At 37.6% G+C, this 72,089-nt stretch overlaps 1 protein-coding gene across 6 annotated transcripts; it reads right to left on the reverse strand.

Moving 5' to 3' along the window:
- Positions 1 to 6,575: 6,575 nt before the first annotated feature.
- On the reverse strand, positions 6,576 to 44,513 carry LOC101735342 (neuropeptide CCHamide-1). 6 transcript variants are annotated; one of them, XM_038011800.2, is made up of 7 exons: positions 44,435 to 44,513; positions 29,296 to 29,412; positions 12,434 to 12,469; positions 9,805 to 9,896; positions 9,318 to 9,418; positions 8,322 to 8,430; positions 6,576 to 6,816 (listed from the first exon to the last, which is right to left on the reverse strand). In XM_038011800.2, exons 2-7 carry the CDS (start codon positions 29,396 to 29,398, stop codon positions 6,793 to 6,795), a joined length of 465 nt encoding a protein of 154 aa, XP_037867728.1. In that variant the 5' UTR covers positions 29,399 to 29,412; positions 44,435 to 44,513; the 3' UTR covers positions 6,576 to 6,792. The 6 variants fall into 6 exon arrangements, 4 of the variants coding, with proteins under 4 accessions (XP_037867728.1, XP_062524947.1, XP_062524946.1 ...); XM_062668963.1 differs by lacking the exon at positions 44,435 to 44,513 and adding an exon at positions 36,721 to 36,802; XM_062668962.1 differs by lacking the exon at positions 44,435 to 44,513 and adding an exon at positions 31,011 to 31,148.
- Between the last annotated feature and the right edge of the window lie 27,576 nt (positions 44,514 to 72,089).

A 72,089-nucleotide genomic window follows, 5' to 3' on the forward strand; every position in this document is an offset into this window, starting at 1 on the left:
AATTCAGATATATGAGACGCTATTGAAACATTGGAATGCAATTATCACAAACAGTAGCGCATTAAAAGATTGCATTAGAAGTAAGCATCACTAACGGGGGAAAAGTGAGGGTTTTTTTTTAAATATTCACCGCAATTCTGATCTCATAGTTAGATTCAGTGAAGCATTGCTCTTATCAAGGTAAATATTGGCAAACCCTCTCAGGTCTGGTCTGACGGGTGCTCACTTCGAGGGCACGGGACTTATTTTAGAAGACTTATTTTAGTGCTGCCACACTTATTTTAGAAGAATCAGCATTGTACTTCCAATTGAAAACGGATTAAAGCTTTAATCACCTTTTTATTTATTGCTTAAATGGGTGTTAAGTGGTTACCGGAGCCTATAGAAATCTACAACGTAAATGCCGCCACCCAACTTGAGATATGAATTGTAAGGTCTCAGTACAGTTAGAACGGCTTCCCCACCCTTCAAACCAAAACGCATTACTGCTTCACGGCAGAAATAGGCAGGGCGGTTGTACCTACTCGTGCGGACTCACAAAAAGTCCTACCACCACGTATTTTATTAGGAAAAATTAGTACTTGCCTGCGAGATTCGAACACCGTTGCATCGCTATAAACGAATGTAGCGGACTTCTTATCCTTTAGGTCACGACGAATTCACATTAATTTAACTTATAATAGATTTCGTGTTGTTTTTTCTTATAAGCCTTTAGCATTTTTACATTAAAACACACACAAGAAAATTTACCGTCCGATATGCCTGTGTCTAAATTTATTTAAAATTTTACCCGGAATAAATTTTAATAAGGAACGAAAAAAGAAAAGTTAATTAACATTTTAAATGGATCAAGAATATTTCAGGGATTTAAACGTAAGCCGGTAACTTTGGCTCTTACCTTTATCATTATCCCTTACTACGTAGTTTAGTTAAAACCAGATTATGAACCTTCCTCCGAAGGAATAGGATTTAATAGGATAAACCTATTGGAATACTTTTTGGATAGGATTGGGAACTGCTTGAGAGAATTATCGTAACTTAAATATTTCGAAATCAGAAAGCTAAAGTTCAAATTCGCGAAACTCTATAGTTTTTTTTTCCTTGAGAGGCTATTTCAGCTTCACCCTAACGTGTGTAGGTGAGCTCACGGGACTCAAACCGGAGTGTTGCTAACATTGACCCTAGCAAGAGTAGTGCTTCGCAGAATCTACCACCGGATCGGAAACGCGACCCACTGAGAAGATCCGGCGAGAAACTCAGTGGGCTGTGTCTATGGGTTAATTCGCTCGTCGAGCCCTTCGTCGCAAGCGACGGGTTCGACGAGGACGGTGACCGGTGCTTGTGGTGCCTAAAAGCACCGTTAATGGATCGGGAGGATCCGTAATGACGTGCTTTGGGCGACGTCGACTGTTTAGTCTCTATAGTATTGTCTAAGCAAAGGATGAACAAAATTCATCATTGGTCACTTTGTATTGCAGTAGGTAGAGTTCCCGACTGTTGCGTCTACGGTCGTAGGTTCGATTCCCACAACAAACATTCGTGTAATGAACAGGTTTGTTTGTTCTTACACTGTTTGTTTGCTATGTATACACAGGGTGTCCCAGAACTGTAACGTCAAGCCGAAATCGGGTGACAGAATTGATTGTAAGCATCATGATAAAAATCAGAAATTTTTTTTTATCACGTGCAGTTTGGAAATTATGGCCATTTAAGAAAAACTCAGAAATTTGGTCAAACTGTAACAATTTTTCGGTTATTGTGATTAATTTTTATTATTTTTGTTCATTTAAACTTTGGAACTGTAACATTTTAAGATTATTTTAACACGGATCTCGCGTGCCCACGATTTCATAACATTGAATTGAAAACAAAAAACTTCATCACACTTATTGGATCTGCTTCTTTTAGGAGGCAGAACAATTCACGTCTTATTTTTCAGGAATATTCACAATAAGCTCCGTATAAATTACACAATTATTACAATCTATCTGCTAAGGCAGAAATGTCTGTTATATGTTACAATTTAGAAGTAAGAGTAAGTAAATGTTTTTCATCTGCAACCTCGGGTCTGGTGCAATTCACGGGCTAAACTTGAATGTGGTTATTGTAATGAAATTATATTAAAAAAATAAGGTACGTGGTAAATTTTAAATCTTTTAAAAAAATGTCAATATAGACAAAGTAGAACATACGGTAGACCTGATGGTGAGTGGTCACCTTCGCTCGTGGACGTCAGAATACCATGGTACAGTCAAGTCGCTGCCTACGATTTCTTTATAAGATTTAGACTTTTGATTTTTATTTTTGGAGTTTACTCCTTAAGAATCGATTTACATATATAGGCCCGGGGTATGAAAATTATGGGGACCAAAATCGTACTAGAGAGTATAGCATGTCACACGAAATGCGTTATGCGCCTGATTGGCTCCTGATTGCGTGATGCGTGCGCGCGCCAATCAGGAGCCAACGCGCGGCCGCGTTATCGCAGGTGACGCCGGGCTGCTGCGCCGGCAGTCCGCCACAAAGCCTCGTACTGATCGCGCGTTTCTCTCATTATTGTATTTTCATATATTTGTTAGTCGTTTGTTTTGTGTCTCGTTAATTTGTTAATAATCTGTAGTGTATCGTGTTGTCGTAATATAGAACTATTTCTCGTATTGTTTCGTTTAATTTACCGACATCGTTTTGCTTGTGGCCGGACGCCGTTCGGGTTCGATTCCTGAACGTATCAACTGTTAGTGGGTTGATACCCGAATATAACCCGCTACAAATCATTTATTAATAAAGCTTATTAAATATAAACAATTCCTTCTATCAGTGAATGGACAACTTATATATTAATTGTAAAAGTGAATTATATAGACTTACTTAATTACCGCATCCACGTGTTCCGCAACTCCCGGATCATTCTCACTAGAATACGTAACTTCCATATTTTACTGTATTCAACTGACACAAATTTATATTTATATCCAGTAAACTCCAGTCGTGCGTCGGAGCGGACACACACACTTTTTTTATTGCATAAGAGGTTGGATGAGCTCACAGCCCACCTGGTGTTTAGTTGTTACTGGAGCCCATAGACATCTACAACGTAAATGCCGCCGCCCACCTTGAGATATAAGTTCTAAGATCTCAGTAAAGTTACAAAGTTAAGTTTGAACTTCAAATTTTGTTATTTACGTTAGCTGTATTTCTAATTAGTCTATTTGTAAGAAAAAATCCGTAAAAAGCGGGCTATAACTACAAAATACTTTTGGTTTGTAACAGTAACAGCTTCTGACTTGCACCAGATTACTATAGACATTGTTATAGGTTAGAACGATTAGCGTATGCCTCTTTGATGGGTTGATACTGTAACGCTTTTAGCGAAAAAACTTTTACGTGAAGAGGTCTTTTCGAGAGCTTGACCTCTAGTAAGCTTAGAAATACATAAAAGCTCACGTTTTTTGCAGTGGAATGTTTCACTTTAACAAAGACCCGCTAAATTATTCACTCAATTAATCAGATAACATTTTTTCACAAGTTTTATAGCCATTGTACTATATAAATTATGTTAATTAAAGACGTGGAATAAAATGTATTCATTATGTTTTTATTTATTGCTAAGATGGGACGAGCTCACGGCCCACCTGGTGCTAAGTGGTTACCGAAGCCCATAAACATAAATAACGTAAATGTCGCCTGATGCTGCAGCAGTCATCAGGTTTGAGCCCCGTGAGCTCACCTACTAGTTAAGGCTACGCTGATATAGCCTCTCAGCTTAGGTAGGACCACACCAACACAAAACAAAACACACGATGCTGCACGGCAGAAATAGGCAGGGTGGTGGTACCTACCGTGCAGACCCACAAGACGTTCTACCACCAGTAAATCTTATGTATAAGTAAAGACTAATTTTCACAGGTCTAAAAGAGGAATAATTGAGGACGGCTCGACGACTTATTTGAATGATTTCATTCTCATTGTGTTTGTGATTGTCGGATCAAGGTTTGTGTGAAAGTAAAAAAAACAAAACACCATAAAAAATCAATAAGGTGTCTTTCTTAGAATCCTCCTCCGTGCGTCGTATTCCTCAGTGCTGAGGACCTGCGTCGTGACCTTTACGGAGCACTTTTGTTAGGACTATATTCCTCCATTTACTCCTGTCCTCCGCGCAGTGGACAGCGACATTGACGCTGGATTCCAAAGTCGTCTTAATCTGATCGGACCAGCGCATGGGACTACGCCCTCTCGGCCTCTTTCCTTCCACTTTGCCGGTAATGAGAAGTTTTTCGAGATTGTCGCCCTTTCTTACAATCAGCAATAAAAATAATTGTCATAGCAACCGGTAAATCTAAAAAAAAACTAAAAGCTAAGATTGATCTTATTGTAAGATCCTGCGATGCAAAATCTATGTATTTTTTCCCCTACCCAATCGTTGGTAGCCTAAGGGGCTATTCTGACTTCGCGCGGACAGGTAGGTGAGCGCATAGGCTTAACCCCAGAGAATTGCTAACATTTACCCTAGCAAAAGCAGTGCTTCGCTGAATCTACAACCGGATCGGAAACGCGACCCACTGAGAAGATCCGGCGAGAAACTCAGTGGGTAACATTGACGCTTTTGTTAAGCAACAGTCGAAAGATTATGTTAAAACGTGCTTTGTACTACTATACGTAATGTGTGTTCGGAGTGTCGACTCAAAGAATTCTAAGCGTTGAAAAAAAACCCGAGATTAATTCAGCCATTGGTTCGTTCTCAGATGACAGACAGATGCTACTTTTTGATTATCATAAAATCCGCGATGCTGTTTCACTGGCTAGAAGAGATTAAAAAATCTGCTACTATCTTCGTTACAGGTTTGCGAAATTCATAGATTTGAGACAAGGTTATCGAAACTTAAGGTAAATTGGAATAATAGCTATCAAAAACTGTAGCGTGTTACAATATTGCAATGGAAGTAAGCATCAGTAGCGGGCTGATTAAAAGGAAGGTTTTTTAAATATTCACTGCCTAGGGAAATAAAATAACGTATCAATAATTGTATGGAAGTCCGTAATTATAAAAATAGGAAAAACGAAATTTAATATCCCGGATTGGCCTGAAGCTTAATATATCGTGGTCGCCTTAAAATGCATGCTCCATGTCTTGCCTTAAACATGTCATTTCAGATTCATTCGATCTACTTCCGGTGCTTTTAGACATTCCAAGCACCGGTCACCGTTCTCGTCGAACTAGTCGAATGCGACGAAGAGTTCTACGTAAAATTGTATCCAGCCACAGATACGAACCACTGAAATTTTCGCCGAATCTTGTCAGGGAGCCGCGATTTCGATCTGGAGGTAGATTCAGCGAAGCACAACTCTTGCTAGGGCAGAAGTCAGCAAATTCTTTTAGGTCGAGTCCCGCGAGCATGGCCGCCAATAAGGGTGAAGCCAGAATAACCCTTTAAGGAAGATAGGCAGGTCATATATTAAATAAGAGCGTAATTTATAAAGTTTAGACACCTATTAGTAGTGTAATCCTGCACGGATAAGTAGAAATATCCTCTCTATTTCTGCCCTGAAACAATCATGAGGTCCGGTCCGAAGGTGTATCAGCGAGTAAGCAATACAATTAAGAACTCGTGTCTCAAAGCGAAATTCACGTAGTAACATTCATCTTTGGGCTTTGGCAAACACGGCCCGAAATATTACATTTTGTTCCCGAACAAAAACATACTTACTGCTTATCTTTGTTCAATTACCATAATTATGTTTTATGATAGAAATAAAAAGGAATGTTAAATTTATACTAATATCCGTTGTAAGAATTTTTATGAATTATGCGAATGTTATTGTGTTTCTTTTTTTATAATCGTCCATTATCGCAAAATTATAATTTGCGTAATTACTGGTGGTAACACGGAATAGATAAATATCTATTCCGTGGGTGGTAATACCTCTTGTGAGTCCGCGCGGGTAAGTACCACCACCCTGCCTATTTCTGCCGTGAAGCAGTAATGCGTTTCGGTTTGAAGGGTGGGGCAACCGTTGTAACTATACTTGAGACTTTAGAACTTATATCTCAAAGTTGGTGGCACATTTACTTTGTCGATGTCTATGGGCTCCAGTAACCACTTAACACCAGGTGGGTTGTAAGATCGTTCACCCATCTAAGCAATAAAAAAAAAAAAAAACACTTTTCGCTCTCGTCAAAAAATTTTGATAGTGACTAAGTACCTAATCAGCTAAGTTATCTCACTATTTTATTTCTTTCCTAAACTGATGATCTTGTGAGACTAAAATAACCTTAACAAGTAGAGGAGCTCACGGGGCTCAAACCTAACGGAATTGCTAACGCCAACCCTAGCAAGAGCAGAGTTTCGCAGAATCTACCACCGGATCCGAAACGCAACCCACTGAGAAGATCGGCAAGAAACTCAGTGGGCTGTGTCTGTGGGTTAATTAACTCGTCGAGCCCTTCGTCACAAGCGACGGGTTCGACGAGAACGATGACTGAATCTCACAACATTGCTACAGGTTGTTTCAAAGCAAACTTTTAGATAAGGATAGAGAGATGAGGACGAAGAGGATGCACAATAAAGAACCAAGAAAACAATACATTCAATTTTATATATGTTTACACAATGGCACGTTATATCTTAGAACTATTTAAAAGGTGTATCACCGGTCGCAACCCAGCCTCGCGATCCGTGATCGAGCTAAACAACTTTGAAGAGTATTAAATTAACATAAATAAAATTTGATTGATAAATTATATTTATAGATGAAATCAACAATTAACGATGTATTTATCCGCTGTTTTGCAGTTTACTTATTGTCTCGAGTTCCGGTCTGTAATAGAAAAATAAGCTTAGTCGTCATTGGTTCAATTGTGAGGCATAGAAGGTCTATTATGCTCATTAACCCTTTAAGCGCGAACTATCGATAGATCGACTCTCTTTTATCTACACTAATATTATAAAGAGGAAAGATTTGTTTGTTTGTTTGTTTCGAATAGGCTCCGAAACTACTGGACCGATTTGAAAAATTCTTTTTCCATTAGAAGCCGACATTGTCCCTGATGAACATAGGCTACTTTTTTTTATTTTTTTTTTAATTTTTTTTTTGGTTTCATGTGTGTTTTAATGTTTCCGAAGCGAAGCGAGGGCGGGTCGCTAGTTACATATAAAGTGCGGAGCGTCGGAATACCGACTATTGCCCAGTTTAGGTATCGAACTGTATGGACGTGTCTTAGCGTTATAACCTTTCTAATAAATTTTGATAACATTTAAAAATAACCATTTACAAATTATTTTGCTTTGCTTTTTTTTTCAATAATTCTTTAGCAATTTATGCAAAATACGTGAAAATAAGCTCAGCACTAAAAGGGTTAATGGAGTTTTTAGCGTCATTAAAGTTAGTATGGAGATTTATAGGATTGGATTGAGCCACAAGTCGGCCTATCATATTACGTTCTGATTTGAAGGATTTAACAGCCTCTTTACAATTCAATTGAGACTTCGATCTGTGTGCTTAGTGCGAGTTTTTTAACGTTCTCGATAGAGTAAAAGTTGGCCCAATTTTGTATGCAGTTGGAACAGCGCCCCTAGCGGAAAACGTAGGCAAACGATTCCATTCCATACAAATAACTAACAAATAACTAAGCTAACTTTTACGCTCTCGAGAACGTTAAAAAACTCGCACTAAGCACAATGATGTCTCAAGATGAGTGGCGATGTCTATAGGCTCCGGCAACCGTTGAGCAGCAAGTGAGCCGTGACCTCTTCAACTCCTTGACAGTAATAAAACAAATTTAATGCTTATGCCTCAAAACTCATCTTTGGTCACGGCATTCGGGTCTAACTGTAACCACATTAACTAATAAAAAAAATGGTGCGCCTGCAAACTTGGAGTCCGTGAAAGAACTGAAACATCTTTTGCGATGTGTAGAAATGCGATTATCTTCATTGTTTATGTCAATCAATTTAAAAAAAATTAGGGAATGCTATTTATAAGACTGTATAAGAGAAACAGGCAGCGGCTTGGCTCTGCCCCTGGCATTGCTGAAGTCCATGGGCGACAGTAACCACTCACCATCAGGTGGGCCGTATGCTCATCTGCCTACAAGGGCAATAAATAAAAAAAAACATCCTAGCTCGCTTTGTCCTTTCTCTCTCTTCACGGTCGAGCGGTTCGCGAGACACTCTATCTCTTTTCTCACTCTCACTCTTCCTAAATTGTATCTTTTCTCTCTAGCCGTAACGAATTTGTCGCGAGTTAAATATTACTCGCAACGCGCCTAAAGAAGTTTCACTTCAAAAACGGGAAACGTGTGATTTTTCATTTCTTATATTTACCATTAATTGCCAGATCTTGTATTTCGGGAGCAAGCTGTCGTCCAACATTGGCTTTGCCTCAAGGCTGCGACTCAATGGAAGTTCGACTGGTCCTTCATCACTAACAGTACTGAAATTGTAAGGAAATTAGATTTTATTATTGTTCGGCTATAGCAGAGAATATGTTTATATGTTTGTATGGATGTTTCTTTGTATGTACGAGAATACGTAAGTACATATCGATATCGTGTATGCGTCATTTCTTTTAGGTATTAAGCGACATTTATCATTGTAATCAAAGGTACGTTTTATTTGGTATTAGCATCAACAGTTCGATATTTATAATTTACTTTCAATTAAGTTTACTCCATTAAAATAGCTAAAGAAGGTTTTTGTTATGATATGTTTCCCGAAATTTAAACTTTAAATGACTCTCTTGTAAAGTTGCAAAAATGTCGCTTAAACCAAATAGGCTTTCACTTCTCGATACAGCCTTTACTATTGGCTACCATTAATTTAGATTTACAGTTTAATTTATCCTATATATATATTTATTTGTAATTAGTAACCTTAGATTGGATTATTTTACCGTCTTTGATATTTAGCTGACACTGTTTTGATGTGAAAATGTTTTCGAAAACGTTTAATTTATTGATTATATACACAAAAAATTATTAAAACGACCAAATAATAATAGGCACAAAAAAACTGTTACAATATAAATTTACGCAGCCTGAATACGATAATTTAAGTAATAATGGTTTATGACATACTGGTAAAAAGTGTCAGTGGCGCCATCTATTATCTTACATAAGGAAAAAGTTAAATTTCTTAACATTTATTTTATAAATATTTTTAATAATTGTCATAAACTCATCAATTAAAACCGATAAACTAAAAAAAATGTTAAGATCGATACTTTTATTTTATATTTAAATAAAAGAAGAAAATACATATTGTAAATTTCAATTCGTAGTGATTAGTGCCATCTTATTTTAATAACTATTAACTACTTACAACAGCCTGTCTGAGCCGGGAGCATTGTCTTCAACGTTGTTCTGATAGATGGCGTTAGTATCGTCATTTGAGTTTAGCGCTTGATCTTGGTTCTGGAAGTTCTTTAAACAAAAGAGAGATGGTATTTAATCGTAGGTAAATAAAAAAAATTGTAACTTGACAAATCGACACCATGGTGATAAATTAATTTGAAATTTAATTGAAATTTCAAATTTACGAACATAGCACGTTACGAGATAAAAATATTTATTTACAATTACTTTCAAATATAATTCAGATATTATCACGGAATTGAAGATGCTTGATTGATCCCTGACTTAAAAAAGAATAACTTGATAAAGCTTACTAAAAACAAAAACCGTAACATGATTTCTTAATTTAAAACAACTAAAGGCTTACAAAACAATATTAGGTATAACTAAGTAATTATCTGTTGACTACTATTATCAAATTAAATTTTAAAAGGCTTTGTAGATTATTTTCTTACCATTTCAGCATTAGCGGCGAAACGACGAAGCATTCTATTGAAATACCAGTCAGGAGCGGAGATCGGAGACTTGTTTGAACGTTTACCGTGAGCTGAAAATAGTGAATAGAAATTTATAGCATACATGATACACGTTGACTGCCATGTAGGTAGGTCACTAGTGCTCTACGCGGTGCACTGAAGTAATTATGTCGATTTCTGTTACTAGGGCACCCTTTAAACAGAAACGCATTACTGCTTCACGGCAGATATAGGCAGGGTTGTGGTACTTTTCCGCCCGAACTTGCAAGATCTCTTACCGGTAAGCTTAATTAATTTTTTTGATAATATTTTACCGACACTGTGTGATTAATATTAGGGAAATTTTGATTGCTTAGTGCCTGGAATAGTACCGCCATGTCTTCCCGTGGGTATCGTAAAATACGACAGAGGGATCCACAGGAGAATGGGCAGCAGCAGTTTCTGAATATTGCACTAGTGGACTGCGGTCACTATTATATTTCTGCATAACCTTCAAACGGATTGTAACGCGTTGTTACATTTGGAGTGATATAATTCCATATAACAACCCTTAACAAACTTTGTAACAAAACTTATATTTTTCCGGAAATTTAAATCAAAACCACAAAAAAAAAGAAAAAAAAGGAACTTCCGTCCAAACTCGCAGATCGCCATTTCGTTGATAAAATCGTATTTAACACAACGCTAATTAAGATCGGCATGGCTGACGTTAATGGATTAAAACGACAGCTGACATTAAATGAATCAAATTAATATGCTATATTAAAATGGAAAATGCCAGGTTAACACCGAGTTTCCATTATCCGTGTAATATTATAATCTAGTATTGTTTTTATATCAACATCTTCGTACCTAATAACCGGCAATGTATAACAAAGACGAACGCGGCCGCGACAAATAAGGTTAAGGACTCCGCGCTCTCGCTTATTTTAAATGCGCTACATTGCAGTGCTAAATTATTATTATTTTAAATCTAAAGATTAATTAAAAAGCGATTAATTTTGCTTTTGCTATCAGGTCAGGGTTCACTGTTGCGAACGTTCATCTTAATCCTTAAAAATGGGTGCAATAGGGTCGAAGGACCAAAAATGCAATTTACATTTTTAAAAATTTAATTGTTTCAGGCTTTTTTTTTAGAACATCTCAGTTTCATGTGGAGACAGATTTACTGCAAAAACTATATTATGATCAAATTAGAAAATCGATACCTCAATTAGACTTAGATAATTCATAACGAAAGGTCACTAGAAAACTAGACGAACTGAAACAAGTAGGTACTATAAATTACTTTGGACGAGTTAAAATTCCAAAATACGTGAAGTACTTTGTCCGCGATATGATAAAATACGAGAAGAGTGTGACAAAAAAACGTTTGCCGGGTCAGCTAGCTATTATCTAATATTATAAAATAAATTCAAATGTATTTAAAATTCAAGCAGCACTTTGTAATTGTGATTGCAATTGTGAAGTAACAACTGTCATTTTTTTAGCTTCCAGACATAAAAAACCCACTCATCCTTACAACTGATAAGACTTCTATATTTACAACAATGACATTATAATGTCGCATTATTGTGCAATATTCCCTAAGCTCAGAGATAAAATGGGGAGCAATATGAAAGATAAAATGAGCCGTCAAAGGTAAAAAAAACGTGTGAGTGGACGCGTGGACAGGAATCAGTGATTAGGGGTTTTAATGTTTGATTACAAAACATAAAACGTCACTGTTCGCTAATGACCCAGTGCTAACGTTCATTTAAATCATGGTCTTGCTGTAATGTATTGCATATATTTTTGTCAACGCAATTAGCGTAGAATGACTTCACGTGTACTCAAAATTTACTAGAATCCGGAGCCAAAACAACTCTGGTTAAATTCAAAACGAATAAATAATAGTTTAAAATACTAAAAAAAATACGCTTTTATATAAATTTGAATTAAACGTGCACGCTTTTTTTACAATAAAATCATTTTTTCTTACACTATTTATAATTCATCACCCCGCCTATTTCCGCCGTGAAGCAGTAATGCGTTTCGGTTCGAAGGGTGGGGTAGCCGTTGTAACTATACCTACTGAGACCTTAGAACTTATATCTCGAGGTGGGTGGCGCATTTACGTGGTAGATGTCTATGGGCTCCAGTAACCACTTAACACCAGGTGGGCTGTGAGCTTGTCCATCCATCCGAGCAATAAAAAAAATATTGTAATTTAAAGATTTATTTTCTATTTTTAGGTTGGATTTTCTATAAAAGCGTATTTTAGATGTCAACAATAGAATTACTGTCATGTCTATTACTTAAAAGTTTTAAATATTACTGTATTTTTCTATAACATTTATATTTACAACATAACTATGTACCATTGAATAATGAAAAGTGGTGTTAGGTTTGGTGAAAGGTTAGGCTCAACTGGCTTCAAAAGAAAAAATCGCCCACCGCTTTTGCATCGCAGGCAATGTATTTAAACTGGAGGACGTTGGGTTGTCGACTTCAGTTTTTAATTGCGGACTAGGTAACGAAATATTATGTATTTCTTGATATTGTCAGAGCAAGAGAATATTATTTCATTGCGATAAATGAAAAAGTATAATATAATAGTTTAACTCACCTCCCCAACATGAATGTCCGTAGCTTAAGCAGGAACCTGAAATAAAAATTCATGGAAAATCATATTTATTTATAATAATATAATAATAATGAACATTAATTATTTAACCTCGCCCAGAATGCTGCTCAGAATTATGACTACTATTTATTTCATTCCGTTTGTAAATGCTAAAACAATCTTTGTAACTACGAAGCGATTCTTAACATAATTAAATAAGTCACACAGATAGAGAGAGAGAGAGAGAGAGAGAGAGAGAGAGAGAGAGAGAGAGATTATCTGCCAAAAAAAATTTACAGAAAAATATTATCCTAGAAAAAATGACACCCTTTACCAGGGTAATAAAAGTCGAAGGGAAGAGTGATTTCAACAAACAAAAACCAACTTTTAACATTTGTTTCCTTGTGGCGTTTGCCTCATTTCTCGCTATTAAAACAAACAAGGCTTTTGTAAATTGCATTAATTTTGAAATTTCTATTATATTTATATATCAAAGGTGCTCATAGTTCATCTGGTAATAAGTTTACTGGAACCTATTACCTATCCTATATTTAATTTTTAATGAAAGACTTTGTAAATCTGGAAAAAGAAACCACAACTTGATAAAATTTAATCAATTTGTCTCAAATAATAACTTATATGATTTATTATTTTTTTATTTTCCGTGTTTAGTTATGTTGTTAAAGTTAAGGCGTTTAATTATGGTATAAGTTTAGGGGCATCCGCTACAAGATGTCGATAGTTTCTATATAAAAAAATATTTGTCTTATAGTACCTATCGCAGTTTCAGAGTCCTGACGCAGTGTGATTCATGGAACTGTGTTCATACATGGTATAGAATTGTGTGTATATATGAAGTCGTCGTGCCCTAAAGGATAAGACGTCCTACGCATTCGTGTTGAGCGATACACCGTGTTCGAATCTCGCAGGCGGGTACCAATTTTTCCTAATGAAATACATATTCAACAAATGTTCACGATTGACTTCCACGGTGAAGGAATAACATCGTGTAATAAAAATGAAACCCGCAAAATTATAATTTGGGTAATTACTGGTGGTAGGACCTCTTGTGAGTCCGCGCGGGTAGGTACCACCGTCCTGCCTATTTCTGCCGTGAAGCAGTAATGCGTTTCGGTTTGAAGGGTAGGTCGCTCTTAAATGGTTCTTAAATGGCAACGTAATACCAAAACCCTAGAAATATCGAGACGATACATTACCGGTGCAGTATCTTTTAATTCGTATTGATTTTAGTGAGGTACCCTCAACTTAAGGGAACCACTATCGATGGAAAGCGAATAAATTGGGCGATGCATTAACCTGAGTGTCGGCCTAATGGATTCTTGGATACACAACGTTTGAACCACCAGTTCTGTATACTAGAGCTGTTTGAAGATTTACTTATTGCCTTTGTACACAGATACGCATAAGGTCCATCTGCTGATGAGTGATCAGCGTCGTACATGGATATTAGCAATGTCAGGAGGAAGGTCACGTCAGTTCCACGAAATTAATGACATGACGACCTTTAAACCTTTTTACTTTTTTTTACCTTTACTTTACCTTTTTTACTGGTGGTAGGACCTCTTGTGAGTCCGCGCGGATGGGTACCACCGCCCTGCCTATTTCTGCCGTGAAGCAGTAATGCGTTTCGGTTTGAAGGGTGGGGCAGCCGTTGTAACTATACTTGAGGCCTTAGAACTTATATCTCAAGGTGGGCGGCGCGTTTACGTCGTAGATGTCTATGGGCTCCAGTAACCACTTAACACCAGGTGGGCTGCGAGCTTGTCCACCCATCTAAGCAACAAAATAAATAAAAAAATATTTCTTATTTAAAAACCGGACGGTATTTCCTCAATACGTAGCCAGCTTTGCACCATTGCATCCGCAATGCCCCATAGACTACGTTCTGATCGATGAACAAACATTCAAGCCCATTGAACAAGGCAGAACATCAATTTGAACATTGGAAACAAACGTTCGCTTAAAAATCCGGTGTATGCAGAAAGATTTCCCGGGGGCCCGGTTATGGGAGCGCTACGTACATTGATTACGAAGTGCGGTTACGTGTATATGTACCAATTGATAGTCTTCGATGGAAGAACATTGATTGAACATATCTTTGTTGACGTTTTATTAAATTTGGTAGGCAGCAAATTTGTTTATTGCCGTTATAGTGTCAAAATATCTGATGAACAAAGGTATTTTGATAATAAAATCAACATCATCAGTAAGATCATATTCCAAATCTCATAAGAGTAGGATATTTGCTTTATCCATCTTAACGGTCGCATTATATGAACTACTAGTTCCGCAGTAGTCGAAATTCGACTATAATTCATTGAAATTATAAGTTTGAACATATTATGGTTCCATTGTCAAAGACTATTATAGGTACTTCTATAATCACAAATTTCGCCAAGACTACACTATAGACAAATAATATTAAAGATTGGCAATATTAACCTATTGTCAATTTGACCACAGACCTCAAGCAATAACAAAAGTTTGACAATAAACAAAGAATATATATATTATTATGTGTGTGTGTCAAATACATGGTAGTGTGTGTAACGTTTTCTTTATTGATTTAATGATTTTTTTATGCATAATTAAGTAAATTATTAGCATTCTGCACTTCTTCACTATATTCTCTATAAGTGTGAGAAATTTCATACTCCTCCGTCCGCGCAATTTTCGTGAAAAGGGGTACAAAGTTTTTGCTTCACGTATTAATATATAGATGAACATATCAAACATTCTTCTATGTATTTTATTGTATTCAGAATAGATGCACGCGCCCTCGACCGGTATGATATTAAAGTACCAATTTTATTCCAATAACGTAATACTATTAGTAATGTTTTCACGGAGACCCATAATCACTTAAACCTTACGGCATCCAGAATATATATTGTCTTAAATAGCCTGTGGTCTTTGTAATCATTTGCCCAAACGGAAGGTGGATTTTAATGTGTACAGGAACAACTCGATAAGCTAAGCATTACATGTGTTTTTCACGGGAAAGATCACATTACGAGATGTTTATTTCATTATCGTTCACAGAGAGTCATAAACTGGTACATAAACTTACCGGAGTTATCAGTTGCTGCTCCATAATGGATTATAATAAATATTAATGTGAATGTAAAAGTTCATCACTGCCTAGAACCATTGCAATTATTCACAGTGCATTTTCCGAGATATTTTCTGCCACGTACCTACCATCCGACCTCCAAATGAATTTCTCTCCACGGTGTTTCCCGAGCGCTATGATATATCCAAGAGTATGTTCTTCAAGAGAGGCTTGCGAAGAGGACTTAACCGGAGGCAGCAGTTTGGCTGTAGCCCTAGCATTGCTAATGTCTATGTGGTAACCAGTCACCATGAGGTATACTGGTCATCGTTCTCGTCAAACCCATCGCTTGTGACAAAGGGCTCGGCGAGTAAATTAACCCAAAGATACAGCCCACTGAGTTTCTCGCAGGATCTTCTCAGTGGTTCGCGTTTCCGATCCGGTGGTAGATTCTGCGAAGCACGGCTCTTGCTTGGGTTCGTGTAAGTAACAACGTCAGGTTTGAGCCCTGTGAGTTCAACTACTAGCCCGGCGACGGTGACATGGTCTCTCTAGACCATCAGCTTAGGTAGGAATAAAATAATGTGATATGCTGATTTGCTTACAAGGGCATTTAAAAATAATAAAAATCGAAGAACCTTTACGTGTTAAAACAAACAGTCAATGCCCAACAAAAAATCCAGTTCCAACAAAATTCCAACTATACCTCAAACGCTTAATAAAGTTAATTAAAAAATAATCTTGGTAAACAGTAATGCTTCTGAATAAAACAATCATACCATTCTCTGAAAAGCATAATATTAATACCTGTGCAAGCACATGCCTGGTAACAATAATTGGCGTGTTCACCATTGAAATGGCAAAAACCTAGTACGACATAGAGTAGAGAATAAAACAGAGGTAGCAACGGTGTGTTCCTGTTAACAAAAGTGCTGTTTTCGTGTTTCTAAACTACTTTTTCATTTGCATAGATGTGCAGCGAGTAAGCGCATGCTATTCCGGACATACCTCCGCGTTGACTGCGTCATCCATTCACTTTCTGAACGACAGAGGCCTTGCTACCTCTATTGTTAATTCTCTGCTCTGTGGATGAAACACAGTAGTATTAACTAAAAGTTATCTCTTTACATCCGGGCTGTAATTTTAAGGCAGAATGAAATTTATGAGATTCGATACAAAAGCAGAACAAAATACGGTCTACTTAATTGTGAATGATCTTTTTTGATTTATAAACCCAAATCTTAGTTATTTCTGACGCGATGGACCGATTTGCTATTGAAAAGTCCCACAAAGATGCGACCGTTGAAATGTAACATCGGTTCTACTTCGTGGTGCAATACAAGACTTAGAAATAGTTATTTATAGCTTGCTATGTTTCATTTCATCATTGCTACGATGGTGATTGTCTCGCTAGTTCTGTATAATAGATTTCAGAATAGATTGACCGACGAAGTCAGTGTCCTTATTAGAGATATTTGATATTAAGCGCAATATTAGCGTTCTTGTTTCGTATAAGTTTTCGCTATTCCAGATCACAAGAAGATATTTGTAGCTTGGGACTGTTTAAGGGCGATGTTTGGGATACTCAATCCGGTGGTGAATGAAAGAAGAATGCGTGTAGCAAAAATACGATAGTTGAGAATGCTGTGTGGAGTAAGAAGAATGAATATAATTAGAAATGAGTATATAGAAGAACTGAAAGTAGCGCCAACGATAGACAAAATAAAGAGTGGAAGGATATCGTGGTATAGGCAAGTTATAGAAGAGAAGATAATTTTGTTGCCAAGAAGACCGTCAGTATGAAATTTGACGATAATGTCAGGAGGATGCGTCCTTGAAGGACTCGGATGGACTGTGTGAAGATATGTAAGGGTTGGGTGTAAGTGCTGAGGTGTCGTATGATAAGCCTGAATGGAAAAAGAGGACATGCGCGCCGACCCCACATAGCAAGGGGATAAGAAGTGGGCATAAATAATTTTGGGATACCCAATGAAACTACCTAATAATATTTCGAAAACGATATACTGCAAAGGGAAAATAAACCATTGCAGATTTTAAATTGAAAACAAATGAAAGACGTTTCAGCAAAAAAAAAAGCACAATGGTGTGGTTTAATCAAACTATCGTTCTTCCATTCTTTCATGTGATTATTAGGTGTGTTATGACGTGCATACAGATCGGAAACGTCCTGTTCCCCGCTGGCAACTCAAACGAGATGCGTCGCATCATGCAGTGCCGGATTAACCATGTAGCAAGAGTAGCAATTGCTACGGGCCCCGCGCGAACGGGGGCCCCGCATATTTAAACCCACTCATCTCTGCCCGAGCTTAATTTTTTGAGTGACTTATTAAGAAAAAGTTGTTTGTATAAACGTGTAAAATTTCAATCGGCCTGATAATCAGCTCTACAAAAAGTCTGACGTATGCAACCACTCTTACCCGACACAGTGTGGATGTGTAGCAGAATTGTGTAGCTGTAACGTATAGATGGCAAATAAACGTATAGACTATTGATTTGTTTTTTTACCACTTTATACTTAAGAACCCATAGTAGATCAAGGGCTTTTTGAAATAATTTGCTACGGGTCCCGTGCTTGCTTAATCCGGCACTGGTCGAATGCCACTATGAAATGAAATTGCAATTTAAATGGCTCTGTTAAACGAATGAAATAGCAAACGTCTTTGTCTAGTGATCACTAGTGTCTGGAATTTGTTCTTACTATGTCACCGGATTGGTTCATTTCTAATTTAGAACTTTTTATATAGATTTTTTTTATTGCTTAGATGGTTGGACGAGCTCACAGCCCACCTGGTGTTAAGTGGTTACTGGAGCCCACAGACATCCATAACGTTAATCCGCCACCCACCTTGAGATATAAGTTCTAAGGTCTCAAGTATAGTTACAACGGCTGCCCCACCCTTCAAACCGAAACGCATTACTGCTTCACGGCAGAAATAGGAAGGGCGGTGGTACCTACCCGCGCGGACTCACAAGAGGTCCTACCACCAGTAATTACGCAAATTATAATTTTCGCGGGTTTGATTTTTATTACACGATGTTATTCCTTCACCGTGGAAGTCAATCGTGAACATTTGTCGAGTACGTATTTCATTAGAAAAATTGGTACCCGCCTGAGAGACGAACACCGGTGCATCGCTACATACGAATGCACCGGACGTCTTATCCTTTAGGCCACGACGACTTATTATTTGCTGTAACGTTTGTTCTGTTAGCTTAGAAATTTAAAGGTAATATTGCTTCGCAGCCGAATTCGGATGCGTGGTACATACCCGTGTGGGCGTCACATTACTTTGAACTAAAATTTTAATTTTGGTGTAATAATCGACTAGTAATTTTATGTAAATAGCACTCAGTGCAACAGAAATTAGCTGTAGCGGACTGTCATTTAAACTATTGTAATGTTTTTATATATTTATTTGGCGTTGTGTTTTTTTTTTGTAATTCGATATTTTTAATTACATTAATTCTGCATTTCTATTCTGTCAGTATTCATTCTAAGGCATGGCGTGCAGACCTACCTCAATGTTTTAATTGTAAGTATACCTGTATTTAGTCTAATACATTTTAGCTTGTGTGGAAGCTTTTTAATTAATCACCAGAATTTGTTAGGACACGTCAATACTTTGGAATAACACTGAATATTTTATACCTTTAAACGAGCAATTCTTGTATATAATATATATTATGTATATACTCTGAATCTCGGAAACGGCTCCAACGATTTTCATAAAATTTAGCATACAGGGGATTTCGGGGGCGATAAATCGATCTAGCTACGATTTAATTTCAGAAAATGTTGTTTTATTCGTGTTTTCAATAATCAACTCTTCCCGTCATCTATTGGCGGATAATAATACTATCTTTATATTAATACGTGAAGCAAAAACTTTGTATCCCTTTTTACGAAAATTGCGCGGACGGAGGAGTATGAAATTTTCCACACTTATAGAGAATATAGAAAAGAAGTGCATAATGCTAATATTTTTTTAAAATAATGCATAAAAGATACATTAAATCAATAAAGAAAACATTACACACACTACATACCATGTATTTGACGCACACGCATGCATACTATTTATTGTCAATCTTTTGTTCTTGGCGTCTGTTGTCAAATTGAGATTAAATGTTGTTTGTCTTTGTTAATATTTTTTATAGTATCTTGGCAAAAAAATGTGATTAAAGAAGTATAAAATACAATCATAACAGTGTACAAACTCACAATTCCAATTAATTATAGTCGAATTTCGACCACTGCGGGACCTCTAGTTTTTATTAATTTAATGTAACTAACTGCTTTAAAGACACAACAATTTTTTTTTTATTTTTTTTTATTGCTTAGATGGGTGGACGAGCTCACAGCCCACCTGGTGTTAGGTGGTTACTGGAGCCCATAGACATCTACAACGTAGACGCGCCACCCACCTTGAGATACAAGTTCTAAAGTCTCAGTATAGTTACAACGGCTGCCCCACCTTTCAAACCGAAAGGCATTACTGCTTCACGGCAGAAATAGGCAGGGGGGTGGTACCTACCCGCGCGGACTCACAAGAGGTCCTACCACTAGGCGTTATCAAAAAAAAAACCATCATCATCTAGTTATATATTAAGTAATGAATATATTATCTAAATCGTTGATAGCTTAAATGTTATTTAAACGAAAATATCAGCATTGTCATGGTGGTGCGATTCGGATTTCTTCTTTAATTAGAAATTATTGGTGCTGCGACTTAAGTTCCTAATTGGTCTCTTCTCAGACAAATGCTGTCACATGTATGACCGAATCTATTGGCCTAAATGATTTAAGTTGAGATAAGTAATTAATTTAGAACCATGTGAAATTGCATGTGCCACCTCCTGAAAATTTATTTAAAATTTTCAGGTGGGAACGGACCGTCCGCACTGGACGTCCCGGTCATCGTTCTCGTCGAACCCGTCGCTTGTGACGAAGGGCTCGACGAGTAAATTAACCCTCAGACACAGCCCACTGAGTTTCTCGCCGGATCTTCTCAGTGGGTCGCGTTTCCGATCCGGTGGTAGATTCTGTGAAGCACGGCTCTTGCTAGGGCTCGTGTTAGCAACGTCGTCAGGTTTGAGCCACGTGAGCTCACCTACTAGTTAAGGTTACGCTGATATAACCTCTCAAAGTTATAAAAAATGGACGTCAATTGGAGGCCTATCAGCAGTAGCCAGCTATGGGCTGAGATGATGACCAACCGGGATTTAAATAGGAAAACAAGATCAGCTCAATGTGACTCCCAATCATGGGATTAGTATGATTCATGTCCGACGATAAATATATAGTATAATTAAAAGTACTTTTACGATTTTATCTCGCGTTTACGAGCGTTTCCGTGTTCGTGTAGTCGGTGATCACGGAAAATGAAAAATAATCAAAACGTTAGAAATAATAAAATGCTTATGAAAAGGTGAGTGGCGCCCTCTGGCTATAAGCGCGTATTGTGGTAACACTACCAAATTTTGAAGACAATAATAATTTGACTAAGTTACAAATAAAAAAAAGTGCGTGAGTACAAAGTACACATGTCAGAAGTGAAACTTTTTTGGCGAACTAATTTATAAGTCTTGCTTATATTTATACAAATCTAAAACTTTAGATTTCCAAGACTTAGAGGAAGGGAAAAAGGAAGATATGTTCCCGCCAAAAGTCTGTCAAATGTCAATCTCAAACCTCAGTGTTGACAGTCACATTATGTTTAGATTTCTAAATTGTAAATGACTAATATTTTGCCAATTGAATTGACTAATTTAATTTCATGCTATTTGATTAATGTTCCAAATTCTTTTCATTTCATTTCAATTCCTATTAACATTTTTCACAAAAAAATTATAAAATATTAGGCTGTATGGTATGATACATTTGCCTTTCCAGTTGGAAAAATACAACAACTACTACTACTGACATTTGACAAGTACTTAATTTCAATAGTAGTTTGATGTTACTTCCGTTGCATACCTGCGTGACGTTCTGTAAAAATTTTACCCCCATGCGCCTAAAGAAGTTTCATTTCAAAAAGTTCACGTGACATTTATGGCATACGGGCGAATGATGTTTCGTATTTATTTCTTGTAAAAATAATTATAGAAATTCAAACAGAGTTACCGTTATTAATTTTGATAAAAAAAAAACATTCAATTTAAACACAGAATAATAAAGTACGCTAGTTTTACTTACTGAGTTCATAAGTCTATGGTTTTGTATGTAGATAACACAAACGATTTTAGGTAGGTCTTATTGATTTTTAATTCTACACTAAAACAAAACGATTCCTTTATTTGATCTATTGAATAACGATTTACCGTGGGACTAAATGAGATTTATTGTCGGACCGAATAATATTGATACTTGAACAACTTTTATGTCGGACATTAAGAACCAGATTTAATATCTTTGACAAACATTGGCCATGTTTACGATCGTTTGGTAACGTACGACCTAATTTAAGTGTCAACGTTAATATTTAACAACTATAATTGTATTACTAGACTAGTATTATAGTTTAGTTAAAATACCAAGGGAATTTATCTAAGTATTATGTAGTTTTTATAGGCATTATGATATACGTACTTAACAAATGTTCACGATTGACTTCCACGGTGCAGGAATAATATCGTGTAATAAAAATTTGCGTAATTACTGGTGGTAGGACCTCTTGTGAGTCCGCACGGGTAGGTGTCACGGCCCTGCCTATTTCAGCTGTGAAGCAATAAGTAATGGCATTTTGTTTTGAAGAGTGGGGTAGCCGTTGTAACTATACTGATACCTTAGAACTCATATCTCAAGGTGGAGGCAGGATTTTACGTTATAGATATCTATGGGTTCCAGTAACCAAATAACACCAGGTGGGCTGTGAGCTCGTCCAACCATCTATGCAATAAAAAAAAAAAAAATCATTATCAGATGAGCATAAACATAAACCCACTAAGTCTCTCGCTGGATCTTCTCAGTATGTCGCGATTCCGATCCGGTAGTAGATTCTGCGAAGCATTGCTCTTGCTAGGGCTAGTGTTAGCAATTCTCTCAGGTTGAGCCGGTGAGTTCACTTGTCAGTTCGCGCGAAGTTGGAATAGTTGGAATAACTACCGACGGTTAGGTAGGGGAAGAAAGGCGACATAGACACAACCATTTTCTGGTCCATCAGCGATGTATAGTATCTTCAGTTTTCGTAGCCTTAATTAAATAGTCATTCGTGGATAACAGTAAAAATTCCAAATATCGTGATAATCAAAATAATAAATCCGAGATTAAAACGTAAAAGTAATTGTAATTACATTTAAGTACGATCCAAAAAATCGATCATATATTCTTTGTCAATATTTAAGATGTTTCAAGTGTAGGGAGCAGCCTTTGTATTCACATTCGTATACTTAATAAAGATACAAAGATATCCAAAGAGGATCGGAGTGGACTATGCTTTGAGTTTCCGTACGCGATCGAATTAAGGACGCGGTAACCATGGTAGCCGGTATAATCCAAAGGATTGTGAGATAGAACTGACAGTGCCCCGATATTGCACTCACCTCGAAGTGGGTATAGTGTACCTACAAGAGCAATAAAATAAAGATCGTGCACAGTAAGGCACTCCGTATGGTAGGTAGCGGCTTGGCTCTGCCCCTGGCATTGCTGAAGTCCATGGGCGACGGTAACCACTCACCATCAGGTGGGCCGTATGCTCGTCTGCCTACAATAAAGAAACAAACGTACAAGGGAGACCGCCAGCCCGATGTAGATCTTGGAAAAGCACCAGATACGGGCATCACAAAGCCGGTCAAACCTTTGGAGACAGCTTTTTCTGCTAGGAACCAATCACACGAAAATTCGAAAGAAATAACGGCGTATATTAAAATTGTACTTATATCTTCTCTTCTTTAACCCGTGTACACCCAATGCTGAGTGTAGATCTCGATACGCCATGCATCTATTTATTATACCCTATAGAATAATTAATACCAAACAATATTAAGGAAAACGGTACCAAATATTTCATAAAACGGGTTGTCATCAGCTCTTATTGTAGGTATATTGAAGATAATAATACCAATTCGTTAGCAAAGCTTGTCGAGGCTACTTCAAAAAATTTATCTCTTCCGAAAATGTAGTAATTCAATTCGTTTCACACAGATTTTAATTCAAGCCTCAATCCCAAGAAGTGAATTTATTTTAAAACAAAAATTTTGTATTCATATTTACTACCATTCATAATTACTTTTAAATATATAGTAGAGTCAAATAATGATGACTTTAACCTTGCAATAATGACACTTCTCACGGTTTTTTTTCTATTGCTTAGATGGGTGGACGAGCTCACAGCCCACCTGGTGTTAAGTGGTTACTGGAGCCCATAGACATCAACTACGCAGACGCGCCACCCACCTTGAGATACAACTTCTAAAGTCTCAGTATAGTTACAACGGCTGCCCCACCCTTCAAACCGAAACGCATTACTGCTTCACAGCAGAAATAGGCAGGGCGGTGGTACCTATCCGCGCGGACTCACAAGTGGTCTTACCACCAGTAATTACGCAAATTATAATTTTGCGGGTTTGTTTTTTATTACACAATGTTATTCCTTCACCTTGGAAGTCAATCGTGAACATTTGTTGAGCACGTATTTCATTAGAAAAATTGGTACCCGCCTGCGGGATTCGAACACCGTTGCATCACTTCAACACGAATGGACCGGACGTCTTATCCTTTAGGCCACGACGACTTCACAAAACTAACACCACAAAATATTTTTTCATTCAATCTGCCTTAGCATCGTGTAAACTTCCAGTTTCTCAATTTATCATTGTATCATTAATTTTCGTAGATAATTTAATTAAATTTGATGTTTATTAATCGATTGATTGTGTTATGTAAGCTAAAATAATAATGATTAAACAATGGAATAAACAAAACAACTACTTAGAAGAAAAGAAAAAACATTTTTCAGAAAAGACCGGGTTGGAGAAGATCGTTCCACTTAAAATTAAGAACATTAGTATTATTATTGTGATACGCCCAATTAATTCTGTGGCCCACTCATAAATTAATTCACTGAATAGAAATTTCTGAGTGCTCCCCAATTATTTATTGTTTCTGCTTTTGTTATTGTTTGATTCATGAATAATTTAATAGAGATTGAATAACAGTTCCAATTCTATAATAAATAAATGATCAGTTTTACTCAAGTACAGCTCCTAAAAGCGAACTAGGCATATTGTAGCTTCACATATGTAGGTAGGTACTACGGTCTATGTCTGCTGCAAAGAACGATCGCGCTGCGCCGTGAGGCCGTCGTTATAAAATGCTTTTGAGTCTTCGACCTCATGTCTCAAGGCTTCAGTAACTATCGGTCTTCAGCTTCGGGAATTGAAATAAGAATTCGAAGTGCGAAGTGACGCATATAAATGTATGTAAGTGATGCAAAGAGTCACAAAACCTGTGGGTGTAAACAGGACTTATTTTCTGAAGTTTCGTGTGAAGAATGGTTTAAAAAAAAATCCATATGCCAATAACATGTGTTAAGTTAACAAACAACACGTCATACGTTAGTAGTTATAATGAAGTAAATGTCACAAATGTTTTCTTTTTGCGAGAGTTCTCGATCGAACTACACAAGTTTTTCGTGACGTGTTAAAGAATCAAATCGGCAAGGGACACAGAACTTGTACGTGTTGTGGTTTTTATTTTTTGTTTTCAATGAACATTTTATTAAATTTTATCGAATTTTATTTTTGACTGTGCGAAGGCTTACGAATATTTCCTGGCATATATCTAAACCTCAGATACATTGCTGAGCTCACAAGCCATGATGATTTAAAGCGATTATTAAGCCCATATAAATCACAACGTATTTTTTGGGTCAGATGGAAATCTCAGGAGTTCCACTTTGAGAGGGGTACTTGGGGAATATCGGAGTTGAACCGCCTGTAAGGCTGGGTGAAATCTGACGCGTTTTGCGCGGAGCGCATATTTTGTCGGCCTGCCTTTTCAACGGCAATGTCGTCCACCTTGAGACACGGTAGAATTATCAAATGTGTTGTATAACAGTTGTCTTAACCACCATCCTGTCTATTTCTGCCGTAAAGCAGTAGTGCCGCTTAAAGTATGGGGCAGCCATTGAACTGAAAAAGTGAGACTTAGAACTCTTGTCTCAAGGTGGATGACGGCTTTTACGTTATTGAGGTCTATGGGCTCAAACGATCATCCACTCATCTTAGCAATAAAAAAGATTAATGTTATTATTTTTTTATAAAATCAGCCCAGAGACCTTCACCACACAAGACCGGTCCTACGCTGCTTGCACCCAACGAACCCCGCAAACCTCAATAGGTCGTCGGTCCATCTTGTGGGAGACCTATCCACGCTACATCTTCCGGTACGCGGTCACCACTAAAGAAACTAACTAAACCAAACTAAATGAACTAAAGATCTTTTCGGCCCCAACGGCCATCCGTTCTTGCATTGTGCCCTGGACACTGCCACTTCAACGTCGCAAACATTTGGGCTATAACGGTTACCATGGTTTTCCTGCGAATCTCCTGATTTGATCTCAGATTTGGTCTGTTAGGGGATCTCCGAGCTAAGCCCTCTCTATTGCTCTTTAAGTTACCTTGAGTCTTCTAATAAGTCCCATTGTGAGAGACCACGTCTCAGTGCCATATGTACACACAGTATTAACTAATTGAATTTATATTTGCATTAACACCATTTTTCAGCAATATGACATCGCATTTATACGTTAAAGTCAGCCTGATTTGCTAACGAGCTAATGCAGATAAAAAATCACCCTTTATATGAAATTCGCGGCAACAATTGTGCGTATTTTTTGCGAAATACAAAAAAGAAAAAAAACGCACGCTCTATGAATAATAATGGTGACATTTCACGTTTAATGTGACAAATCTGGTGCACACGTGTTTTTTCATTTGCATGTGTAATCTACTTTAACCATAAAACTAAGATCTACATGAATCATGAACGTTCATAAACTTCAAGGATCTTCATAATTTTGTTTTTGCAAATGTATGTCGTCCAAATTATTTAGATCTCTACGAAATATCACGCATCGTTTGTTTCACGGTTCATTTCGCGATACGAGCGATGCTTTCAGTTTTAACAATCCACACAATGTTCGCACGAATGTCGGATGTACTATCCGAATTGGCTTACATAACTGATCCTATTTGTAATCCGTACATTTGCTTGAGGCATTTCTTCTCGCTAAAAGGGCGTAAATGAGATTCACAAATCACTCCGAAAAACTGGGACATTTTTCAAACACGTCGTGTATTATTTCAATATAATGTGGATCTGTTACAGCCGGATCACACAGGTCGTAATAAAAACATATTTTACTAAACTAAGTGAAGTTTATCAATGCCACATATATCGTCTTCTCGCATTAAAACTGTATAATCTCAAAACTTACTAATTTTACAGGAGAGTGTTTTAAAGGTTTAACATGTACTATTTTTAATATAAATCATATTTGCAACATTTATTTTTTATTTTAATCCAGTTAAATTATCTATCTTTTAAAGTAAGATAAAATTCTATATTAATTTTGTTAATAGTAGTCAAAACATAGGTAAACTAACAAAAACGCAACTACCCTCTTTTGACAGTATTTATAAGAAAAATACTGGTGATACCAAATATTTATGCATATTAACTCAATTTCGAATATTTTTGAAGATTGTACACTTTTAATGCGAAAAGGCGATATATCTCCATACATATACTTCATATATAATAAATAATAATAAAATAATTTATTTCCTTTCATACAGATTTAGATTATTACAGGTAGATAAAACAAGTAAAGAAATAAAACCGCAAAAGAAGGTAGGTGGCTTAACTAATGCTGCTCAAAGTATTAAATGCATCAAAAACTGGTCTGATTTTCAGTCACCCCCGTTCCCCTTCGGTTTATTGCGGAATTTAGGGCTAGGTACGTGTGCACAGACTTAAAACGTGATATAAACTACAATAAAACACATACTTCATACATATATGTGTAAAGAAAAACCTTTCTTATGTAATTTTTATATAAAATCTTTTTAGTTTTTTTTTAAAAAAGGATTTTTCTTTGAGATAAGATAATACGAGTTCAGTTTTATTTAATTCAAGAATACTCTATAAAGTAATCTGTAGAAAATAAAGGCTTTAAATTTTGTTTTCTTAATATTGTATAGAAAACGCAATTAACTCTTCATATCATTATACCTATACATGTTTGTGGTTTTATCAATAGGATATATGTACGCAATGATTTGCATTTTACATTATTTAACACACATCTTGTGTTTTTACTGGTGGTAGGACCTCTTGTGAGTCCGCGCGGGTAGGTGCCACCACCCCGCCTATTTCTGCCGTGAAGCAGTAATGCGTTTCGGTTTGAAGGGTGGGGCAGCCATTGTAATTATACTGAGATCTTAGAACTTATATCTCAAGGTGGGTGGCGCATTTACGTTGTAGATGTCCATGGGCTCCAGTAACCACTTAACACCAGGTGGGCTGTGAGCTCGTCCACACACCTAAGCAATAAAAAAAGTGTGGTTTTTATCATTGCGCCTTTTTTAATTCGATAATTTTCGACGTTTTTAAATATATATCTAACGTTGGTGGCTTTCTCATCGTGAAAATGAAACCCCAAATCAATTAAAGTGATAGATTTCAGTATATTGTTGTTTCGTTTTTTTTTTATTGCTTAAGTGGGTGGACGAGCTCAGATTCCACCTGGTCTTAGGTGGTTACTGGAGCCCATAGACATCTACAACTTAAATGCGCCACCCACCTTGAGATATAAATAAGATCTAAGGTCTCAAGTATAGTTACAACGGCTGCCCCGCCCTTCAAACCGAAACGCATTACTGCTTCACGGCAGAAATAGGCAAGGTGGTGGTACCCACTTCGCGCGGACCCACAAGAGGTCCTACCACCAGTAAAAAGTTTTCAAAGATTTTTTTTTTATATCAGACGTTACTTGGCATAATATTCTAATGTCGACGAACAACAAACACCCTAGCCACAAAATCTGTAAAGTATCCGAAATGAAACGTGTTGTCTCAAACATGAGATTAATATGTGCAAAGGGATTTTAATTATATCTCCGTCTCACCAAAGCCGAGGTAAATATAATGAATTGTTCTCACAATCTATACTAATATTATAAAGAGGAAAGATGTGTTTGTTTGTTTGTATTGAATAGGCTACGAAACTACTGAACCGATTTGAAAAATTCTCTCACTGTTTGGAAGCTAGACTATTCCCGAGTGCCATAGGCTATAACATTTTTTGAAAAAAATTAGGGATCCTTACTAAAACTCCAATAATATAACCCAAGTTGTAAAAAAATACCTAAAATATTCTTTACATCGCGTGCCCTGCGAAAACTATTGATGATAAAATAAAATAATGTACTAAGAATTTGTAGAACACATTACTATTTACAAAAAGTGTGCTGACAGCATATGTGTAACTATTGTAGTTGGGCCGCAATAAGCGTTCTTTTATTTAAAAAAATAAAACAACGTCAAATATCGTTGAAATTTTTGTTAAAGACCCGAGCGGAGCCAGAGCGGGCCGCTAGTTCTATAATAAATACATGACTAGTAAATAGCATTTTCAGTTTTAATTACGTTGAAAAATGGCTTGCAAGAATGTGGTGTTAAATACAGCTTAAAAAACCGAAACGGATTACTGTGATATAAAGTTTAACTAGAACGTGCAGCACATTGTAACAATGAATAATGTTCTTACCTGTAGCGCATTCCGCCAGACATATCACCAGCAACACAACTAGGATCCTTATCGTGGCTCTGTGGCCGGACCGTTTGTATGTCTTCTCCATTGCGAATGACATCAATGTTTGTAATCCTGAGTAATGAGAAAGTAGAAATTTTAAACATAATATTTCGAATTTATAACCCGGATGTTTTTGCAAATAATTCAAGCGTCGGTTGAAAACGTGGGCAGACATACTAACAATACTATTGAAATATGACCGGCTCTGGCATACATCTCAAACTTTAATATATAAAACATTTTAATAATCGATTTTATTATTTTTGTGATAATATATCGATGTTTTTATTTTAAGTCGAATAAAATCTGATCTAGCTCAGCTGTGATTAATTACTAATAGTATAAATAATATGTAGTAGTGACAGTTTTTAGTTGTCTGGAGTACTGACATCGAATGTACCGAGTTTCGTCATAATCGAATTACTTAGGATCGCATAGAGAAAAAATATAGGCCCAAGCATTTTTTTTTCATAGAAATGATGACTAATAAAAAGGTTTAAACCATACAATAAATTTAAAATCGTTAGTTTTAAAGCCTATCAAACTTCAGAAAAAATTTTCATCATTGAATCACCGACGCGTGACAGGTGGCGAATACTTCTTCTATTCGTAATAAGTCTACGTTTTTCATACATTTAGCGAAATTCATATCAGAGCATGACCCGGCTCTGTTACTATTTTATTTAAAAAAAAAAACTTTTATTATATATCAAACACTTAACTTCTACTTAAGGTAAAATTTAGCATTAGAAATCTTTAATTACTTAACAAAGTTTGAATTTATTTACGAAACTTGAATTCAACTGTAACAAGCAAACTACCGGGTGATTTAATTCAGTACGCTAAGTTACTTTGTTCTTAAATAATATTGTTGGAAAACTTTAAGTGAAGATAAGATTGAGATAACAGTTCATTTAACTAGGTTTTTAATTATTTTATTTATAACCAACAGAATTATAAAGTGTTGTTTTTTGAAGGGGTTTGAAGGGTTTGAGGGGGGTTGACACAGTGAGTACCACAGATTTTCCCCAAATTTTTTTTAATTGCTTCGTTTCATTCATGCATGACCCACCCGGTGTTAAGTGGCTACCGGAGCCCATAGACTTCAACAACGTAAATATCGAGACTCAGCTTGAAACGTGAGTGGATATTTTCAGGTTTATAGTGCGGGGAGATAGGTTCACGGGATTTAATAAAATTTACGCCTTAGTTGCACAACGCTATATTTCAGACTGACTTACTACTTACACACTACACCACCGAGGTTAAGCAAAAAATTTAGTATAACATTTTTTTTATATAATATATATAAATCACACACTATAGTTTTATTATATACTAGGTGTAACCGTCCGTTTCGCTGGCCATTTAAAATTAACATTATTATTTCTCACCCCCACAAAGATTCTCATCATTAACGCCCCCGCAACTGATGCAGGGAGTCCAACACTCATATAAATATTAGCCTATCCATTAAATACATGTATTTTCTACACGGATACCAAGTTTCAAGTCAATCGGATGCATGGTTCAGTAGTTATAACGAAACATCCGTAAGAACCACTGTAGATTTATATATTAGTATAGTATTAAAAATCAGAAGAAGAACCATTTAAAAAAAATTACAGTTGGGACACGTTTACAGAGACTTAAAACAATGACTCACGCACACCATGTCCACGACTACCTTCTCTCACGAACGCCACCGATCGAATGAATGTTTCGAGCAAAGGCGTTGCTATTTATAGGCACCTGGCGCGATGACGTGACTCTCGCCCCACCGCCTGACGTCACTGAGTAGAGGGGCCGGGTAGTGACAAATTCTCTAAGACGGCCTCTCCTGACAGCTGAACGGCCTCGTCAGCTTGGTTCCCTTCAAGCTGGTCTCCCTCGACCACCCCAACCTGGTCTTCCTGCTCCTCTTCAACACGATCACCATGGGACTCATTCTCATTGGATAAGTGCCCATCGTGTTCATCGTCATTTAAAACAGAAAACTCTTAGTAGGCTGCTCAATGTCTGTTCTTGCTATTATTAGCAGTCACCCACTCCAACCAGACCACAAGTGTGCACTTCAAGTGATCATATCAGAATAGGCGGCCACCAATATCCGTATACGTTAGGCACATACGGTATAGAAAAACGCTTAAAGTTAATTGTTTCGCCAATGAATGAGTCCGGATTCTCAGACACTGAGTAAACAATCACTTGCGTCATTGTCAATTGCCAAATGCCAACAAACATTGAAACATAACCGTTAGCATTACCATCCAATAACCACTATCGGGGTTTTTAGAGGGCAATATCAACTACGAAGCGTTGCCACAATGTCGGGGCACTGCCACAATGTCGGGGCAAAACAACAGCCACAATGTCGGGGCACAGCCACAATGTCGGGGCAAAACAACAGCCACAATGTCGGGGCACTGCCACAATGTCGGGGCAAAACAACAGCCACAATGTCGGGGCACTGCCACAATGTCGGGGCAAAACAACAGCCACAATGTCGGGGCACTGCCACAATGTCGGGGCAAAACAACAGCCACAATGTCGGGGCACTGCCACAATGTCGGGGCAAAACAACAGCCACAATGTCGGGGCACTGCCACAATGTCGGGGCAAAACAACAGCCACAATGTCGGGGCACAACAACAGCCACAATGTCGGGGCACTGCCACAATGTCGGGGCAAAACAACAGCCACAATGTCGGGGCACTGCCACAATGTCGGGGCAAAACAACAGCCACAATGTCGGGGCAAAACAACAGCCACAATGTCGGGGCATTGCCACAATGTCGGGGCAAAACAGCAGCCAACGGCACGCGAGCAGTGCGCGCAGTCTGCACGCCAAAAGTAGGCAGCGGCACGCCAGCAGTGCGCGCATTGCAAGGTGCTGATCAGTAGGGGCGCCACCGGCAGGCCCTCTGCGCCTCTGCGCGCCTCGGCCGGCACGCACCAACACTGCCTCTGGAGACCACTCACCACGCCAGGGCACCATGTGTGGCGGGCGTCCCGCTCGACCGTACTGACCGGATCGTAGTAAACCGAAAAACTGAACCATAACAATCATTGACAACACAAAGTCAAAACACAATAATCAGAAACTATAACAACTCATATCGTATAAAACGTTCTTGGCCTGGCTATCTGCGCAGCTAGTGTCATTTATGCCACCCATAACATTACTACAAATGATAAAACCAATACACATCACTTCACAATATAGAGTCAGCGACTCTCAGGTCATTACTAGACCAACACAACAATAGTCTCCTTTGAGACCAAGGTATCCGCTATACCACCAGCCGCCCATCGCCCTCTGAACAACTCACAAGTGAATTGCAGTTACGACTACGGACAAGTGCGTACAGTACGACCAAATAGTGATGGTATCAGCTATACCACTCGATGGAGGTACTCTTACCTCACTCATCACAGTCTTCTACGTTTAACTCGTCAGTAGCACTACTTAGAGGCAACTTTTCTTTATGCAATCATGAGTGTTATAGGTTCTATTACCAGATTCAACTACATCATCACCCAACATCATCATCATTGTCATCAAATTTTACTAACTTAGCCACATTGCTTCTATCGGTGTCGAAATCATTCAAACTTCTGTGAAGTCTTGCTTTAATGTTACGGGACTGATCCAAATAAAAATAATTCGACTCACCAGATTGTGGTTTTACATATACCGACAAAAATTCGACCAAATTCTTTGACTGCAGCTTAGCGTTGACCGTCGCCGCTTTTACTTGAGGATCGGAAATGCCTCGAATCACTATGGCGGTTTTTAATTCGTCCGAAAGCCCCTTGACGATGTTTAAACGTAAAAGAGACTTTCGTGCGTACTCTGCATACGTGGTGAATTTGTTGGAGTTTGTGCTCATTACGTCATAAAGGACAGTGGCCATATCAACCTCACGTGGACACAACGATCTAAACTCTGCTTTAAAATTTGTCCACGAGCGGTCTCCGGTCACCCACTCGTCTAACCAAGTTTTAGCATCACCACGTAAACAACCACCAATTCGCCGTAGGCATTCGCGATCGTCCCAACGATTTAATTCGCGAGCTCGATCTACTTCCGTACACCACGTGTCAAATTCATGGGCACTAGGGTCAAAGTTTGAGATGTAATAATGCTTAGATCTTACTTGAAGTAATGAAGAAAGTGCACCAACAATCCTGTCCGCCGTGCCAACGCTCGCATCAAGCAGCGCCTTGGAAGCTTGGCCCGTTCCGTGCGTCTCCGCATCAGCCACGGACACCTCTTTGGCCCCCGAAGCCGACGTCGGAGTGCGCCCTCCAGCGCTCGGATGCAGTAACGGAGTCGACGTTAATGGTGTCGTAACCGGCAACCGGCCCTCGATGATGCGGAAGCGTGCGAAAGATCTTGTTAGGACCGCGCCTCTCGAAAGTTCGGCAGGGCAGCCGTCCCAGCTCCAGTCTGCTCCCACGATGTGAGGCTGCACCATGTGTGGCGGGCGTCCCGCTCGACCGTCCTGATAAATAATCAAAAGGCATCATAGCCCCAACGAGTGAAGCAGCAGGCCGCAGATCGAGCGACATCGCCCTCTGCATCACTGCCAGTCGTACGGCACCGTGAAGTTGGCGGCTCGCGAGCATCACGTGCAGTGTGCACACGAGCAGTACGTGCGGTATGCACGCCAGAAACAGGCGAGCGCGCGCAGGCAGCGGCACGCGAGCAACACGCGCAGTCTGCACGCAAGAAGTGAGAGCGCGCGCAGTATGCACGTCTGAAGCAGACGAGCGCGCGCAGCCAGCGGCACGCGAGCAACACGCGCAGTCTGCACGCAAGAAGTGAGAGCGCGCGCAGTATGCACGTCTGAAGCAGGCGAGCGCGCGCAGCCAGCGGCACGCGAGCAACACGTGCAGTATGCACGCCAAAAGTAGATGAGCGCGCGCAGGCAGCGGTACGCGAGCAGTGCGCGCATTTTGCACGCCAGAAGTAGGCAAACGCGCACAGTTACGGCACGCGAGCAACACGTGCAGTATGCATGCCAAAAGTAGATGGGCGCGCGTAGGCAACGGCACGTCGCTTGCGTGCTACTGCCGCAGGAACCATTGAGGGGCCCGAGCTGGCGACAATGCCCGTGAGGCACCATCCTCACCATTGGGTAAGGTCCACGGATTGAGAAAAGTATGAAAGCATCAAAGTAAGCAGTAATTGTAAAACAAAACAAAGTTCAGAGTTTTACTCTACTGTGGGCTATTTGAGTCCTTTATCCCACTTCTGATATTAAAAATCAGAAGAAGAACCATTTAAAAAAAATTACAGTTGGGACACGTTTACAGAGACTTAAAACAATGACTCACGCACACCATGTCCACGACTACCTTCTCTCACGAACGCCACCGATCGAATGAATGTTTCGAGCAAAGGCGTTGCTATTTATAGGCACCTGGCGCGATGACGTGACTCTCGCCCCACCGCCTGACGTCACTGAGTAGAGGGGCCGGGTAGTGACAAATTCTCTAAGAATAGATTATATGTAAGGTTTCGTTCGATTTTTATGGATAATGTCACATTTTCCATTGATATAAATTTTTTACATTAGCTCCTATCCATCCATCCAAAACACCGAATCACATTACGGCTTCACGGCAGAAATAGGCCGGTGCAGGGTTGTGGTTCTTCCTCGTCCGCGCTAACAAGAGGCCACCAGTTTATTTACATTAAGGCACCGTGGAAAGTGAGATGGGGATTGCCAATGTGACCTAGAGTAATGTCAAGGAGCAAGCATAAGATAGAGTCAAGTAGAGACAACTTGTGAGAGCCTTATGTACCAGCGGAGTACCCTAGGACTACAACAACAACAACTCATTAATAATAATTTATCGATCAACTTGTAAAAACCCGACCGTAACACAGTCGATCTGCGGAATACAAGTGAAAATGTAACTAAGCCCCTTTGTTTTAATAAATATAACTTAATTCAATTACCCAGTTTTGAAACGTAAAGTCTAAGTCTCTTGCGGGAGCAAAGAAATGAATTATTCAATGGGACAAAATTAATATTTCAAGTCGTAAACGGCAACTGTGTATTAAGTCTGTCATAGAGACTATATCTGAGGAAAAATAAATAAGAGATATAATCAGGCTACTTAGTTGGAACAAGTCATAAGCATTTACTTGTGAAATAAGATTACTATAAATACAAATGTATTCAAATATTTTTCAGGCTCAGTGATCAAAGCAAGGAAAATCGAATGTAATTAAGAATGTTTGGGTAGCTGATTTATTTTATAGCCCTTATAATAATAGGCAGACGAACTTGCGGCCCTGATGGTGAGTGGTTACCGTCGTCCATGGACATCGGCAATGCCAGGGACAGAGCCAAGCCGCTGCCTACTGTATTTTTTTTTATTACATTTACATGCAGTGCAGTGAATATTAACAAGACCATAGGTCACTTTCTAGAAGATTCATTTAGCATTTATTAACTTTAATTTTTGGGATATTAAAATTAAATTTTGTCACTTTTGTCGTATGTAATTAAGTTCAGATTTGAAGCTGCTTTATCTGCATGATCTGATGCCTTTGAAATTAGAATCCTCTCCTCTGTACATACGACTAAAGTATATGTACTCCCAAAACTCGATGCTGAATTAGAACAGAAAGATCTCCCTAGTATATTATTAGCCAGTCACCATTCGATTATATGGACAATGTCAATTTGGAAGATCGTTTTTATGAACCCGCAATGTGATGCGAAGGCGGCTAGTGAACAGCAATGTATATTAAACTGACGCCAAGTTTTACGAATGTGTGATATTTAATATCATATTGTTTCGGAAATTTAGTTCTAGAAGCTATTTTTGTCGTTTCTGAGAACGTTTATTTTAAGCCAAGTACGCAAATTCTAAATTTACTTACTAAATATTATAATATGAATTATTGATTAAAATCTATTGAATTTTACTTCTAAATTAATAAATCTAAACATCTGATATTTAAAGTAGTTAAACTTTGTCTTTTACACTACATCATTTGGACTACAGCTTACCGGTGGTAGGACCTCTTGTGAGTCCGCGCGGGTAGGTACCACCACCCTGCCTTTTTCTGCCGTGAAGCAGTAATGCGTTTTGGTTTGAAGGGTGGGGCAGCCGTTGTAACTATACTTGAGACCTTAGAACTTACATCTCAAGGAGGGTGGCGCGTTTACGTTGTAGATGTCTATGGGTTCCAGTAACCACCTAACACCAGGTTGGCTGTGAGCTCGTCCACTCATCTAAATAATAAAAAATAAAATAAAAAACAAATATTTGAATAGTTCCGACTATATGCAACTGAGTGCGCAATATTATGAAAGATGAAGAGTGACAAATTAAAAAAGATCAATAATAAATTACAGCTCCCGAAGCGAAGCGAAGCGAGGGCGGGTCGCTAGTCTGCAATTCTAATTGATTTTTTGTAGCTCAAAAATCCGTAGACCTATAAAAATAATAGGTGTCATATTAGATATTAAATGAAAAAATAATTCTTGGTCGTCTACATTTAATCGATCCACGATCGTCGTCAACTAATCGAATTATCGGGACGATAATCGAGAAAGACCACTTCAAAACATCAAAAACAGCTAACATGGTTATTATAGTATAGTACCAAAATTATTTACTAAATATATCTTATTTTTGTTTTTTATTATTGCTTAGATAGGTGGACGAGCTCAGAGCCCACCTGGTGTTAAGTGGTTACTTAAACCCACAGACATCTACAACGTAAATGCGCCACCCACCTTGAGATATAAGTTCTAAGGTCTCAAGTATAGTTACAACGGCTGCCCCACATTCCAAACCGAAACGCATTACTGCTTCACGGCAGAAATAGGCAGAATGGTGATATCTACCCGTGCGGACTCACAAGAGGTCCTACCACCAGTAAAGTTATAACCACCAGTCTCCAGTGTATAATGGATTTATCGCTTCAGCGTTTGTCTTAGGTCGTTGAAAAGAGCGTTTATCTTCACAATGCATTTGCATGTCTTAAGCCACGGAGACAACTATTATCCCTTGTTGATGTAGACATCTTTTTTTCTTGCGTAGGCGTGTACAGTTGTTTCACCGTTCAGTGCTATGCTATTTAGTTCTTTATCCCATGTTGTTTATGTCAGATATTCCATTTAAATTCCTGGTTTACCTACGACCTTAATGGGTTTAAAGGTCGACAGCATAAAAGTGTTTGTCACGAGTCAACAGCTATTTTTAATTACTACGAGTGAAATACATAGTAATTTTTTTTGAAAATATTTATTATTTTTCATTTGAGGATTAGTAAATTGGGCTGGAGTATGTATGAGCAAATCCTTGTATTTAAACTACTGTCAAAAAAAAACATAACAAGCGCTACTCTACAGAGGTGTTTTTTTTTTTTTTTTATTGCTTAGATGTGTGGACGAGCTCACAGCCCACCTGGTGTTAAGTGGTTACTGGAGCCCATAGACATCTACAACGTAAATGCGCCACACACCTTGAGATATAGTTCTAAGGTCTCAGTATAGTCACAACGGCTGCCCCACCCTTCAAACCGAAACGCATTACTGCTTCACGGCAGAAATAGGCGGGGCGGTGGTACCTATCCGTGCGGACTCACAAGAGGTCCTACCACCAGTAAAATGATTTGATGCTCTGCTATTTATTCAACTAAAAAAACCTGATTTGAAGAAGTTATTTATAGCCAAAGCAATTATGAATGTAGGTAAATGATGGGATACATATTTTATAAGTCGCGTCTTACGAAACTCACTTAACAACTGAGCCGAAATGATTTTAATTAAAATTCTCATTTTGGATTTACGTATCATTACCGAGATCACAAGATGACGAATCACACAATTATATTTGTGTGTCGTGCATGTGATGTACTAGATGAACGATGTGTAGTTCATACTTAGAACATGAAAATGATTTTTACAACAGAAAATCTATTGTGTATCTTTAAATTAATACGTGAAGCAAAAACTTTGTATCCCTTTTTACGAAAATTGCGCGGACGGAGGAGTATGAAATTTTCCACACTTATAGAGAATATAGAGAAGAAGTGCACACTGCTAATATTTTTTTAAAATAATGCATAAAATATACATTAAATCAATAAAGAAAACGTTACACACACTACATACCATGTATTTGACGCACACACGCATGCATACTATTTATTGTCAAACTTTTGTTCTTGACGTCTGTGATCAAATTGAGAATAGATTAAATATTGTTTGTCTTTATTAATATTTTTTTATAGTGTAGCCTTGGCGAAATTTGTGATTATAGAAGTATAAAATACAATCATAATAGTGTACAAACTTACAATTCCAATTAATTATAGTCGAATTTGGACTACTGCGGGACCTCTAGTATTACTAAAACTTTTAATATTTCGAAATAAACGATTTCATGTAACTTTGACTATCTGTCGATTTGTGGGAACAGAAGATACGGTATAAAGTACGTTGCAAAATAAAATAAAAAGTTTCTATGCACTATTTACTTTGTAAGTGTGAAGGGTTTAAATGAAAAAAATTATTTTGGCCACGATTACCTTTCTAGCCTTCTAGCCTTCCTTCTAGCTTTCTGTCTATAGGTCAAAACGCAATTGCAGGATTCATACAGAAGGTATTTTTAGTTGAGTATAGATGACAGGAACATAATAGATACCAAGGCTCGAAGTGTTTTGGTAATCATTTATGCAGCCTTTAAAACCCAAGATAATACAACAAGAGAAGGAATGACTAAAATAAAAAAAGTAACACGTTGATGTTAATCACTTACAAATCTAAAGTAGTATTTTCATTAGTCGATTGTTCTTCTTGAGGACTAGTCAATGGCGTCAAGTAGCTTATTTGTAAATTAGAGACGATTATTTCAAAGTTCAGTGCATGTAATTAATTTAATAGTACCCACAATGTGGAAGCCCGTGTTAGTTTGTACTACCGTTCACTATAGTGTTTTAATTTAGTACCTGAAGGAATCTTCTGGTATTCATCTTTTTTTTATTTCTTAGATGGGTAGAAGAGCTCACAGCTCACCTGGTGTTAAGTGGTTACTGGAGCCCAAAGACATCTACAACGTAAATGCGCCACCCACCTTGAGATATAAGTTCTAAGGTCTCAGTATAGTTACAACGGCTGCCCCACCCTTCAAACCGAAACGCATTACTGCTTCATGGTAGAAATAGGCGGGGTGGTAGTACCTACCCGTGCGGACTTACAGAGATCCTACCACTAGTAAGTAATCTATCTATAGTAAGTTATAAAGAAATCAGGTTTTGAAGTGCGATGAAGAGATGTTAAACAGGAGTATTTTATTGCCTACCAATAATTAATATTAGGCATGTTCAAAGATATAAATGATTGATAAAATTATCTGGACTATAGATACGACATCTAAAGGCAGACCTTTCTTTAAAAGTTTCCCTCAATTGATTGATTGAGTCGTTAAAATTTTCAAATGTATTACAAAAGTTTTATACATTACGTTTTCTCGGTAAAATGATGAACTAAATTAAATTATTATATTATGTAATTTCCCTTTAAAGTTTTTTAGAGATCACTAGTATGAAAGGATTAATAACATTAAGAAATTATCTGTTATAATTTAGTTTTGTTTTTCCTTTTTCTTCTTCTTTTTATTGCTTAGATGGGTGGACGGGCTCACAGTCCATTTGGTGTTAAGTGGTTACCGGGGCCATCTACAGCGTAAATGTCGCCACCCACTTGAGATAAGAGTTCTAAGTTCTCAGTATAGTTACAATTTTCTACAACTTATCTATTGCCTTTGTAGGCAGACGAGCATACGGCCCGCCTGATGGTCCATGGTTTTCGTTACCCATGGATGGCAACAATGCCACGGGCAAAAATGTATATTATTATACTAGTGTTAAGAATTTTTGTACGTGTTTGTATTTTAAGAGGCTAAGAGGCTTGATTGACTGACTGTATTATACCATTCCATGGCAATCATTACAAGGAGTCCGACTTAAATGCTTGTCAGTATAATCGAATTTTAGCGTTAATTGTAATATAGCTCTGGTTAATTCTATGTTGTAGTGTAGTGTAATTCGACTAACTTTCATTGTCCATTTTTTCCTACCTAAGCTGGTAGGTAGCCTAGAGGTTATGCCAGCGAACTGAGCGGTGAGCTTACGGGGCACCTGAGGACGTTGCTAATACTAGTCCCAGCAAGAGCAGTGCTTCTCAGAATCTACCACCGGATCGAAAACGCGAGCCACTGAGATGATCCGGCGAGAAACTCAGTGGGCTACATTGTCCCAAATGAATATTATCCGATATCAAAAATGACAGCCGTTGAAGTTTTAATTAATTTAGATTATTTTTGTTTTGGGAAGTTTGTGCCCTTAAGTCCGGAACGAAGAAATTCGACGGAGAAACAAAGTCGACGACATAGCTCTCAATGTTAGCAAGCTAAGGTGGCAATGGGCCGGTCACATCTGTCGAACCAGTGGGGGAGGGAATTCCTCGAATAGAGGCCATGGATGGGTACCAGGAGCTACTTAGTGCGCACGGCTGGAAGTCTTTGGATGCGGAAGGCGGAGGACCGCATTCTGTGGAAAGCGTTGGGGAAGGCCTATGTCTAGCAGTGGGCAGATAAAGGCTGATGATGATGATGATGATTGTTGTATGTTAAGCGTGTGATGTTCATAATATTTTTGTCTAAATCGGCAAACGAACATACTACTGAGCGGCTGCCTACTGAAAACTATTTCTTCTCTTATTTTGTTATTATGACTATTGTTGCTTTTCGTGTTTGAATGGAAAAATAATATAGAAAAGCTCTTCATCAAACCGTTCCGATAGATTTGACATTCGCAATTTATTCTGATCCCGTGGGACGTTAGCGTTCGGGAAAAACCGTACACTAGTTGTTACAAATTAATAGGGTTTAAACGTAAAATAATAATGTGACAATACATATCGTATTGTGCGAGCATTGTTCGGGATTGAATCTTTGAACACGCAAACGAATACTGAATTTAGGGGTTTATTTGTTTTTTTTTTTAGTACTCAATTATTGCTGGACAACCGAATGCTTTTTCAGCTGCGCTAGGATATGTGAGCTAGCACGCACTCGGTGCCTTCAAAAGTGAGCTAGCAGCTTAAGGATAGCTAGCTTCGCGAATGCATCTACTACCGGATTAGAAACTTTCGATTTTGATATAAGCTTTACCTGACGTTAAATAATAAAATTGTAATTTTATCTCAAAGTGGCCATGTTAAATTTATAATGTTTACTGTGTCTGGAAATCACTTCAGAAATTTTCTGCAAATCTAGAGAGAGAGCTATACGATACCTTCACAATAAAGGAATAATATTTTATAATAAAATATGAAAATAATCAATAAAATTTTATCGTAAATTGTGTGCCCCGACGAGTAGGTCGAGCAAGCTCAAATTTTGTCTACTTTTTTTATTGCTTAATTGGGTAGACGAGCTCAAAGTCCACCTGGTGTTAAGTGGTTACTGGAGCCCATAGACACAACGTAAATGCGCCACCCTCCTTGAGATATAAGTTTGAAGGTCTCAGTATAGTTACAACGGCTGCCCCACCTTTCAAACCGAAACGTATTACTGCTTCACGGCAGAAATAGGCAGGGCGGTGGTACCTACCCGTGCGGACTCATAAGAGGTCCTACCACCAGTAAAATCAGTACATCTATCTATAACGCCAAGAGTCTCCGAAGAAGCTGACGTATGATGTGAAATCAGAATCTATTCCTCTCTTATAAGTCTCACGTTTCCATTCTGTTGCAATACAGTTCCTTTTAGGATATCTGAAAAGTCTTTTCCTGTAAAATCACCTTGGACATGACTCATGGCAATATAATTATGGAAGTGGCGAGCAACGCAAAGAAAAGAAAAGTCCAAACACTACAATACCTAAGTGTTTTCCGTTAATTTTGACTAAAAAGTCTCTGTTCTTAAATTACTGTCAATATTATGGCGCTAGAATTAATTAATCTTCACGGATCACGATGAGCTTATTAATTTTTTTGATATTAAGGACCCAATCTAAAAAATGTGGTAATGTTACGCGAGATATTCCAGAAAAGAACCGAGTGATCACTGTGTATTTGTTCTAATGAGCAGATGAACTCACGATTGATGATGCTAAGTGGTTACTGGAGGCCTTGAAGATATTTTTGTGGATGTTTTTTTTTTATTACCCTTGTATGCAGACGATCATACGGCTCACCTGATGGTGAGTGATTACCGTCGCCCATGGACTTTAGCAATGCCAGGAGCAGAGCCAAGCCGCTGCCTACCGAATTGTGGAATATGGAATTTGTGACAGAGGAAACAAATATGTTTATAATTCAGCTTGTCGGAGATGCAATTGGTTCGCACTCACTCCGGCATATTTGCCTTCCGGTGTGGGATATCTGAGATTACAATGTCATTTGTATCCCTTAGTTGCTGTCCCACAAGCACCGACCCTACCTATGTAGTCCCACAATCTAGCATACCACCAGTATGAAAAAGTAATGTGTTATTTTGATACAGGTAAAGCTGCAACACTTAGTACGGAAACACCGAACTTCTGACCCAATAGCCCACAATCGATTCGTTATTCGTAATAGTTGTTAGTGATTTTTTTAGGAAACAGAATAATAATCAATCCTCGGTAAATAATACTTCGAATTGCAGTGAACTGTGACTTTTAAACCTTAAGTGACAAGCGTGCGTAGATGTCAGCTTAAAAAGGCGGGGCCTCTAAGCGTTCGAGGGCCTTAAAGGGCCTAAGTACAGAAATATCAAAAGGAAATGGAAATGAACGCTTTCACATAAAAAAATATGATTTCAAAGCACATCGTAGCAAACTTGCATAAGCTTAATTAACAAGATGTTTATGTTTTGCTCTACATTCCTGCTTTCCCACAGTTCTGGTATTGAAATCTAGTATTTTTCTTTACGGAGTTCTTTCGTACTTGGCTGGTCCTAACTAGGTATGCGCTTAATAAAGCAAAGAGGATTTATGTTTTGATTTTTTCTCTTGCTGTGTTATCTGTAATTTTTCCCTGCCTATGCTGGTAGCCTAAGATTATTTTTCAGCTACGCCCGGACGGATAGGTGAGCTCACGGGCTCAACCTGAGAGAATTTGCTAACACTAGCTCTAGCAAGAGCAGTGGTTCGCAGAATCTACCACCGGATCAGAATCGCGACCCACTGAGAAGACCCGGCGCGAATCTCAACAGGCTATGTCTATGGGATAGTTCGTCGTAATAGACGTGTTCGACGAGGACGGTGATGAGTTCCATATGATATAATATAATTATTTTTATCTCACAGAAAAAGACTGCTACATCTCTTCCCTTCCCTTTAAAAGACAGAACGCGCTCTTAACTGGAAATAGGCCGAAAAGTGGCACTGAACTATGCAGACCAGATATTTGATTGTAATATACATCTATAGTTTAAATCACACTTTAAAAACGCATAAAACAAAATATCTATAACGTTTTTAGTAAAATAACTGAGTGTTACATAACTCATTTTAGTTTTATTTAAGAAAAGTTTTTGGCCAAAAAAAAAATTACCCTTTTTAAAAACTTTTCATTTCAATATATTTAACTATACACTCGATATGTTACAGATGGAAAACAAACGCGGCACATTATATTGAAAATTAAAATACTGCACTTTGTAATTTAATTAAAATCTTAGAAGTCGACCTCTCGTAAAGGGTCAATTAAAATTGTAAACGAAGCTTATTCCGGTCTAGTTGAAAATGGATTCGAGTTAATACTAATTAATATCATTTTTGGTCATGATTAAATTAATACTAATAGAATGCTTATATTATTATTTAATCAGAAAAAACAATAAGCATTTCAAACCTTGTTCTCTTCAGATAAAATTAATAAAACTTAATTTTAATTTTGAATTTAATGTTAAATTACGCATTATCATATTACAATTTTAAAAGACACCTATTAAAATTATAAATAAATCTACACGGTAAGCTTCTAAAAAAAAAAGGAAAAAATTATGATGATGAAATTATAAAATCGATGACGCCGGTCTAAAAAAATTACAAGTCAAAATTACTTACTCAGTATTCCTAGTCCTGCCTAGTCGACGTTGCACAGCAGTCTGTTGACCGCCCTGGAGTTACCATCCCTTATATACCCGTAACTCGCTCGACACACACGGTCTCGTAAAACGACAATTCAATATTATCATGTACGTGTTATTTGTCATTTGGAATTTTTGCTCGCCACACATTTGTTATGCCACAACCTCTTTGATTGCTATCTCACTGAACGATTAGGGCTACTGTCGCTGCACTCTTAAAGATTATTATCGTATAGACAATGTATTTTTTTTGTATCTTTAATGCCAGCTAGAATGTTGAACTTAATGAAGATGTCAACGAAAAAAAAAGTTTAATTCTATGTAGACTAGACCTTCATTGCTGCACTCTCATGACGTTTTTTTATTGCTGGTGGGCGAGCTCACAGCCCACCTGGTGTTAAGTGGTTAAATGCACCACCCACCTTGAGATATAAGTTCTAAGGTTTCAAGTATAGTTACAACGGCAGCCCCACCCTTCAAACCGAAACGCATTACTGCTTCACGGCAGAAATAGGCGGGTTGGTGGTACCTACCCGCGCGAACTCACACGAGGTCCACCAGTAAAATAATATAATTCCACATCATTTCATACAATTCCACATAATTTTTGTATTGGCAAAAATTATCTCTGGAAACGTATTGTGAATTAACGGTAGCCCTGTGGCGAATGATGCGATGGTTATTAATGATATGATACATAAACGACTCCCCCTATTAATTACCTTACTTACTTAGTATTTGAGTTATAAAACACAGAATTCATACAAGTCATCTTCTAATAGCTCCAAACAGAGCCTAGTCTAGCCTTTTGAAGTCGTCGTGGCCTAACGGATAAGACGTCCGGTGCATTCCTGTTGAGCGATGCACCGGTGTTCGAATCTCAGGCGGGTACCAATTTTTCTAATGAAATACGTACTCAGCAAATGTTCACGATTGACTTCCACGGTGAAGGAATAGCATCGTGTAACAAAAATGAAACCTGCAAAATTATAATTTGGGTAATTACTGGTGGTAGGACCTCTGGTGAGTCCGCGCGGGTGAGTACCACCACCCTACCTATTTCTGCCGTGAAGCAGTAATGCGTTTCGGTTTGAAGGGTGGGGCAGCCGTTGTAACTATACTTGAGACCTTAGAACTTATATCTCAAGGTGGGTGGCGCATTTATGTTGTGGATGTCTATGGGCTCCAGTAACCACTTAACACCAGGTGGGCTGTGAGCTCGTCCACCCATATAAGCAATAAAAAAAAAACATAGACACAGCCACCTTAGTTTTTCGCCGAATCTTCTCAGTGGACTGCTATTTCGATCCGGTGGTAGATTCTGTAAAGCACTGCTCTTGCTAAGGCTGGTGTTAGGTAATTCTCTCAGGTTAAGCCCGTGAGTTCACCTCCGAATAGGTAGGGAAAAAAAGCTCATAACTTTATAGATAAAGTTACTTTCATAATGTAACTAACATATTGGAATATGGGAGTAAGCTTGCATTTGTGGACTTGTACTTGTCGTAAGAAAAGTAGCTCTTTTAGGGGACTGTGTGTGCGTGCCTTTACAACAAGGTCCCGCAAAACCGTTCAATTAGGTTCCACATGTTAATAGATTTAAGGAAAGTGTCTAGGAATGCTTATTCAAGGCGATATCTTATGGTTTTTTTTTTTCGTTACTAAATTATCACGTGAAAGCTGTATTTAATATATTGTAATTTAAGACAATATTATTTTGCTACGTTAAAGGTATGCAAATAAAAATGAGATAGCTTCATTTAATAGTCTAATTTTTTTGGCAAAATCTCGACATACCAAAGACCCTTGGTCAATTTAAAATAACTACCAGCCTCAAACTAATTTCATGAATAAATAAAATTCTAAAAAACGAAACATATTTCCATTTTATTTTACATAAATCCATTTTTTATTTAATGCAAATCAGGCTGTGCTCTTGGCTCAGTTGGTGCTAAGTGCTCAATCTCTCTATCTATTAAAAAAAACCGCATCAAAATCCGTTGCGTAGTTTTAAAGATTTAAGCATACATAGGGACAGACAGATATAGGGACAGAGAAAGCGACTTTGTTTTATACTATGTAGTGATTACTATAATGCTCATGCATACAAGCAAAAACAGTTGGGTTTCTTTAACGGTTATTCACGCAAGAGACAACCTATCGATATGATTTTTTGCGGATATAATTTATGGATCGGGGAATGACAGAGTTGTTCCTTATTAAGGAAACATAGTGAGTGTTTTCTTATTTTAAAATTATAAATATGACGCGAATAAAACTTCGCTACTTTCAATTTAGATATTATTTTTAGACAGTCATTGTGGCCTGAAGGATAAGACACCCGCTACAGTCGTATAGAGCGATGCGATAGTGCCGATGTTCGAATCCCGCAGGCGGGTACCAATTTTTTTAATGAAATACGTACATAAAAAAAAATTCACGAATGACTTCCATGCTGAAGGAATAGCATCGTGTAATAAAAATGAAACCCACAATAATTATAATTTGCGTAATTACTGGTGCTATGCCCTCTTGCGAGCACGCACGGGTAGGTACCACCACCTTGTTTGATGTCTATAGTCTCCGGTAACAATTTAACACCAGTGCTTCAGTAAGCTCGCGTTTCCGATCCGGTGGTAGATTCTGCGAAGCACGGCTCTTGCTAGGGTTCGTGTTAGCAACGTCATCAGGTTTGAGCCCCATGAGCTCACCTACAAACGTTAGGGTTACGCTGAAATAGCCCCTAAGGCTATCAGCTTAGGTAGGAAAAAAAAAGTAAGCTCATCCAGCCATCTTAGCCACCAATATATAATAAAAACATAACATGATTCCCCAATGTTTTTCCATGTACATTTTGTTCAATGGCAAAAACGGAGAAATTACCCACATTACTCATTCAATTCAATAACTCCAACATTAATTCTATTAATATCAGTACTTTTTTTAATCCAATTTTACAACCTCCCTCTTTACCGAGATTTTAATGAAGATGTCTTCTATAAAAATATTTCTCTTCAAATATTACGGACACATCAAAGAGTCTGTGTGCTACTAGTTTCAAAAGAAAATGAGAGCGAAAAAAAACCAGAACATCCGATGCTTTCGTTTCATATCTTCATGTTTTTAAGTAGCTTAGATGCGTAAGCAGTGTTGGATTTGGACTAGATGCACTGGGAACTAGTGCCCAGGGTGGCCAATTTTGGAGTGCGAGGGAAAATGTTTGATCTGCGTTATTGAAAGAGATTGTTGTTGCTGAAGGAGAAGCGAGTTTGTGGTGTTATCTGGGTGGGAGAGTCTGCTAACCAAGAGGACCACCGATCGTGATGCTGCCGGTTGGCCAGAGTTGGTTGGTTGGTTTGGTGGTAGAGTGTCGGGCAGACAACCACTCTTGTCCCATCCTAGGCTGGAATGCGGGCTATTTAGCTACAGGATGTTCTATCTAGTTCAAGTCCAACGTGCCTCGTCTAGCACTTCCAACGCTTAGGCTGAAGTCCAATGATTTACTAATTATCATTAGATTATAGAGAAACGAGAATTAGTTCGAGTTCAACGAGCGAACTAACCCATAGACACAACTCACTGAGTTTCTCGCCGGATCTTCACAATAGGTCGCGATTTCGATCCGATGGTAGGTTCTGCGAAGCACTGCTCTTGCTAGGGCTAGTGTTAGCAAATTCTTTCAGGTTGAACCCATGACCTCACCCACCCGTCCAGGCGTAGCTAGAATAGCCTCTTAGGCTGCCAGTGGTAGGGAAAAAAAAACGTTTGGACGGAACAACACTTAGTTTGTGTACTAGATCAAATCTAATTCAAATTGTACTTGCACTTCCACCTAGCAAAATTTGCTAAGATGAGGAAATTAAATTGGGAGCATTGGAAAGTAGTGAAGAGTCATCCAAGCATCAGTTGAAAATCATCACGTCCTGCTACATATACATATAACAATCACTTTTAGACAAATGTTTATTTAAAACGTTTACAGACACGTGTGAATAATGAATAGAGAAGGCGGAATTCAGCAAACGAACAACAATTGAACCGGGTAAAACCGGGTAAAGTTTCACGTTTGACTTTATTGTTTGGAGAAACTAAATATCGTTTAGTAAACTCATAAAGTTTACTGCTTATGCGGAGTCGAAGTAATTGCTGTCTCTATGAGTGTAAATAAATAAATAATAGTTTAAAAAAACTACAAAATACGCTTTTTATAGAAAATCCAAATAAGAAATAGAAAAGAAATTTTAATAAACAGATATGAGTAGAAGGGTTAATTTGATAATATCCTGAAAAACACCCCAGGCTTTTTTTACAATAAAATAATTGTTTCTTACACTATTTTTAGTTCAAATTTATTAAAATTTATTTTCTATTTTTTAGTTGAATTTCAATTTTTTCAATATTTTTTTTCAATTTTTTTTAATTGTTGGATTGTCGTTGGTCCTTAAAAAGTATACCAAATTTCAAGTTTATCCGACGTTTTGAAGAGGGTCAAAATCATGTTCAAAGATTCCGTTCCATACTAACATAGATACGTCTGAAGCTAATAAAAGCGTTTTAAAAAGAGAACCTTTGGTAGCATGGTGATAGCAGGGGGCATTGCTTGTAGAACCGATTGCTGTTGGGGAGAAAGAGCATTTTAAAGACGCACTTTAAGGAGATTTTTCATGAGCTGTATCTACGTTTCGGTGAAAGTAATGGGAATCTTATATCTTGAGGTGGGTGGCGCATTTACGTTGTAGATGTCTATGGGCTCCAGTAACCACTTAACACCAGGTGGGCTGTGAGCTCGTCCACCCAACTAAGCAATAATAAAAAAAAGAATCGTCTGAATACGCGAGCATTTATGCAAAACTTAAGATGGAGATGAACTATAAATCTAAAGCTTCGCAAGCTGAAGTATGCCAGAATGTCCCTGGTAGCTTTTTAATTATCTGTTGTGCTTAAATCATTTACTCCACAACAGTTTCAGGTCACTATGACATTTGACCTATTAACAAAGACCAACTTGTTAATTTTCACAGTAAATTATCATCTAACTGTAAACATGTGTTTGTGTTTGCTCCACGCTGGTATCAGTGTCTCATTTGGGCTGTGCGACAGAGCACGAAATTACCAAAAGCTGACAGAAAAGCTCTGCTAATTGCTGGCGTGAATTCCAGAATGCAGTCACAGTGATATTACAGTGAGAGCTATATAGCTGTTAGTTAGCTTTTTTTTATTATTTAGATGGATGGATAAGCTCACAGCCCACCTGGTGTTAAGTGGTTACTGGAGCCCATAGACATCTACAATGTAAATGCGCCACCCACCTTGCGATATAAGTTCTAAGGTATAGTTACAACGGCTACCCCGCCCTTCAAACCGAAACGCATTACTGCTTCACGGTGGAAATAGGCGGAGTGGTGGTACCTACCCGTGCGGACTAACAAGAGCTCCTGCCACCAGTAAAAAAAGGGGGTTGTGTTGGAAGGTGTGTGGTATTTTAAGCGATTTCAAAAATAATGCTCTAAAGACATTACAATGTGAAGATCGTTTGAGATCTTATCATTATGATAAATTTTATACTAATCAATGATCATAAATCAAATTTCATGTCTTCATGTCTCCATCGGTGGATGCTGGGTACAACGCATCCTCCACCATATTGACTGATTCGTGTATGCTGAATACTCAAATTTTACCAAGTGCCTACTTATCTTTGTACACTTCTCCCTGGGTACCAATTTAAATGGATGTTCTTGGTAAAGCTCCTTTTTTTTTTAAATCCTACTTAAGCTGATAGCCTTGAGAGGCTATTTCAGCCTAACCTTAACTAGTAGGTGAGCTCACGGGGCTCAAGCCGGAGTGATGCTAAGACCTTAGCAAGAGCAATGCTTCGCAGAATCTACCACCGAATCGGAACGCGACCCACTGAGAAGATCCAGCGAGAAACTCAGTGGGCTGTGTCTATGGGTTAATTCGCTCGTCCAGCCGTTCGTCGCAAGCGACGGGTTCGACAAGGACGGTGACCGGTGCTTGGGGTACCTAAAAGCACCGATAAAACTCCGAAAAAAATGATTTGACTTCAGGACGTCTAGAATATTATTTTCCAATTACTTTAAAAATTAACTTTCAATTTAATTGTCATTGAACATTCTAGTTGGCAGTAAAATTAAACTCTAACGCAGCGGTTTCAAGAAGAGCCATAATCCCGAGAAGAACCATCGAAAGGAACTCAGTACGCCTTTGTTTATTTACCTATATATTAAAGCACAGAAAAATTGCAACTATCAAATTTAAATAAATAAAAACATAGAGTTTTTTGCTAATGATTAAAAACTGAACGAATAAGAAATTCGATAGTAACATTCTAGAAGAAAAACAAATTCTATCAATGTCTCTGGAATTTATTTCTATAATCATTTAACAATTTCAATTTAACGCCGATAATAATAGCAAATTAGGGCGTTTAATAGAAGCCTGTTAACAATGCTATTAATGCTAATCAAAACACCGCACGATGGAATGATCCACCTTTAGACGTAAAGGTCCAAGTCCTGATTTGATTGTCTCAAATACACCACGTGGAGACCCTTTAAACCGGTTTACAGGATTGCTTCAGAATAGAAACAGGACGACAGCTTGATACATTGTTCAAACTTACCTAATAATTAAAACTGCATTAACGACTTCGTTGTTATTATAATTTCACTATTTAATTATGTAGCGTTCCGAATACTGTATATTTTTTGCATTTTTTTGGAGAACTTAAAATATTTTTGTTGGCGAAGTAATAAATGGAAAATAAAACAGGTCGTTTTAATAATGCCCACCAGTCGTGAAAATCGAAGAGTTTATGTTTCGTATTTTAATGGCAAGCGTTTCCCAAAGTTGGGAGTATGGGAAAATATAATATTATTATATAAATATAATATTTGTAGAAATAGTTCATGGGTCAGAGTGTAGCTTCCGAAATTTGACGTATGTGTTTCTGTATTGTGCAAGTAAGTATAATTCAATTTTATTTTAATACTCATATCGTACGTGGTTGATGTCTATGGGCTCCGGTGACTTAAGACCAGGTGGGGCGTGAGCTTGTCCACCCATTTTTAAGCAATATTCGATAATCTATATTCGAGAAAATATGCAGTTGGTGGTTAATTTTATTCTGTTATATAATATCTATCTTATATAAAATGTAAATGTTTAAAAAAATAAAAATGACGTTTTTAATGGTCACAATAACAAAATGAAGAGAAAAAAGTTTGTAATTTAAACCGACAATACTGTGAGTGTTTGTGTGTGTGTAACTTTTGTCCTAATTGTTTTTTGTGTGATTCTATCAATCACGTTCTGTTTTGGTCCGAAACTATAAAAATCATTTTACAATTGGCTCTATACTTTACCGTAGGGCTTTCGAAGGAGAATGCATTCTCACGTAAATTATTCAAGCTTCCGCAGCATCAAGCTTCGAGGAAAATAGGATCTAGACTTTATTGTAGCTGAGCTGGATTCAGGAACGCAATTGGAGGAAGCTCTAAATACTTTTTCCAACGCGAACTTTTTGATGTTTTATTTACCTAGATTCTTGTATAGATTTGGTGTAAGCTAAAAAGCTATCTATACTAATATATAAACTACAGTGGTTTTTACCGATGTTCCGTTATAACTACTGAACCATGCATCCGATTGACTTGAAACTTGATATCAATGTATAAAATACATGTACTTAATGGATAGGCTAATATTTATTTAAGTGTTGGACTCCCTAATAATTATGACAATAAATAAGAATGTCAATTTTAAATGCCCAGCAGGCGAGTACGGCTTTTTTGTTCTTTTTTTTTTTCTTTTTATTGGTGCACAAAACAAATTACAACCATAGAAATTATAAGTTTCAATGCTTAACATAACAATCTGGATGCAATTCAAAACAGGTGCATACAGAAAAAAATTGACAAATGAACAGATGCCTAATTACCATGTATACATACACACATACGCTCACACACACACACACACAACCGCACGCACGCACACTCACACACATATGTAATTTACTATCTGATTAAATTAAATCTAATGTATAATTAACTCGACAATATTAATTATTTGAGAATATGTATTATATTTAAGATCAAACGAGCAGTTCTATTTATATACAGATTAAAAACTTAAAAAAGATACAGCCTTTCTATCACAAACGCTAGTTGACCACTCAAACATCTGTCATAAACCTTGAGTTTCGATGTACAGATTAAACAAACCCCTATTTTAATGATATTTAGAAGAGTTTTACGACTCTCGATGTCTATGGTCCATTGATAGTTTTAGGTGTTACCAGGTTTTGAAGATAAAACTGAAAGTTGGGGGAAATGAGTATCGAATTCGCAAAGAAGACACTGAAATTGTAGAGTAAATATAATAGGTTAAATGTATTTAAGTACATTGTTTTTTTATTTTCTTACGTCACTATTATAGTTTAATGTACATACGGCATACGCGGTGGTCAGCGGCTACAGGAACAATGGAGATGCGAGGTTGAACACGACACTGTACCACAATCCAAACCGCATGTGAGCTTCTTTATAGAAACACGGCTACTTCCCGGCAAGGCTGTAGAATAAACTTATTCATATGCCGTACAACTAGCCAAATTAAGAAAAGGTCATGAGTTATATCTGTATTAACAAAGTAAGTAAGTAAAATTAGTATGCTGTATACAGTTACAGTATATTCTAAAGTAGGGGTTCCCCAACTTATTTTGTCTACGGCCCGCTTTGATAATGAACTATTTTGTAGCGTCCCCATTTTTTCACCTACTTAAAACCACGATAACGAGAGTTCAGTGGATGTGTAAGAGTCCTCCTAGATGAAATTAGAAATTGCCTCCCAAGCCTCTATACAACGCCTCCATTTTTTTCTGGTTCTCTTACCGCCCCCCTTTAGGCCTGCAGCGCCCACAAGGGGGCGTCATCGCCTACTTTGGGAAAGGCTGTTCTAAAGAACCCATACAAGTGAAGACACAGTAGTTTCCCATTCGGTTTTCATCCTGAATTCATATTGGAAATGTGCAAGATACTGCTAGGCCATACAAACAAGTTCTAGTCGAGTTGTAACTGATTACTATAATCCGTCATCAGGTTTTTTTTTTGGACTAAAACAGACGAGCATATCACCCATCGGATGGTGAGTGGTTACCATCGCTCACGGGCAGAGCCAAACCATTGCCTAGATTAATCCGGAAGCCAATCGTTTCGTGAAAGATTCTTAATTATCTTGGAGTTTTTTTTTAATGATCTTGTAGGCCGACGAGCATACGACCCACCTGATGGTGAGTAGTTACCGTCACCTATGGACTTCAGCAATGCCAGAGACAGAGCCAAGCCGCTGCCTACCGCATAATATTCTTCACAAGCCTCGTTTAAAGAAGGACATGTCATAGCGCTCAGGAAACACCGTGAAGGGGAGCTCATTCCATAGCCGGATGGTACGTGGCAAAAAACGCACTGTGGATCCAGGTAGGTATGGTATGACTAGGTATGGATGAACTCTACTCCGGTGCCGGGGGGCTCGATGGTAAAAACGTGATGAGGGTATCATCTCGAACAACTCCTCAGAGCACTCGTCAGAGTCTTTGAATGTAGTTTCTGTATGCTCTCATTCATCACAGACAGTGTGATGTGTGTGTGTGAACTATAATATGTATATTTCGTGTATCACAGAACGAGGAAAACTGTAGCTTACTGTGGCAACACTTTCTCTTTAATTTACGACTATTTGAAAGAGACGTATGTAGATAGATATATATCTTAGCTTATTTGTACTCTGACGCAGTCGTAGAACACTTTAGTCACGGAACTTCTATCAGATTGATAAAATAAATTAATGTTTTTTGTACAAACACATTTGAAATTTGCGATGAGATTTATTACATTGGGTTATTGCTCAGAAACGTGCGACATTTATACACAGTTATCTCCTGTCTGGATCTTTAGACTTTATTAAGAACATGGATTACGTGTTCAAACATACTAACACAATGATAAAGGAATATTACCTATCTGAAGTTTGATTCATTTGCAAAATGTTGATTTTTTAAGTTTATTTGAGTGTGTAAATAATATAGTGATTTAATATTGTATTATATTATTGTACTAGCAACCCGCCCTCGCTTCGCTTCAGAAACTGTAATTTATTATTAATTTCTCCACTATTTAATGGATGTTATTATACATATAAACCTTCCTCTTCAATCACTCTTATCTATTAAAAAAACCCGCATCAAAATCCGTTGCGTAGTTATAAAGATTTAAGCATACATAGGGACAGACAGATATAGGGACAGAGAAAGCGACTTTGTTTTATACAATGTAGTGATGTACATATCTATTATTTTTTCTTTATTATTTAATGTAGTGCCTAAAGTTTTTGTTCATTTTGATAGAATTCACCTACTGTTTTCTTCAGAAATTCTCTCAATAAAAACGGTTGATGGAATCCATTTTAGCTCTTTTATCGCTTTTAATGATATGATCGCCTATTGTACAATTACACTTGACTTGGCTGTTTTCCAATATTTTAAGTGTTTTAGGGTACAATAATTTCCGATGCACATGAAATTATGTATTCAAAATAATTTATCTCTGGTAGAAAAATAAATGTGTCTTCTGGTACTAGATCTGATAATTCATTTTACCGATAGTATTTTGAGCCCACACGATTACCTATCACCATCTTGTCTATCATTTCTGTAGTCAACTGTACTAGTTGTAATAAAATGAAGACTTAGATTTCCTTAAGATGAGTTGCAGTTTTCATGTTGTAATGTGACAGTCTGATAATTTTATTACCATGAACATGCTAGCACCATCTGCCGTCAAAAAATGAAAATCTACAATCTTAGTTACGAACCAATGCTGTAGCTACGTAGCTTCATCGGTCTACGATAGCTACGGTAATGCTACGACCGAAGCTTTAACGATCTCACTTTCATAGCGCCGTCTACGAATAAGACATTGCCCAAATGAGTCAATAGATGGCGTTAATTTCAAGATAAAATGAAGCACGTACGAAATGAAATGAATTGAATCTTGATTTTGATTTAAACTAATTTTACGGCTTTAAGCTTACGTATTAACATCTGACATATGGAATGCATTAGCCTTTACGTTTTTAGTAGTTTTAGTTATGCCTACGAATCGCCATAATCGAACGAAATATGCATTTATTATTTAATCTGATATGTTGAGATTATCTACGACTTATAATGTTTTATAATCTACAAAAAATAGGGTCATTCGATATTATTTAGATGTGACATTAGAAGGTAGGTTAGACTTGAAAAATGTGCCCTCATCTAAAAAGCATTTTATAACTGCCAATATTGACAGTCGGAATAATGGTAGTTAATTATTATTTTTATGATTTTCTTGCAATAGTAGATGAAATTGCTCACGACCCACGTGATCACTGGAGTCCACAGAAGTCATACCATGAAAGCCGCCTCTCATCTAAGACATTAGATTTAAATCTTTATTATATACTGTAGAAACTGACCCACCCTTCAAATCGCAATCCATGAACTACTTCACGGTAGACTTAAGCTGAGTGGTGATATTTAGATGACTTCATCGTGGGAGCAAATCGGAAACGCGTTTTATGTACATATTCGATTACAAAAATCGGTAGCTGCGTGCGGGATTAGAACACTGGCATAGTGACATTGCTTTTTTTTTATTGCTTAGATGAATGGAAGAGCTCACAGCCCACCTGGTGTTAAGTGGTTACTGGAGCCCATAGACATCTACAACGTAAATGCGCCACCCACCTTGAGATATAAGTTCTAAGATCTCAGTATAGTTACAACGGCTGCCCCACCCTTCAAACCGAAACGCATTACTGCTTGACGGCAGAAATAGGCGGGGTGGTGGTACCTACCCGCGCAGACTCACAAGAGGTCCTACCACCAGTAATACGGTAGTAGGTGGTACTTGATACGAGCACACCGTTTTATCTTTCAGGCCACGACGCCTTACCATTAGAATTTTTTTATTATCGCACCACGCACCACAGTTATAGGGTTGTGACCATCGGTACAGTCGCATTACTCGATAAGAATATCTTTTGTCACTAAAAGATATGAAATAGTTGCGTTGTTTCTTACCTGTGCGTGCACACAATAAACATTACCTATAGAATTAATTTAGCCACATTCATAAACATTCCTAGCTCGGACTAATGCTTACTAGAATAGACATTTTATTAGTATAACATTACTAATTACTTCATATGCACGAGAGTCTTTATATGAATATTTATGAGTAATAAAATGACTGCATTTCTGAATATAAATTTAAAATGCTAAAATACGATAAATTTCGCGGTATCAGAATTTATGTTTGGTTTATTGAAACGTGAATGCGGGGGGTAGTTTTGGTTTTCTGATCATATTTAATATCGTATTCATTCCGTGTTATTAAAACTTTTTACTCGGAATCCTAGAATTCATTTTTTTGCTTTTCATAGGCCATAAGGGGTAGGGCTGGTAACGTCTTCCAGCCCGTACGAGTAGGTAACACCACTCTGCCTACTTCTACTGCGAAGCAATACTGCGCTCCCATTTATAAAGTGGAACAACTATTGCACTATATAACTGAAAATTAATTCTTGTGTCTTAAAATGTGTGGCACCACCTAATAATTAAATAATAATAAAGCTTTTTTTATTCCACACAAAAATACTTAATTACAAACAATTTGGACATACATTATTTTTTTTTTTAAATTTATTTATTAATAAAGTTAAAAAGTACAAATTAAAGCTTAAGCAGTTATTTAAGAAATTAGTTTAGGATTAAAAAGTTTGTTTATTGTTATATTAATTTTAATATTACATATTTACATTATATCTGTATGGATCCCTGTACGTAAGAGGCACCACTTACTTTGACAAAACTTTTTGATTTAAAAGCCTCAAACATTGCTAATCAGCACTAACAAATATTTATTCAAACCTGAATTGAATTAAGCTAACCGGAGACTTTTAATTCTTCGAGATGGGCTGATTTAATTTGTTAACCAGCCTGGTTAAAAAATATAGGCACGATTGTATTTCCCTTCACAAGCTTACAATGCCCTCCGATATTTTAAGTCGTTCATTGTTGTCATGGATGCATCAATAGTGGATGCTTTATCTGCTATTCTACTTAATTTATAACTGGTCCCTTGATCTGTTACCATTTCAGACCATGGTAGATCGAGTGAATTTTATCTCGCTCACCTAAATCGGAGATTATCATCAAGTTCGAATCTTCTGTATCCCGTCCTGGTCGACGAAGCTTCTACACTCTCTCATTTAGGTGTAAGCAGTTGAAGAAGCTGCAAAGTCAGCGAAAAGAGATTCTTGCGTTGAGCTTTTTTGAAATGTCTTCATAAAGCTATTACTCGTATAACAACCATCAATTTAAGCTTTGGGAAAGCACTTAACCGTGCAATTTGCGTGGTGCTCTAACTCTATGTTAACAGAAGTTTTGTTGCCAATAAATGAGCTTTACGAGCTAATTGCTAGCTGGCTGCAAAGCGCTGTAAAATATCTATTATCTAGCATTTAAAGGTAAAGAGTACGCGAATATAAGCTTAAAGCATACTCGATCGACTAATTAAGCTTTATGAGCTTTATGAAGGTTTTTCATTTAAATGCAATATTGTTTTAAGCTTTCGCAGCTATCTACATTACAAATACTATTACATATTTCGAACTTATTAAAACAAAAAATCTTGGTAAGAACCAGTTAAATATATGTGACTTGGTAGTGAGATTGTTAACACCCCTAACTGTTGCACCGAGAGTCGTGGGTTCGATTCCCATATGGGGCAATACCCATAACACAGGGAATCCTAACTGTGCGTGCTTTATTCCCAGTTGTTATAATTAATTAATTATAGTTATTAATACGTTCACAGAAAATCATTGATAAGCACCGATCTTTCCTTTTGGCGTTAAAATATATTATATAATGATTCAAGGTTCAAATTTATTCCAAACTGGAGTTTAACATTTCTGTAAAGTAAACGAAAAATTTGAATCCTTTTATCTTCAAAATTAGCGACTTCGCTGCAGTCGAGTTACTAATTATTGTGTGCAAATTCTGTCCGACTGTTGAATAAATATGAACGCTGAAACTTTGTCATCTGCAGCTTCTAATCAGCATATTTTAAAGCTCATATTTTTACGTAGAGATCCCTCTCTAATCTAAGACTGTAAGTAGTAATTGGGTGTCGCACAAAGCGACTACCACCATCGACTTTGACCCAAGTCTCAAAAGTTTTTAGTTTAACACAGTGCCTAATAAGCAATTATGAACATTATCATCATCCATAATCCACCACAATGAACGATCCTCCGCCTTCCGAATCCAATCTTTCCTAGCATATCGCCGCAAGTCATCGGTCCAACGGGCAGGGGGACGCCCAACGCTGCACTTACCGGTACGTGGTCTCCAGTCCAGAACACGTCTGCTCCACCGGCCATCGGTTCTGCGACACGTATGTCATGAACGTCTAATATCAAATCTTTTTTGACTTTATAACTTAACTACTGATTCCGAATTTAGTTTCACTATTAAATACAGTTAATTGGTAAAAAACTCATGGTTAGCATAGCATGGCTATCGAAAAAGCTAAATGTATAATTGAGTACATTAAAATAGCATAAAGAAATAACAAATACCTGGAACTGTTATTGTTCAAAGCAAACCAGACATGAGTTCTAATTTGACGGGGGGCAGAGTCGTATTAGAATATAAATTAAACATTGGCCTGATTGACGTTGATGACATTTATGTTGGTGATACTCGACCAACCACTGCAGGAACCATTAATCACCAGATAGGCAGTGATGCTCCACCGATAACCACTAAACACCAGATAGGCAGTAAGTTTCTAAGTTTGGTCAGCAGTGTTAACATAAAAAAAGTAATATTCGTGCTTAGCTTAGCGCTCAAGCCCTGATTTTTCTGAATCAAACAGTTCGTCCCCATATTTTATATAGCCTTCGAAGACAGACGAACATACTCACCATAACCTGGGCCGTATGCCTATCTGCCTATAAAGGCCACAAAAAGGGTAGCAAATGAAATAAAAGAGAAAAAAACAGAAAAGTCTCACCTTATGGTACGATGCAATGGATATATGCCCACTTACCCCAAGGAGGCTTGACGTTAGAAAGACGGCCGGTCGTAAGGCTCATGCCAAATCCTCATGCAGCATGATAAGTGGTAACGAATCCCCTTATGCTACGAGAAAAAAAATTAAGAAGTTTAGTTCAGGTACTAACAATAAATGTTCATGTTAGATAACCTTTCGGTCTCCTGTAGCGATCATAAAATATAATGTACAATTTATCAGTTCGTCGCCAGATGTCGTCACCGCGTGTCAGTGCACTCTTTTTATATCCTTTCGAGCTTTAACGGCGCAGAAAGGAATTTTAACATCCCCATTTCATTGGGGCGGATTATGTGAAAGCGCACCATTCGCCCGTTTTATTATTTAGTGCGATTTGTATCGCGAGAATAGAGGTTTCGCGATAAAAATGTTTCGGAGGCATAAAGAAAAATTTTACTTTTTAAAGAGCAATAAGGTTTTTTGCATAATATACCTGCATGGTCCAGCATTTGATCAAAGAAGGGATGTTTCGATGGATATTACTTGGTAGTGGTATTGGTGCAAGATTTTCTTGTAAATTTCCTTAGACCATCTTTTTTTTGGTTTTTGGTGGATTCTAATAGCCACTGCTGCTCATAATACTGTCTTTCTCCTTACTAAGGGTCTTGATTCCCCCGATAAGAGATAAATTTCTCTTTGATGATGCTTCTCTACCTATGTCTGTCCTTGACGTCACGAAGAGCATCATGTACCTCGGCATTGAGTGATTGGGCTGTGATTTCATGGTCTTCTTATATTGATTTTTCCTACAACCATCAGATGGTCCAAACAGAATACATTCGTCTTCTTGGGCGATATGAACAAAAACTCGAGGATCTTTAGGAGGCTCGTAGTGGAGTCTTTCTTTTACAATCTTAAGATAGATATTGTTAGGCGCTGAGGTTCAGGATAAATAAAAAATTCTACCGAAATGTAAATTAAATCTGTATTAACGCTTAGAACACTTAAAACACTTCATAAACACTTTAAAATTCTCAATTCACATCCTCCGTTTCGCTTCCGGAGATCCGTTTGCTGTTTCGCTTCGACTTGTTCCGATTACTGACTGACTGTGTACCACTTTTTTTTTAATTTTTTTTATTGCTTAGATCGGTGGACGAGCTTACAGCCCACCTGGTGTTAAGTGATTACTGGAGCCTATAGACATCTACAACGTAAATGCGCCACTCACCTTGAGATACAAGTTCTAAAGTCTCAGTATAGTTACAACGGCTGCCCCACCCTTCAAACCGAAACGCATTACTGCTTCACGGCAGAAATAGGCAGGGCGGTGGTACCTATCCGCGCGGACTCACAAGTGGTCCTACCACCAGTAATTACGCAAATTATAATTTTGCGGGTTGATTTTTATTACACGATGTTATTCCTTCACCGTGGAAGTTAATCGTGAACATTTGTTGAGTACGTATTTCATTAGAAAAATTGGTACCCGCCTGCGGGATTCGAACACCAGTGCATCGCTTCAACACGAATGCACCAGACGTCTTATCCTTTAGGCCACGACGACTTCAAGGCCATCTCTACAACGCTTTTATAGTCGATACGACATCCCTAGAATTATCGAGAACATTCCTCACAAGTCGAGTATTTTTCGATGTGTGTTTCCGTTATCAGACAATCCGTTGTACTTCACGAGCGTTCTAGATGTTACTAGATCTTTTGATATTCATTTCGGCTATTCGGCGATAGATGGCGTTACTCTTCTTACCGGCGTAACAATATGTTTAAATAGCTAAATTATCTCAGCGGTGACGTCATATATGGCAAGTATAAAAACTTAAATCATACTAAATTTAAATAAATCAAAAGTAAATAGTTCTCAGGACAAGCATCTCTGATACGGAAATACGTTATCATTAATTAATACCGCTATACGTGTTAGTCGAACTTTTCGATTACACAATACGGAAACTATATAGCATTATACACAAAAGACTAAGTCGCTCGCAGCTCTCGAAGGAGGTATTTGGATAAAAACGCAGTTCCCATTTCCTTGTGTCAAGCGAGCAGAATTCATTAATCAAATACTGAAATTTATAAGCCAATTAGATCATTGAAATATTTGAGACTAATTTTTATCCAATAAATTACTAACCCACACGGATAGCTTGCTGCAATCGGACCTTAAATTATCTCACTAAGGCAGCATTGAACCAAAATGCGACAGACATCACACCCAATGCCAGCATTTGTGACATGCTGGAGGCATGCCAACAAACCGCGCATCCTGTAATGCGCCAAATGATAAACTGTCAGTGTTTCAAAGAAGGAAGTTTGAAGTTCACATTATTTCGTGCGAAACTATTCTTAATATATAAAAAAGTGATCTGGATTAATTTGTTATAATATAACCCGGATTCTAAAGAAGACTGATCAAAGTCGGTCGACCAGACGACGTATCTATCCTGGAAGAACTAGGCGTCTCCCCAAAACTTTCCATCAGTTGTCTAGGTAGGGTTTTCGAGTTTCTCGTTGACATTGCGAGGAAGAAGGGTGACAATATCGAAAAACTACTCATTATTGGCAGTGAGAGGAATTAGGCTGGCGGAGCATATTCCCTGAGCTATTCCAATCAAATTAAGAAGACATAATATGACTCCAACATCAATGTTGTCATCCACTGGACAGAGAACAGGAATGAATGGAGGACTAAAATGCTCCCTAAATATCACGACCCTCAGCAGTGAGGAACACGATTCAAATGGTTATGATCAATAAATAGATATGGTAATAATAATAGTCCGTACTCCACAGGTGAGTTTCATTTTTCCTAGAAACTATATACAGGTCTACGTGCATGGGAAAGATTTTCATGATGAAGATGAAACGGAATTTAAAATGCTAAATTATCACACTATCACTGTCTGCTATTTTAGCACGTTTTTATATTAGCTTTGTATAGACGTGTGTTAGTTTGTCTGACTTTGAACGTAATTCTCACAGTACTCAAGACGTCCAATTTACTTGACCATTGGCATTGCTGAAGTCAATGGGTGACGGAAAAACTCACCATCAGGTGGGCCGTATGCTCGTCTGCATACACGTGCAAAAAAAAAAAAACCATTAACACGCGTATTAAAGACCGGTAACAGTATCAACAGCAAATAGAAATGAAATTAATTGTTAGTTCCGTTTACTATTTAAACAAGTTTATTTTTATTTGAAACATTTACTTCTGTTTGTTGCAAACAGTAGCAGTGTTTGAAGCGAATATCCATTGTAATTTTGACGTCATCATAAAGCGATACTTATGTACGGATTTGTTAATAAAAAAATATAATGGACTTGTCCATTTAGACCGTTAAAAAACCTATAAGTTTTTTGTTACATGTTACAGTAAAGTAAGAAGCGCTGTCTCTGATTAACATTAATTCAAATAATTGCGCGCCCCATTCATAGCCCGCAAAATGCTTTCTCAGTGCTCAACAAGCAAAAACTCTTGTGAGCTGCAGTATAATTTAGTTAGAGTGTTATAAATGAAGTGAACTTTACGAGATAATTAGCCCGTATTCTCTACGACGTAGTAAATTTTCTAACTTCCAGAATTTCACCATAAAAGGGCGTTACAATGAAATTGCTTCATGAAATTGCTTCGAGCACTCAATCTGTAATATTTTGTATTGGATGGGAAGGTTAGAAGCTTAAATTTGAGAACTATATCGAGGGCTGAAAGGCTATTTCTTTAAAGCGACATTTTTGCAACTTTACAGGCCAGAGCCATTTAAAGTTTTAAATTTGGAAAACATACAAACAAAAAAAACATTTACTGGTGGTAGGACCTCTTGTGAGTCCGCGCGGGTAGGTACCACCACCCTGCCTATTTCTGCCGTGAAACAGTAATGCGTGACAGCCGTTGTAACTATACTTGAGACATTATAACTTATATCTCAAGGGGGGTGGCGCATTTACGTTGTAGATGTCTATGGGCTCCAGTAACCACTTAACACCAGGTGGGCTGTGAGCTCGTCCACCTATCTAAGCAATAAAAAAAAACATGACAATAAAACTTGTTCAAGTATTTGAATGGAGTAAACTTAAGTGAAGTTCAATTAAAACATCACACTGTTGAGGCTAATCCTAAATAGAACGCAACTTTAATTACAAAGATAAATGTCGCGTATTCAGTGGAATATAGCTTAAACTAAATAGCTTTTCACCTCTTGATAAGTACTATACGGGTTTAAGACCAAATAAGTATTCATATACTATTATGTCTTTATTTATGTTTTTTTTGCTATTGCTTAGATGGGTGGACGAGTTCACAGCCCACCTGGTGTTAAGTGGTTACTGGAGCCCATATACATCTACAACATAAATGCGCCACCCACCTTGACATATAAGTTCTAAGATCTCAGTATAGTTGTAACGGCTGCACTACCCTTCAGAACGAAACGTGTTACTGCTTCACGGCAGAAATAGGCAGCGCGGTGGTACCTACCCGTACGGACTCACAAGAGGTCCTACCACCAGTAATTACGCAAATTATATTTTTGTATTTATGTATTTTAAGAATAATTCTGTTTACTTTTTTTATTTTATTTGGCACTTCTTACTCATCCGTTGTTTGTTGAAACTGTTGTGACAAGTCTGGCTTTAAAAATATTGAGCACAAAATACATTAAATCTAGTTATATAGGTAGTATTCATAGTTAAACCCGAGTATATTATTTTCAAACACCTCTAGCTGAGATTGTATTCATTCTATAGTGTCATAGATATCTGAAACCCAGACCTCAAGGAACAAAAATCTTTGACCCTTATCAAGTGTCGATACCGGGTCCTATTGCACTGTAATCCAAACCAAAAATCGCACTAAAGAATCATAATACAACGACCAAATGAAGCAATGTATTACATTTGTCTGTAATACATTACCGCATTTCTACATTTAGCGACATAACCACCAATCGAAAGGAAATCAGAGCACATAACTTCAGCACGTAACTAAATCCCTGATATATCGTAATCCTTGAACGAGCACATAGATTACTCTAAATGATGAAAAAATATCTGAGAGAAAAGGTTTGTAAACTTTTCGTACTAAAGCGCATTTACCCTTCTTGCGTGATAATGTGAACAAAACGAAAAGAACATTATCACATTCATAAATTTTGTTCTTTTAGAAAAGCTATTGGATGTGTACGGGTGGTAAATGGTCATATACTTGATTGCAATAATGGCTACCAATTATTATTATCAATCATTATTATATTATTACCAATTATTACCAATTATTGGTTATGATCTCTCATGAAAACCAGCAAGTCGCCGCCTAATCATAAGGGCTTTCTTCATCCCTATTACAGCATGAGTCCTTAAGCTATTTTATTATTTTCCTATTTATTTTTCCTACTTATTTTCCGCTTCTTTTTTATCTGTTTTGTGTCAATAATAACAACGGCTGCCCTACCCTTCAAACTGAAATGCATTACTGCTCCACGGCAGAAATAGGCAGGGTGGTGGTACCTACCCGCGCGGACTTACAAGAGGTCCTACCACCAGTAAAAAAGGTCACTTAAGACGTTACAGGTTTACAGGTTACTTAAGAGGTTACAGGTTACTTAAGAGCTGGAAATACCCGTCAACGAAGCTCTTCACCAGACAAATGATAGGAATAGGTGGAGAGAAACAGTAAGAAGACTACAGAAAGATCACAATCATCAACAACGAGCAAATGATTGAGAAGAAGAAATTTGCGAAAAAAATAATAAATGCGTTTTTTTTTTATTAAGCATTCGAAACATCTGACATAATAAAAATGTAAAACCTCGATATTGAATTTTAAAATTAGTTTTATCGGGTTTTCGATTTACTAAAACTGAAAGAAAAACTGTATAAGTAGGTATATGTGATAAATAAACATGACAACCCCTCTACGTGTTTTTATTTATCAAAAGATTAAAGGAAGGTGTTGGCAGTAGCATAGTCTCTAGGCGACTATAAACATTTTTACGTAAGTATTTGGTATTTTGGTATATTTTGAAGAACCGTCTATCATCACAGTAAATTGAAAATGCGTATTCGGTCCGGCTATTAGGACTTTTTAGACTAGACTTTAGACAACGGCTTGGCTGTGCTTCTGGAATTGCTGATGTCAATGGACGACGTTAACTATTCACCATCAATTGAGCCGTATTCTCGTCTGCCTACAAGGGTTATTAATAATTAAAAAAAGCTACATTGTGAACTACGTGGTATTTCCTTCGAGTTTCGCCAATTCTACACATGATTAAAATTACTTTTACATTATCGCATATATTATAGTCATTGTTGAATTTGAGTATTCGTGAGTACCGACGAATGAGCATTTTACACATTTTACAAATTACTGAAACATTTTAATTTGTTTTTAAACTTCATTTTTTATGATTGAGGGATTACTGGAGGCCCGGAGGCTTTTCCGTTTCACCAGGAAATGTGAGCGAGCAAGAACTCTGCCAGTAGGGGTGGGATTTTATATCCTATGTAATTATATCCTATATTGTTAGTAAGGTAAAAAAAAAAGTCGATTTACGGACGATAGTGTTACGTTATCGTCCCTCTCTATCGCTCGTTCCGCGCTCTTGCTTTAACGCTCAGGCTCAGGCGGAATGTGACATTTTTTCGTGCGTGCAGCCGGTGTTCGTCGATTTATAAGACTGAATACATGTAGTTACTTTTGTAATTTTTTTTTTCGTTTACTTTATTCTTAAGGAGGAATTGTTCGAGATGATAACGGCATCTCGTTTTTACCATCGCACCGCCCGCCACCGGAGTAGAGTTCATCCATGCTACCTGGAGCCACTGCGGTCATCCACAGTGCGTTTCCAGAGGTCTTTTTTGCCACTTACCATCCGGCTATGGAATGAGCTCCCCACCACAGTGTTTCCCGAGCCTATGACATTTCTTTCTTCAAACGAGGCTTGTGGAGAGTATTAAGCGGTAGGCAGCGGCTTGGTTTGCCCCTGGCATTGCTGAAGTCCATGGGCGACGGCAACCACTCACCATCAGGTGGGCCGTATGCTCGTCTGCCAAAAATGGCAATAAAAAAAATTTATTAGCACAATTATATTTATATGAATGCTGTATTTTCCTGTAATTCGAAGAGTAAAGTTTACTAAGTACCATTTATTACCTTTTTTACAATATTTGTATTATTTATTATAATCTTACGTTGGAAAACATAAATAACATAATGTAGATAAGTACTAAATTCCTTATTTCCTGTCACGAAACAGTCCGCATAGCAATTTTGAAGCGGCAACCGATATAATGCCGATAGATGAAGGTCCTCCATCAAATGAAATATATCTATGTTTTATTAATCCCAAGTCGTCGTGGCCTAGCGGATAGGACGTCCGGTGCATTCGTGTTGATCGATGCACCGGTGTTCGAATCCCAGGCGGGTACCAATTTTTGTAATGAAATACGTACTCAACAAATGTTCACGATTGATTTCAACGGTGAAGGAATAACATCGTGTAATAAAAATCAAACCTTCAAAATTATAATTTGCGTAATTACTGGTGGTAGGTCCTCTTGTGAGTCCGCACGGGTAGGTACCATCACCCCGCCTATTTCTGCCGTGAAGCGGTAATGCGTCTCGGTTTGAAGAGTGGGGCAGCCGTTGTGACTATACTGAGACCTTAGAACTTATATCTCAACGTGGGTGGCGCATTTACGTTGTGAATGCCTATGGGCTCCAGTAACCACTTAACACCAGGTGGGCTGAGAGCTCGTCCACCCATCTAAGCAATAAAAAAAAAAAAACTTCAGAGGTGTCAAGGGACACCCGGATGGAACGAAGTTCCTTTCGATTAATTAGTGAAGGAATTGTAATTTTTTTTTTTAAGTTATAATAATAAATTACGGCATTATGAAGAAGAAAAAAACAATACTATGAACTAAATTACTATTGTTGAAACGCTATCTCGAGAAACTGTACTCATTACGCGGACCAATATACCAAATATACATAGGTTTAAGAAAACTATTAAAGAACATCTGTGCAATAAAGCTTAATATAAAGTCAATGATTATCTAGAAGATTGCACAAAGTGGGAATGAGTTGCTCGCTCCGGGAATTTCAATATTGTAAAATTGTTATGTTATAATTACTTATTGTAATATGAATATTTAAAAAAAAAAAATATTTAAAATAAAAATAAAAATCTAATATTTAAAAAAAAAAAAAAAAAAAACATGCCCGCTGAGTTTCTTGCCAATTCTTCTCAGGACGGAGGCTAATTCTTGTGAATTGGCGGTAATTCTTTTGACGTTCAACAAGTATGTACTTTCATTTATGTTGAATAAAACTTTTTTGATTTGATTTGATTTGATTTGATTTGAATCAGATACGAGCAATGTCACGCGATAAGCGCCTACACGTTGATTGGTCAGAATGACGGACCTAAAATGTGTCGTGACAACTTTTCGTAAGAATTTTTTCCGTCTAGCCCCCTTTCACAACGCGCGATAAGGAACTTCGTTCCAAAAACATTTTTCATTGATTCAAAGTACACGTGTTCCACGATGTATGTTCGAGCTCATAAGTGTTGTTCACCCCAGCCCATATGACACGTTCCCACCATTACCTAACCCGTGTACCGTACGTGTTTCCTGCGACCACAGACCCCTTAGCTATACACGCATTCCTTATTAGAGATAAGATATATATTTATACGGTTAATAATGCTAACTTCGTTATTTCAATACAGATAATAAAAACACATATTGTTGAGGTGATAAGGTTGTGTTTTGAGTAGCCTGATATTTGAAATAAAATACGTGTGTTTTGTGTAGCACTTTCTATGACACTGACCATAGATTATACACTTAATATATTCGAGAACACTGACTAATATATTTAAAATAATAGAAACATGACAGTGACAAGAGTATTAATATAATGTTATACAAATAAATCGAACACTTAGTAATATTTGTAATTAATTAAAATTATGAACATATATCAAAACATAAAGAAAAATTTGGATTATAATATGTGTAATCTTAACGCATAGCCAATTAGTAGTCCTGATTGATAATCAATTTGTAATTTATATAAAATATTACAATACTATAATTACTGGCTATAGGACGTCTTAGCTATAGCGCCGTGCCTATTTCTGCCGTGAAGCAGTAATGCGTTTCGTTTTGAAGGGTGGGGCAGCCGTTGTAACTATACTGGGATCTTAGAACTCATATCTCAAGGTGGGTGGCGGCATTTACGTTGTAGATGTCTATGGGCTCCAGTAACCACTTAACACTAGGTGGGCCGTGAGCTCATCCACCCATCAAAGCAATAAAAAAAATGAAAGATGTGGTGTCGTGGGACACCAGGTAGGAACGAAGTTCCTTCGGCTAATGTAGAATCGACACAATTTGCAAAAAAAAAAACATGCTCAATTTTATGTAGGTTTTCTTGATTTTTCTCTTAAATTTTGCTGATTAGTTTTTATTTAAGTGCACGAAAGTATGTAAAAGTAAAAGAAAGAGGGAGAAAGAGAAAGGTATTATACACTACTCGCTTGTGTATGCGACTGTCGCGCCTGCGCACGTCTCATTTAACGGTTTTATTCCACGCACTTTTTTCCACGGATTTTTTCTTACGGTTTTACTATCACATTTTTTTCAGTTCGGTCGCGCAGCAAAATCCCTATCCCCTCGCGCCTGCGCACGTCTCATTTAACGGTTTTATTCCACGCACTTTTTTCCACGGATTTTTTCTTACGGTTTTACTATCACATTTTTTTCAGTTCGGTCGCGCAGCAAAATCCCTATCCCCTCGCGCCTGCGCACGTCTCATTTAACGGTTTTATTCCACGCACTTTTTTCAACGGATTTTTTCTTACGGTTTTACTATCACATTTTTTTCAGTTCGGTCGCGCGGCAAAATCCCTATCCCCTCCAAGCCTGCCGTAAGGAACTTCGTTCCAAAAGTGATTAGATTATTGTTATCCGAAACGAATTAATTAATTAATATGGTAATGAGTAATGTTCTTATTTCAACTTTCAAATAAAAAATCATGACAACTTGTCTTGACAGGGATAAACATCATTTTTATGCATTAGACGGAGACGTATGAGCTCATCTGAAGCTAAGTGGTTACCGAAATCAACAGATATGAAAGTGCGAACGCCACTACTTTGAGAATTGAGATCCAAGTCCCAATTGTATGGGTCTGTCTTATCCTGCAGAACGCATGACTGATTCGCGGCAAATAGAGGCAAAATGGTGGTACCTAAGCGTGCCGATAAAATGAAATCAAAAATTGATTATCGTGTATAGTTACTCAGTTGGGTTTTACTTTTGCCAGTACCATAACAAGTTGCATAATTTCCACTACCTGCCTGGTGGTCTACAGTGCAGTGACCGATAGTATACTTCCCACCATGTGACCCGGATCACTATGGTGCCGGGGGTCAGTCGGGTTGCATGACAAAACACTCTTAATTAAGTAATCTATTCATGTGGTTTGTGGTGTGGAAGAACGTCACATCTGGTCGCGATGCTCAGTAGTGAGGGAACGACATCTATATTTCTTCTAAGAAGAATTATAGTTACTACCTTGCTTTATTTTCTTACCTTGAATTTTGACCGTTAACTTTTTCAACTAGATCATTCTGTATGGACTACTTCTGTTATTGATAATCTTCGTACAAGTTTATGTCGCCATTCTATTGTTCGCTACATTCTCTCTCGCTACAAGTGTGCTACAGTTTGATGTAATCACGGTCTACACGTAACGGCAGGCAACGGCTTGCCTCTGCCCCTGGCATTGCTATGACGTCCAAAACTAAACCTCTAATACTGATTTTTTTTATTGCCCTTGTAGGCAGACGAGCATACGGCCCACCTGATGGTGAGTGGTTACCGTCGCCGTAGAGGCAGAGACAAGCCGCTGCCTACCGCTTAATACTCTCCACAAGCAACGGCGGATCCAGGGGGGGGGGGTCATGGGGGTCATGACCACCCCCTGAGCTAGTTCCAGGACTTGAACTAACTTGGACTAATTGAGGAACATCATGATTTATTTATTATCTATTGTTATCAAAATTAAATTATAAGTTCTTAACTTGCCCACGACTATGTGACCCCCTCCTGGTGCCAAAGCTGGATCCGCCCTTGTCCACCAGCCTCGTTTGAAGAAGGACATGTCTTACATGATGGACATGATTTACATATTGGTCGCATTTTATTCGTAGCTTCCCATTTCCCGACCTTTTGAATACTTTCGAATTCAGTGCTGGAGCTCTCCGTGTTTTTTGCGGTGAAGTTCGTAAAATAGACCAAGTAAATGTCAGTAGAACATGAAGCAGAGTTATTAATGTTCAAAGCGGACGCGCATTAAATGTTAAAGAACTTAATTTCATGTAAAAACATTAAAAGCGATTTTATGAAATTTTAATGGCTTTTTTTGGGTACATTTGTAATAAGCATTATATTAATTATTCTGTCAATTAATGGCAAATTTAAGTCAGTGAAAATTCACAGTAAGAAGATTGAAATATTTCAATCCCAAGAATCTAACGGTAAAAAGTAATTGTGTATCTACAATAAAATAGAAAACTATATAAACGAATTAAAAAAAATTATTTTATTTTTATTTTTATTGCATAGATGGGTGGACGAGCTCACAGCCCACCTGGTGTTAAGTGGTTACTGGAGCCCATAGACATCTACAACGTTAATGCGCCACCCACCTTGAGATATAAGTTCTCAAGTATAGTTACAACGGCTGCCCCACCCTTCAAACCGAAACGCATTAATTAATCACAAATTTGAATCCTGAGCTCCCTCCCTTTAAAACCATTGTGTCACAAAATATGAATTGTATGCTTCGTGCCACTTCTAAACATCTCAGCCTTTAAAGGTCTGGATCAAGCAGCTGACACTAACGAAGTAAATGTCACCCGTTAGACTTGACAGCGTGCTACAGACCAAATACTGCTGAAATATTTAAATTTAAACAAATACCTCTGTAGGTTTTACTTATAAAGTACTACAATATTTATCTAGCTTATATATGACTTATCTGTTCCCACCCGCGTTTATTTGTACAAACTGGGCTCGATTATTTACCAGAGTCTGTGTAACTCAAATCAAAGATTTTGATGTCTTGATGTATTTGTTCTTGTAGTGTCTTGCGTCTTATAAACTCCAACAAAATTCTGGGACTATTCAATGTTTTATATACATACATGTATTTCTCATTAATTAAGTTGGTAGACATTTTTAGTGTCACCTTCAGACTCTCGTTGACAATGACTTATGTTTTTACTTTAAGACTATTGAACTTTTACACGATTTTGAATTGGAATCGAATTTGATTAAAACAATATTAACACAAACAATAGTTGTTAGGACGTATTATAAGCCTCTGGTTGCATTTCATTATGTAAATGTTTGGATGTAAATTTTTTTTAGTGTTTTTTTTAGTTTTCGGTATG

Source organism: Bombyx mori, chromosome 6 (genome assembly GCF_030269925.1).
Source record: "Bombyx mori chromosome 6, ASM3026992v2".
NCBI lineage: Eukaryota > Metazoa > Arthropoda > Insecta > Lepidoptera > Bombycidae > Bombyx > Bombyx mori.

Coding starts and splice junctions, on each gene's coding strand:
- LOC101735342 (XM_038011800.2), bottom strand. CDS start 29,398: ATGTCATTCGCAATGGAGAAGACATACAAACGGTCCGGCCACAGAGCC. Junction 9,897..12,433: donor CGGACATTCATGTTGGGGAG/GTGAGTTAAACT, acceptor CACTATTTTCAG/CTCACGGTAAACGTTCAAAC. Junction 8,431..9,317: donor CCCGGCTCAGACAGGCTGTT/GTAAGTAGTTAA, acceptor TTACAATTTCAG/TACTGTTAGTGATGAAGGAC.